This window comes from Chenopodium quinoa, unplaced genomic scaffold (assembly GCF_001683475.1).
Source record: "Chenopodium quinoa cultivar QQ74 unplaced genomic scaffold, ASM168347v1, whole genome shotgun sequence".
Taxonomy (NCBI): domain Eukaryota; kingdom Viridiplantae; phylum Streptophyta; class Magnoliopsida; order Caryophyllales; family Amaranthaceae; genus Chenopodium; species Chenopodium quinoa.
In genome coordinates this window covers 2,139,546-2,211,634 of record NW_018743032.1, presented here as the reverse complement: position 1 = coordinate 2,211,634, position 72,089 = coordinate 2,139,546, and the positions used below count along the sequence as shown (strand labels likewise).

At 34.8% G+C, this 72,089-nt stretch overlaps 2 protein-coding genes across 2 annotated transcripts; one reads left to right on the top strand and one right to left on the bottom strand.

Annotated features, from left to right (window-relative positions):
* Positions 1 to 20,268: 20,268 nt before the first annotated feature.
* On the bottom strand, positions 20,269 to 25,286 carry LOC110730436 (cyclic dof factor 2-like). The gene is made up of 3 exons (XM_021910239.1): positions 25,077 to 25,286; positions 23,052 to 23,066; positions 20,269 to 22,533 (listed from the first exon to the last, which is right to left on the bottom strand). Exons 1-3 carry the CDS (start codon positions 25,284 to 25,286, stop codon positions 21,169 to 21,171), a joined length of 1,590 nt encoding a protein of 529 aa, XP_021765931.1. The 3' UTR covers positions 20,269 to 21,168.
* Positions 25,287 to 31,125: 5,839 nt separating this feature from the next.
* On the top strand, positions 31,126 to 33,151 carry LOC110730387 (uncharacterized protein At5g19025-like). The gene is made up of 2 exons (XM_021910176.1): positions 31,126 to 32,605; positions 32,813 to 33,151. Exon 1 carries the CDS (start codon positions 31,793 to 31,795, stop codon positions 32,468 to 32,470), a length of 678 nt encoding a protein of 225 aa, XP_021765868.1. The 5' UTR covers positions 31,126 to 31,792; the 3' UTR covers positions 32,471 to 32,605; positions 32,813 to 33,151.
* The last annotated feature ends 38,938 nt before the right edge of the window (positions 33,152 to 72,089 follow it).

The following is a 72,089-nucleotide window of genomic DNA, read 5'->3' as shown; positions in this document are numbered from 1 at the left end:
ACGAAGTCGTAGGTCTATCTATTCTTGAAAAGTCTTTCACAAATCTCCTGTAATATCCGGCTAGGCCTAAGAAACTCCGAATATCTGGCACATTCTTGGGTTGGTTTTGGGCCTCGGATTATCCAGCTTGATGCCATGGGTAGAGCTTGCAGCAGACTGAAATCTCGATTTCAGAGGTCTATGATACATGCTTGTATGTTAGCATCTGTATACTAGATTTGGAGAATAAAAAACATGGCTTTTTGGGAGAAGAAAATCATGAACATCTCCAACATTGAACATCTCATTAAGAGAGATGTAAAGCATATATTTCTTGTTTTAGGGGGTAAAAAGCGAAGTGTAGATAATAGAGCTTGGCTTGAGAGCCTTATTGTATAGTTGTTTTGGTTGTATAAGTGCTTGAGCTCTTTGCATGTTTAGCTTGCTTTCGAGCCTAAGTTGTATATCAATTTTGGAAAGTAATAAAATTTCTTACTTACCAAAAAAAAAAGTTCTCTTGCACGCTTTTCAAGAATTTCAAAATAAACCTAGAATGCTTATCTGAAACGATATTGTTAGGAACTCCATGTGGCCTAACAACATTTTTTATTTAAGCCTTTGCAAGTTGTTCCATTTTCCATGTCTCTTTCATTGATATAAACACTGCCGATTTGGCAAGTCTATCCACCACAACCCAGATGGTATCATTTCCATTCTTTGACTTAGGTAAACAAGTGAAAAAATCCATCGAGATGCAAACCCACTTCCATCCTGGGATCTCAATTGGTTGCCCTGTTCCTTGTGGTCTCTTGTGTTCTATCTTAACTTTCTAACAAGTTAAGCACTTAGCTACAAATTCAGCTACCTCTAACTTCATTCTAGGCCACTAATACACCTTTTTCAAATCCTTATAAAACTTATCTACTCCTGGGTGTATTGTGTCCTTCTTCCATCAGTTTCTTCTTTAAGTCCTCACACTTTTGTGGTACACACTACCTCCCCTTAAATCGTATACTTCCATCATCATGGATATTAAATAAGTCACTTTCCCTTGTTTGATCGTCTCTCTTATGCGATCTAATTTCATATCCCCTACTTGGCTATCCTTGATCTCATCAAATATTGTTGGTTGGATACTCAAATTATTAAGCATTCCTTCCAATGCTCCATGTTGTACTACCTCGAGGTTCAACTCACTCATTTCACTACAAAGCTCATCTGCCACTACCAAATTGTTCACTCCATGAGTTTCTTTACGACTCAAAGCATCCGCGACTACATTCACTTTACCCTTGTGGTATTGGATATCTAAGTCATAGTCGTTGAAGAACACTAACCACCTACGTTTTCTCATGTTCAATGTTAATTGCATGAAAAGATACTTCAAACTCCTATAATCAGTGAATATTCAACATTTCACCCCATAAAAATAATGCCTCCATATTTTCAACGCAAACACTACTGCTGCAAGTTCTAAATCACGAGTAGGGTAGTTAACTTCACGTAACTTTAATTGTCTCGATGCATAAGCAATCAACTTCCCATTTTGCATCAAAATACTTCCCAATCTGTTCTTAGATGCATTACTATACACATCATAAGAACCACTCCCATCAGATGTCGTTGTCAAACTTTTCTTCAAGGTTTGAAAAGTTTCCTCACACTTATCGCTCCAAATAAACTTAGATTCCTTCTTCATCAACGAAGTCATAGGTCTAGCTATTCTTGAAAAGTCCTTCACCCTCCTGTAATATCCGGCTAGGCCTAAGAAACTCCAAATATCCGACACGTTCTTAGGTGTAGGCCACCCCTTCACATCTATGATCTTTGCAGGGTCTACTTCCACTCCTTCCTTAGATATGAAATGTCCCAAAAATGTTACCTTCTCCAACTTAAACTCACACTTTGATAATTTTGCATACAAATTATTAATCCTTAAAGTAGTTAACACTGATCTCAAAAGTTCTGTATGGTCCTCTCTATTCTTAGAATTGGTCAAGAAAAGGTTGAAACACTCTATTCATCAAGTCCATAAGATCGCAGGTGCATTCGTTAACCTAAAAGGCATTACACATTAAATTCATAGTGTCCCTACCTCTTCCTAAATGTCGTTTTTGGAATGTCCTCTTCCGCAATTCATAGTTGATGATTTCCATACCTCAAATCAATCTTAGAAAATATTGCTGCACCTTTCAACTGGTCAAACAAGTCATCTATCCTAGTCAAAGGGTATTTGTTCTATATTGTTATTTTATTTAACTCTCTATAATCAATGCATAGCCTCATGCTACCATCTTTCTTTTGCACAAACAATAAGGGAGCGCCCTGATGAGTGTCATATATGGCACTCATAGGGTAGTTTTCTTCATAGTTTTATGCTCGTTTTTAGCCTTTTATGTCGTGTTTTAGGTAATAATGCTTGCTTTGGTGCTTGTTTGTTAGTCTAGAGAAATATATGTTTTTATCGATTTTATTATCCTTTTTATGCATTTCTTTGCTATTCTCTCACTTTTCGTTTGGTTTAATTTCTTTTATAGGTGTGTCAGGATTTTTAGAGGTTCAAATGTCGAGGAGGAATCCTAATACGAGCTTTGGAAGTGAACTAAACCAAGTCTGAGAAGTTATAGAGCAAGCAAACCAAGTTAGAAGTCAATGTAATTGGGCAAACCGCTTGGGCAAAGAACGCATGCCCAAGCGTTGAAGAAGAGAATTTGAATCTGTGTTGGGCATACATAGGTTACTCGGCCGAGCGGCCTTGCATGCCCAAGCAGCCCTCCGCACCAAACATTTCCCGCGCGCAAGCAGCAACTTGGGATGCTATTTTGCTCGGCCGAGCAGATGTGTTTGCCCAAGCCAAAAATAGGTTTGCTTGGGCATGTTGTTTTGCTCGGCCGAGTAGATGTGTTTGCCCGAGCAGCTCTGTTTTGTGGTTTTTGCGCCTTCTTTCTTTTTCTTATAAATAGCTCGGGGCTTCCCTTTGTAATGGAACTTTAGACTTCATTTTTTAATTTCTCTCTCATAATTAGGCTTAGGTTGAGAGCTTCTCTTTCTAGATTAGGCTAGCTTAGGAGTAATTTTCGAGAGAGAAAGTGAGAGATTTCAACGGTAATTTGAGAGATAGAAAATTCAAGAGTGACAATTGTATTGAAAATCTTTTATCAATGAGCATTTCTTACTCTATCTCATCTTATTGCTTCCTTTAATTTCATGCTTGTTTGATTTAGTTTGTTGCTTGATTCTTGATTAGATTAGTTTGTTCTTCATATTTGGTTGATTCTTGTTTTCAATTACTAATTTAAATTGGATGATGATTGTTAGTGAGTAGTTGCTTGCTAGGGTTTGGATAAAACTTGTATGATTGATTAATTGTGATTAATTTGGGAATTATGTTGATTAATTGTTGAGATTAAATTGATTAATGAAAGTTTGCATGTGCTTAGTTTGATTAGGCCTTGAGAACTATGCTAGATTGCATTGTACATCCTAATGACATGACCACTTGATTTAGGATTTGCAATTGTTAATTGGTTTGAATTGTGATTCTCCTAGTTTGTTATTCATAGAGGAAACCTAGCTTAACGATTAGGAGATAGCTCTTTGATTTCAATCGATAGCTCTTATCATTAATCTTCGCAACCATTGATTAATTTAACCTTCCAAAGTTGTTGCAATTGTCATGATTACTCGTTGATCCCCATTCCCTAGTGTTTCATTTGTTTGATTCTTGTTTGTTTTTGGTAGTTGTATAGACTTTTCTCACCTTCGACTTCGACCTAGTTTAGGCATTGATTGAGACCATTTGAACATAATCGTTCCTAGTGGTTCGACCCTTGACTTACCTCTATACTTGTATTTAGGTTTATTAAGTGATCCGAGGGAATAGATTGCACTCCCTAAATAGGGTAATAAATTGTGATCTGAGGGAATAGAGAAAAGTTGTCGCTATGGGTTCGATTGACTCTCATGACAAAGAGTACTTTTGTTTGACCTAAGGAAGGATTAGTCAACGACCTAGTTTTCCCCACGCCAAACATCCTGAATATAATCCCAAACTTGCTCATAGTCTTTCTTCACTAAAGTACCCATGTCAGTGAATCTACTTGGTAAATCAAACATCCTGCAAGGTATTTTAGGTCATGAATGAATAAAGAAAATTCTCTTTAAACTCAAGTATACAGTTCATTGCAACAATTTAAGTTTGGTGTTCAATGATACAATTTTAATTAATTAATATAAACATGCTTTTACTTAAATACATACCATCATATAACATGCTTGAACACCTTGCATAAATAAAATTTATGCATAGGAAGACATACAATTCTAGCCTATATGCCCTTTCTTTCCTACCCAATCTCACCACATGCGTTCAAAAGCAATTAACACATAATTACATAGCTTGATTTGTTCGCATACCTGCATATAAAATTTTCGAAATTGAATTTTTAACTTTCAAAAATTAATTGCCGAACTATATAAAAAAATTCGGAGCCCTCAAAATAAAAAAAATTAAAAATAAATAAAAAAAAAAAGAATTCGGCCCTTTACTTTAAAAAAAATTCGGACCAATTTAAACAAAAAAAAAAAATCGTTCCTTGTAAAATAAATTTCAGACCTCCTTCCTAAAAAAAAATATCCGTCCACTAAAATAAACGGACTTAAAAGAAATAAAATAAGCACTCTTAAAATATTTTCAAAATCGCTTAAATAAGCACTTGGCCAAGCTTTAAAAACACATTTTTTGCTTTAGTGGTAATTAAAATCGAACCAAAACTTCCAGATACCACTTTGTAATACCCTAGAAATTTCCTTCTTTTAAAATACTTTTTTTACTCTAAATAAAACTCATTTTGGGAAATAACCAAAATATTACCGCCACCGTGATAACGGCTAAGGCTATTTCAAAGTCATAGAGCGGAAGTCTAAAATAAAAATCAACTTTTTAAAAAAAATAATTAACTTGAGTTCACAACCTCAAAACGTAAGTAAATTAAAACATTCACAAATTGGAACCAATATAAAAATGGCCCTTCAAAAACAAGTTTAAAATAAATCATAACAACATTAGTCCACAAATAATAAATCAACAATCTAAATATTAAATAAGAAAGCATAACAGATAACTCTCTGCACTCATTCCCTTCATGCTATCTTGATGCTTCAAGTACCTATCAATTTCTCTTTATTTCAACCTCTCTACTCACCATATAAGTGGGTCATAGTAGGGTCAATCCAAAAGAAATCCAAACACAAAAGTACGAATCAGCAAAAGCTGAGTATATATGAACCCATAAAACTAGCACACTAACATGATCATCCTAACAATAATTATGAAAACATGCTCGCCATACAATTCGCAAGTCAACTTACCTTGGATACATAACTAACAATATTAATTATTATTAAATTGCTTTAGATAACACATCAAACGGTTTTCCTTTCTCAAATAGCCCTTTTAAAATATAGAGCTTCCAATTAGGGAGCTACCCCAATTGGCACCTACTATGTCACTCTTGTAATGGAATTCCAACGCATTAATAATAAAAGAAAGTAAAGCGTCCTATACCCATGTAGAAGCTACGACCAATTATAAAGTCACATAATTCCCCCAATATGTTCATACTCAAGGTATATATGTTCCAAGAGTTTTGGTGCTTATCCTCTTACACTTTACGTGATTTACCAATTTAACATGTGATGAATCAAACCAATCAATCAAGAATAAACATAACAATCATCAACACATACTTCCATTTCATTCTTGAATTAATTAGTGAGCACATGCTATTTATTTTAATTAAGGTTCCTTGCCTACTTTTGTGCACAAAATTGCACTATTACTACCTTGGTGCATATGATGCACTATTAAACTTTCGTGACTCAATCTCAACTTATATGAGTGAGTAAATAAAAAAACTAACTTCTTGACTCAACTCCAATAGTATATGAGTGAGAAATAAAATCATGAATCATGCTTAATAATTGTAATCTTAGCTCTTTTAAACATACATAAGCCTTTCTTATTAAATTCATGCTTCCTTGATACTTGAAAATAAATCATACTTCCAAGATTCATACATATTCAACTTGTATCATGCCTCAAATAACATATTCACATGCTTTCATAATAATTCTTGATCAACCAACATCAAATCTAAGCATTTAATCAACCAAACATGCTACTAATTCATCACTTAATACATACTTTACATTGCATAATACTACGCATACACAATCACTTTTACGCGAATACGTACCTTGAATAAAGCCTAAACTTGGCCACACTCGCTAGAAATCACCTAGATCGAAACTTCCTACAAATAAAAATACATAACCATAATTAATCCATTATTCTCACAAATTACCAACAACTATTATATACTTTAAACCCCACTAATTAACCCAATTTAATGGTTTAAAAGTCTTAAAACCTTTTCTTTCAGTGGGTACTTAAAATTCTTTCAAAAAGACTTAGGTTTTTTTATTTAAATAAAATTCCAACATTCTTATTTAGTACAAAACACCACTAATAAAGCAGAAAAATATATTTAAATCATTAAAAACATTTTCCCTTTTATGGGCAATCAAACCCTAACATAATAATAAAAAATTAGTGTGTATAATTAAATTCCAACATTAATTAAGGGCTTAAAACTCATTATAAACATGCTCTATTTATTAATTTAACAACCACAACAACCTAGGATCAAACCCTAATCATAAACAATAAATTCCCAAATTCTAGAGTTTGTAAATTGGGGTTTTTAGACAAATTAAAAACTCAAAATAATACAAATAAATTAACAACATCAACTGTCCAAAAATAACATCAAAATATAAATAAAATCATGTTTTGAATTAATTAAACAAGCTTAGAAATTAAAATAATAGAAAAGAGTTTTTTTTCTTTCTTTAATACCAAACCGCATAAGAGAAGAGAGAGAGGGTGTTGCTGCTGGCCGCCGGTGGTGCGCTGGTGGTTGGTGGTGGTGTCGATGGAGCGTAGAGAAGAGGAGAGAGAAGGGTGGGAAAAGGAGGAGAAAAGAGGAAAAAGAAGAGAGAGAAAAATAAGAAGAAAAAAAAAGCTTGGGTTTTCATGAAATTTGACAAATTGATTTTTGAATGTGAAATCCTTGAGTTTATTTATATCCCCTTTATAGAACAAAAACATTTATTTACACAATTGACATTGTTAAGCCTATTCCTCTTTGAATTCTTCTTTGGGGTCAACTTGTTGGGCTCTTTAGAACTCTTTTATTCCCAACATGTTAGTCCAATACTTTGAGTGATGTTGATCCAATTTGAAATATTTTATTGCCCCAATTAATAACTCATATAATTTTATACACACCTATTTTATAATTAAATAATTTATTTATTTAAAATGAAAATGAATCATTTTAATTTATAAATACAATATATAATATATATATATATAAAATATTATAAAAATACGGAGTATTACAATGTACCCCCCTTAAAAGAAGATTCTTCCTTGAAACTTGAGCACGAAATTAGTAAAACTCTTGTTTAAAATTGTTTAAAATTGCACTTTTTACCCGACTTAGCCATAATTTTCTCTTAATACTTATAGTTGCAGTACTTTTTGTAACCTTTCTTACGCCTTTATTTCTAAACTTTGTATAAATTGTGCAAATATACTAAAAATACACAAAAATACTTAAAATGAAGGTAAAAAGCGCGAAATTCTACCACATTCTACCTCCTTAGAGAACACGAGTTACAACCCCGTAACTCAACTAACCTCAAACAATTCTCGGTACTTCTTTCTTATTTCATCCTCGACTTCCCATGTCGCTTCCTCAGTTTCTAGATTCGACCATAAAACCTTTACTATCTTTACATCTTTCTTACGTGTACTACGCACTTTACTATCAAGGATCTTTACACACTACTAGAAAATAGGCTATTTCTGATGGACAAGTAATTCCGTCGAAAAAATCGAAATTTTCGACGAAATTATTTTCCGTCGGATATTTCCGAAGAATTCAAAAAATCCTTCGGAATTTCCGACGGAATATAATTCCGTCAGAATATTCTGTCGAAAAGCTAAATTTTCGACGGAAATGCCGTCGGAATATTTAATTAAAAAAAAATCCCCTTTAACCTACTGGAGCCCCTTTCTCTTTCCTCCGCCTTTTTTTTCTCTTTCCTCTTCTCTTTCTCTTTCCTCTTCTTCTTTCTCTTTCTGCCTTTTTATTCTCTTTCCTCTTCTCTTTCTCTTTCCTCTTCTTTCCTCTTCTTCTGCTTCTTCTCTGGTCCTCTTCTTTTCCCCCTTTCTCTGTTTGTCTTCTTTTCCCCCTTTCTCTGATCTCTCGTCCTCCTCTCCTCTATTCTCGCGTCCTCTTCTTCTTTCTCCTTTCTCCTTTCTTTCATTCTCACAAAATCACACCTCACGCATGAAAGCTCGAAGGGTTTTAATTTTTTCAACAAAGTAAGGTTTTTCATGTCAAATTCGATCATGAAAACTCTAGATCTAGAGTTTTCATGGTCGGATTTGACCTTAGCCAATTTTGGGGTTTTGTTGGTGAAATTCAAGGTATGTTTTTTTTTTCTTATTTATTTTTGGTTTTTGATTTTTTTTTTTTAATTTTATGATATGTGGTTGAATTGCGGTGGCGATGGACTGGTGGGTGGTTTAAGGAAACTGCGGTGGACTGGTGGGTGGTAGGGTAGTCCGCTTAGTTTGGGTTTAGTTTGGGTGGTTTTAGATCTAGGTTTAGTTTTGGTGGTTTTAGATTGAGGTTTAGTTGGGTGGTTTTAGATAGATCTAGGTTTAGTTTGGGTGCATTAAGGTTAGGTGGGGTGGGTTCGGTTTGGTTAGGGTCAGGTTCGGTTAAGGTGGTGGTAGGGTGGTTCGGTGAGAGTGGTAGTGGTGTTGTTAGGGTTGTTGGGGTGGTGGTGGTGTGTTAGGGTTTAGTTTGGTTGCGTTAGGGTTAGGTGGGGTGAGGGTGGGGTTGACAATGGGTTTTTGGGTGGCTGAAGGTGGTGACAGGCCGTGCCGGTGGTGGTGTGGCCTGTTTTTTTAAAATTTGATTGCACCAGTTTCCGACGGAATTCCGTCGGATATTTTCCGACAGACTTTTCCGGTGCTAGAATTCCACTTCCGACGAAAAAATTCCGAAGAAAATTCCGTCGGAAAAGGTCGTATTTCCTACAAAAGGTTTTTCGACAACCGGTTTCGACGGAAATTCCTTTAAAAAAAAAATTCATCCACTAAAATAAGCTGACCTTAAAAGAAATAAAATCAGAACTCTTAAAATATTTTCAAAATCATTTAAAGAAGAATTTGGCCAAGCTTTAAAAACATAGGTTCCTTAAAAACACATTTTTGGTTTTAGTGGTAATTAAAATCCAACCAAAGCTCCTACATACCACTTTATAATACCCTGGAAATTTCCTTCTTTTAAAATACTCTTTTTACTCTAAATAAAACTCATTTAGGAAATAATCAAAATATTACCGCCACCTTGGTAACGGTTAAGGCTATTTTAAAGTCATACAGCGGAAGTAAAAAATTAAAAACCAACTTTCTAAAAAAAAAAAAACTTGAGTTCACAACCTCAAAACGTTAGTGAATTAAAACACTCACAAATTGGAACCAGTATAAACATGGTCCTTCAAAAACCAATTTAAAATAAATCATAACAACGTCAGTCCTTAAATAATAAATCAATAATCCAAATATAAACTAAGAAAGTACAACAGATAACTCTCTGCACTTATTCCCTTCATGCTCTTCATGCTTCAAGCCACTTGTCACTTTCTCTTTATTTCAACCACTACAAGAAATAAGCTTGATTCCGACGGAAAAAATTCGTCGGAAACACCGAAAAATCCGTCGGAATCAGTCTGTCGCAAAGCCCTTTGTAGGAAATTCGACCTTTTCCTACGGAATTTCCGTCGGAAGACCGTTTTTCGACAGAATTTCCGACGGATTTATTTCTGTCGGGCTGTTTTATACTTTAATCAAGAGTCCGTCGCAATTTTCCAAACGAAAAAAACAGCCCCACCCACCACCCCAACCACCAGCTCACCCCCTGCCCACAAAAAAAACCCACAAAAACCCCGGAACACAAACCACCCACCACCACACATACCCCCTATAACCACCCACCACCACACATACCCCCTGTAACCACAACACCACCGACACCACCACAAACCGAAACCACCCCAACAACAGCCCACCCTAACACCATCGACACCACCACAACCCCACCCACACCGAACCCCCAAAATAGAAAACCACCACCACCACAACAAATTTATAGATCCGAACAAAAATAAACAAAAAAAATTAAAAACAAACAAAATAAATATATTTATAATTATCTTCTGAAATTAATAAAATTACATTACAAGTAAATCAAAAATTAATTATATACAGGATTGTTAAATAAAAAAAATAGATCTACAATGTTGTTGTTTGCATCGTGGGTCGTGGTGGTGGTTGCGTCGTGGTGATTGCGTCCTGGGTCGTCGTCGTGGTTGCGTCTTGGGTGTTGTGGTGGTTGACGGTGTCGCTAAGGACGAAGAGGACGAAGAAGGAAAAAGAACGAGAAGGAGAAGGAAGGAGAAGAGACAGAAAGAGAGGGCGGAGGAGATGGAAGGAAGGAAGGGATGAGTTTAGAGAAGAGGAAAGAGGAGAGGAGAGAAAAAGAGAAGAGAGAGAAGAGGAGAGGAGAGAGAAAAGAGAAATGAAAGGGGAGGGGTTAGGGTTCCGGTTTTTTATATTTATATTCAGTTTTTTTTTAATAGTCATAATTCCGTCGGAAATGCATGAAATCCGTCGAAAATTTACCTTTCCGACGGATTTTATTTCATCCGGAAATTTAATGTTCCGACGGATACTTCCGACAAATTTATTTTCCGTCAGAAATTGAATGTTCCAACAGAATACTCCGTCGGAAAGCCATATATTTCGACAGACTTATATTCCGTCGGAATCTTCCTACGGAATAAAAATTCGTCGGAATTTCTGACTTTTCCGACGGAAATTCTTGTCTGTCGGAAACAGTCCGTCGGAAATCGGCCTATTTCTAATAGTGAACCCCTCTACTCACCATATAAATGGGTCATAGTAGGGTCAATCTAAATGAAAGCCAAATACAAACACAAAAGTACGAATCAGCAAAAACTGAGTACATATGCACCTATAAAAATAGCACACTAATAACATGATCATCCTAACAATAATAATTAAAACATGCTCGCTATACAATTCACAAGTCAACTTACCTTTGACTCATAACTAACAATATTAATTATTAATAAATAGCTTCGGAATACGCATCAAATGGGTTTCCTCCTTAAATAACCCATTTAAAATATTGAGCTTCAACTTAGGGAGCTACCCCAATTGGCACCTACTGTGTCACACTTGTGACGGGATTCTAGCGTATTAATAATAAAAGAAAGTACAGTGTCATGTACCCCTATAGAAGCTATGATCAAATATAAAGTCACAGTTTTTATCCAATATGCTCATACTCAAGGTATATACCTTTCAAGAGTTTTGGTGCATATCCTCTTACATTTTACGTGATTTATCATTTTAACATGTGATGACTCCAACCAATCAACCAAGAATAAACATAACAATTATCAACACATACTTTCATTTCATTCTTGAATTAATTAGTGAGCACATACTATTTATTTTAATTAAGGTTCCTTGCCTACTTTTGTGCACAAAATTGCACTATTACTACCTTGGTGCATATGATGCGCTACTAAACTTTCTTGACTCAATCTCAATTTATATGAGTGATTAAATAACAAACTCTTCTTGACTCAACTCTAATATATGAGTGAGAAATAAAATCATGAATCATGCTTAATATTGTAATCTTAGCTCTTTTAAACATACATAAGCCTTGCTTATTAAATTCATGCTTCCTGATACTTGAAAATAAATCATACTTTCATGATTCATACATATTCAACTTGTATTATGCCTCAAATAACATATTCACATGCTTGCATAATAATTCATGATCAACCAACATCAAATCCAAGCATTTAATCAAACAAACATGCTACTAATTCATCACTTAATACATACTTTACATTCCTAGCATGATACTACGCATACACAATCACTTTTACGCGCATACGTACCTTGAATAAAGCCTTAACTCGGCCACACTCGCTAGAAATCACCTAAATCGAAACTTCCTACAATTAAAAATACATAACCACAATTAATCCACTATTCTCACAAATTTTCAGCAACTATTATATACTTTAAACCTCACTAATTAACCCAATTTAATGGTTTAAAATTCTTAAAATCTTTTCTTTAAGTGGGTACTTAAAATTCTTTTAAAAAGACTTATTTTTCATGGCTTAAATAAAATTACAGCATACTTATTTAGTATAAAACACACTAATAAACCAGAAAATCATATATAATCATTAAAAACCTTTTCCCTTTTATGGGCAATCAAACCTTAAAATAATAATCAAAAAGTAATGTGTATAATTAAATTCCAGCATTAATCAAGGGCTTAAAACTCATTAAAAACATGTTCTAATCATTAATTTAACAACCACAACAACCTAGGATCAAACCTTAATCATAAACATTATATTTTCAAATTCTAGGGTTTGTAAATTGAGATTTTTAATCAAATTAAAATCTGAAAATTATAAAAATAAAGTAACAACTTCAATTATCCAAAAACAAGATCAAAATATAATTAAAATCATTCTTTGAATTAATTAAACAAGCTTAGAAATTAAAATAGGAGAAAAGAGTTTTTTTTTTCTTTAATACCAAACCGCACAAGAAGAGAGAGTGAGAGAGAGAGAACGGTGGCCGAACGGTGGTGCGCCGGTGGTGCTACTGGCCATCGGTGGTTGGTGGCGCATAGAGAGGAAGATAGAGAGGCGTGGAAAAAGGAGGAGAAAAGAGGAAAAATAAGAGAAAAAACTTGGGTTTTGATGAAATTTGTTAAATTGATTTTTAAATGTGAAATCATTGAGTTTTTGGGGTATTTATATCCCTTTTATAAAACAAAAACATTTATTTACACTATGGCATTACTAATCCTATTCCTCCTTGATCTTCTTTGGGGCCAATTTGTTGGGCCCTTTAAAACTCTTTTATTCTCAACAAGTTAGTCAAATACTTTGAGTGATGTTGATCCAATTTGAAATACTTTATTGCCCCAATTAATAACTCATATTATTTTATACGCACCTATTTTATAATTAAATAATTTATTTATTTAAAAATAAAATAAATCATTTTAATTTATAAATAAAACATGTAATTTATATATATAATATTATAAAAATACAGAGTTTTACATTTACATGCATTTAATAATCAAAATAGAAATAACATTTAATAGGAGACGAAGTTTATTCAAAAAGAACATTTGTTTACATAGTACATGAAAATAAACAAAAGATATTGTAAATTTTTTAATGACATACATATTTTCAATAGCATTAAGAAAATGAACATGTAATTCTTTTGAACTATCTTTTATTATTAGTTCCCTAATTTCTAAAATCTTGATGATTTATATAATGTAATGAAAATGATCATCCTCTAACATCCTTTAACATGAAAATGAAAAAATATTCTCAAAGATTTTTAAGAGAATGAACAATCATTTTTTAACATCATTATTTTACCAAATGAACAACAATGCACATCAACTCCAAATATTTCGGACATTTAATTAAACAACCATATTAATGTTCATGACTTTAAAAAAAAGTAAATAAAGCATTCTCTAAAATTAAGATGAACATCCTTTAACATGACAATGAATATATGATTCGAGAATGAATAATCAATTTTGAACACATTTTCATCATTTTAAGCAAAAAGGAAAAAAATTATGTTACTTAATGAATAAAAATGTACATCCATTGTTAAGATTTTGAACATATAACCTACAACAATTAACAAATTTGATGACCTTTAAAAAAAGTAAAAATTGATCGAGCAGCCTCTAAAATGAAAATGAACATCTTCTAACAGGAAAATGTAAAAATGATCTTCTCAAACTTCTATGGGAATGAATAATCAATTTTGAACATATTTTTATCATTTAGATAAAAAATGAACACCTTTCTTTTACCAAATGAACAAAAATACAAATCCTTTTAAATATTAAATCAACAACGTATTACAGATGACTTTAAAAAAGTAAATTCGACATCCTTTAAAATGAGAATGAACATCCTTTAAAATGAAAATAAACAAATTGTAAACAAGGACAAATAAATCCTTATTCTATACGTAAACGAACATAATAATTTTTTTAAATGATCATACCTAGAAAAAGGGTTTTGGGTAACAAAAAATATCGTCGCCCAAAACTCTTTTTTCGTCGCCCAAATGCTTGTGCAATGACTTTCAAGTCGTCGTGAGCTCGTGCACAAGGGTCGACGCCCATGCATGTTTGGGCGACGACTTTTTCTTTTGTTGCACATACCTATTTTAGGCGACAGGTTAGGTTGTTGCCCTTCTTACATATTTGGGGTGCGAAAGATTATTGTGTTGCCTATGTTAATGAACTTTGGGCAACGACTTTTATTTTTTCGATGCCTATGTTAATCGACTTTGGGCAACGACTTTTATTTGTCGTCACCTAAAGGGGATTTCACAAAAGCAAGCACAATGGTAAGGGCAACAACATAGTCGTCGCTGAAAAGCATTTTGGGCAACGACATGTTAATTTGTTGCCCCATGTTTTAATACAGCGCCAATTAATATATAGTTTTGTTGCCTAAAACTTTATGAGGCATAAGGCAATGAGTTTTGTAATTGTTGCTATCCTACCATTTTCTCACCTTTCTCAAACCTGTTTTACTATATATATCAAGCTTAAAAAAGGAAAAATTAGCATTTTAATTATCATCTTAGTAACATTTCAGTGTCAATTATTAAGGACACTTTAATCAATTTCTATAATTCATCTTATGCCCTTCCACACCCAAAAACCCTGCCAAATATGCATATACCACACCTCGCCAAATCTTAAGGGGTAATTTCAGTTCATCTAGAATTATTTTAGAAAAAGCTAGTCACCTACTCAGTTAGCTGTATAGTTATTTCCTGAGCTATAGTGGGTACAGAGGTGAAATAGCTGCTATAGTTCATGAAATAGCTACTATAGGTGAAATAGCTATTTCATGAGCTATAGCAGCTATTTCACCTACACAATAAACAATTTACTTGCATTTGAAGTTCATACTCTTACACAAAATAAATCGAAAAGAAATATATCTAAAATGGCATATTATAATTGGAAATGATCAGGATGTGAGGAAGAATTTAGTAAGAGAGACAATATAAACATACTTTTTTGTCTTCTCACATAATCTCGCCTAGATAGGAATCATAGGATCTCGCTGCACATCAACCTCTTCAGATGACCTTTATATTTTAAAAATAAACATATTGTCAATATACTAACTATTTGTCCATCGAAGTACCAGCATTTGACAATAGTTGACTTGTATAAATAAAACAAACATATTGTCTTGTGTTAACTTAAACATGAAAAAAGAAACAAAGAACAAATTGAAATGAATATCAAGGCTTCATTCTTGCATTATAAAGTACCTTCCAATATTGTTTGTTCGTGAGAAAGAAGTTAGAAGTGGTGATGAATGGGATGTAAAATAATCATCTTTTATTTTGCTTGTGAATGCATATAACTTCTTTTTACGGCCTTTCTAATAAACCATTAATCATAGCATGAAGCACAGAAAGAAAGAAAGAAAAAAAAAAGAAAGAAAAAAAAAGGGTTCAATGCCCATTCTCATTATTAAATGGAATTCTATCAGCAATAGTATCATTTTAAAGAATTGAGCCAATAAGTGGTAGTCTACACCGATGCACTCGCAAGTCACAAGTTTATCTCCATAAATCATTACACCATAGGGAATACCTTAGCTTGTAGTTAATTCCATTTACATGTCACAGGATAAGCACATAGATATACGATCTTTTGAGAAAAAATAAATTTCTACAATTCAAAACATACTATGAACTCTTTTAGTTTCACACCGCTTATGGATACGGGTCTTTTAATCAATATATGATATGAACATGTTATAAATAAATAAGAAAAAAGAACATTTACGAACATAAAACTAATTATAGATGAACATTAATGTTTCATAATTGAACATTAATAAAAACTAATATTAGATATACACAATACGAACATATATAAAAAAATAATCATCATAATTTCATCCATAAACATATACTCTCAAATGAAAATTGAACTTTCACTTTAAAATTAGATATAAACGCTGGTGTTTGTAACTAACAAAATCAATGAGAATAATTCTAAAATGAGAATTGCAAACCAAATTCATAGGTTAAAATTGTAAAGCCAAATATTATTAAAGTAATAAACTATTTTACTTTATCATCAAGTAGCTACTTTAATAATAAAATTTTCAATCTCAAAGATGAAAGAATTGTTTTGGAAAAAATTTCATTAATTTACTGTTAAAAGTTAATGAAAAGTTAGTAAAAGTAAATAAAATTAGTCAAAGAGTAATTGAAATAATTGAAATTGCTTTAAAAGTGAATAAACCGGTAAAAAAGTTTGAAAGGTTGCGTAATTACGAAAATGTCATTAATGAGGCGGGTGAATTGTTGACCGTTTGATGAAATGCGATGGACGATCCAGATCAGTTCCTAATTCTCATTATTCACCTTGGTTCTCACATGATTTGAAATTACCAAATAATTTAATGCTCAAAATTACAATGAAGTTAATAAACTTTTGAATTTACACATTTCAACACTTACTTTTTTTCAGTATATAATTAATCTCAAAATTATAATGAATTAATTTTTTTTAATTTAAACGTATTTCACTTGCCATCCACAAATTAATTTGGAGCTTGCAAAACGACTTTCACGCTTGAATTCAAGTATAATTTAATTCTTTTATCTTAAACTCTATAAATTTACGGTGATTTACGCATAAATTCTTCAATTTGGGTAGAAAGTATAAGTTAAAAGAGAGAGAGAGAGGATTAAAGAGAGAGAAAGTGAAAAATGAAGAAAGAGAAAATAAACATTTGAGAAGAGAGAAAATGACAAATGGAAAAGAAATCTGGAAATAAAATGAATTTTCATGCAAATAAATTATGGTTTAGGTAATATTTAGTATAATTTTTTTTTTTTAAATAATGGCATGACATGAGTGTACACAAATTAGTAGCTAGTCTTCGTTCTAGCTATTAATAATTACATGATATATAGAAACAATGTTGTTTATGCTAATATATTTTGCAGGAATTTCTAAACAGAAATTATTATTACCTCTTGCTACATCATTACCATGCATGGCTACAATAAATCTTTGATTAACAAGACACTTTACGGGTTACTTAGGAAAGTTTGACGATAAAAGTGATGACAATGAAAGGTGGTGTTGTACCTATAAGCATCTTCTTCTCAAGAGTAGATTATAAGCTAAAGAAAAAGAAAATTACGAAAAAAAATAAACAAAAATAATACATAAAATATTGTACTTTCTTTTTTTTTTTTTTTTTAAAAGTCCTAAAAGACACTATGTTCCATTAATTAAAGTCATATGACATCTAAAATTGACAATTGATTATAATGAAAACAGATTGAAAAATTTATCAGAAACAACCTTTTAAAGCGACCACTTTATGAAAACAAACTTATAAAAAAAAATTGTTACTTCAGACCTGTTTATATATATATATATATATATATATACATATACATATACATATGTACACATATATATATTATTTTTGTCAAAAAGACAGCCAAAATCTACTTTTCGGCATTGACCCATTATTTTTTGGTGTTGACTACTAGTGTGGGTGGCACGTGACCTCTTCTTTTGCTTAATGCACCCCATTTCTCTCCAAATCACTCTAATTAAAACCCCTGCTATCACTCCTCATTTTTGTTCAATTGAACAAAGTTTTGAGGCTTAATTACTCCTTAAAGCTAACCGAGTCTGCGATTTGAAGTCTTCAACCAATCAATTCATCAAATTCGAACAAGGTATTCTGCTTCCCCTTCTTTAATTTATTGAATTTGTTTATGAAAATTGGGTGTTGTTGAAAATTAGGGGTTCCAATCGATTTAATGGACGAATGGTTTGTCAATTATGCAACAGCCATGGTTCTGAAGGATATCGAACCACACACACTAGTGATTTGGAGGGAAAAGGGGTGCATTAAGCAAAAGAAGACGTATCGTGCGACACACACTAGTAGTCAACATCGGAAAATAGAGTCAACGCCAGAAAATAGGTTTAGGTCGTCATTGACAAAAAAAAAAAAAAAAATTAAAATCAGGTTGAAGTAACAAAAAAATAAATTTATAAGGCTTTTTTTCACAAAGGGGTCATTTTAAAAGGTTGATTCTGACAATTTTACCAAACAAATTTAACAAAATTAAACATGATTTAATCGGGGAAGGGCTAAGAATCCAAATACATATATATATATAACAATCCGGGACATTCTCGACTCGTTGTCTCATACAACTTTTTGAGTGGATCCGTCGTCGCTTCATAATTTTGTGCGAAAGAAAATTCTTATGATGATTTTGTAACCCACATCCGAACAACAATCAATCGTAGCTCCACTCAACTTGATACTATATCAAACGCAAATAAAACCTTGTCTTTCGAAAGAAGTTCGAAAAACCTTATCTTTCGAAAGAAGTTCGAAAAACCTTATCTTTCGAAAAAGATCGAAAAAACCTTGTGTTTCGAAGGAGATAAAACCTTTTATTTTAAGGGAGACAATATTATAACATAGAAAAAAAAAACCTTATAAGAAACAATGATTGGGGCTTTTCATCGGTAAAAAATCCAATTAAAGCCCTTCAAAATTAACAATGGAGGCTAAAGTAATTTAGGAGAGAGAAGAGAAGCAGAGGAGGCTAGGGTTTTCTTACGGTAACATTATGGGCCAGTAGAAAATATTGTACTTCGTTCAACTAGAAAACAAAGTACAATGTTGCGTTGTTGTTTAGTGAGTGGTTCTTATTGCATTGCCCTTGACGATTGTTCTTGGTGTTAGGTTCGGGATCTCGTTGCCTTTTCCTGTTGTCTCACGTATGTTTGTGTGCTTGATTTCTTTTAGTTGTTCTTGATTTGCCTTAGTTTAGTCATGTTGTTCTTGTATAAGTTGCATGTTTAGTTGATTTGGTTTTTTTAAATAATTCTCTATCTATGCTTGGTGATGAGTTAGAGTTCCATAGATAGTTCTAGTTTTGGAAGTTAACAAATTGTTGCCGTTGTCTTTGGAGCCTTGTTGGTCGGTTTTAAGGGTTGTAAGGTTTCCCTTGTTTGTTGGCGTGATGGTCCTACTGGTAGCCTTGTCGGGGTGTGAATATGTTCCCCCGTAGTTAACACAGTTCTCCAGGGGGTGGAGTTATTTATGCAAGGTGGGTGGTTTTCCCTACAGTTGGAGTTTGCAGGAGAGAGTGGTTTTGAGTAAAGAGTTTTGTTTGTTGTTCTTGTTGCTTGGTTGTGGGATGATATGGGCATTCATACAATTGCTATAATTCCTTTGTTAGTTTTAGTGATGATAAAGTTAGTCATCGCTTTAATCAAAATCTTGAAGGAGGCTTCCTATCTTTAGCGTTTAGGATAAGCAAAGTCCTCCATTTTCTTGCATTCTCTATTGGTAGAGTTGCAAGGAGAGAGCTTGCATTTGGATGCATGATTTCTCATGGTAGAGTCGTTAAAGAATATGACTCTATTGGTATTGGTTTTGTTCCCAGACTCCTAGGATGCAGGGTTTGTTTTTCAACCCCTAGGAGTGGAATGGTGTCAAAGGTCTGTTCTTTAGCAACTAGGTACATTCAATTTTTGGTTTTTCCGTCTCCCAACAACTTCCATCATGAATCTCCTTCGAGGTCGTCAGTTCCAGTTTTGGTTCTCTTCAATGATTATGTCTTGCATTCTCTTGGTCCATCTCGACTATTTCAGTTAATTTGGCATCTCTTGGTCCGCAGTATGGATGTGGTACGATCCTCTTGGTTGTTGAGGCTCCGCAGCTATTGGTATGCTGCAAGACTTTTTCATTATTTTGTTCTCTTTGTTCTTCCTCTAATGGTATGGAGCAAGCCCTATATGAGGGTTTGTTTAGGCGTGTTGCGTAGCTCTCTTAGGTTGTAATTCTGCTTTTATTTATGAAGTTCTCTTTTGTCAAAAAAAAAAAAAAAAAAAAAAAAAAAAAAAAAAAAAAAAAAAAAACTTCTCCAAGAAGCTACAACAAAAGGTGGTGAATGCCATCAGCTATCCTCAAAGCCATTGAAGAATTTTAATGGAGTTGTAGCAGTACAGAGTTTGAAATAGAGAGAAAACAAAGAAGAGTGAAAACGGAGAGAAAAATTTTAATTTCATGAAATGAATTTTATAAATGAGTTAGTTTCATGTTAGTGTGTTACTTGTTTATGTTAAATTGTTATTTTGTTAAATTTAAGGTTCTGCTTTTACACTCTTTCATTTTGTTTATTGAGTTTTTACCCCGTTTTATTGGGCGTGGAGTACCATGAGGTGAATCTTATAAGCCCTCAAAAAAAAAAAAAAAAAAAAAAAAAAAAAAACTAATTTTATAAAGAATTTGTTCTTTAACAAGGCAAAACCTTCCTCGTAATCACAGAGTTCGACTAAACAAAAACCATGATTGACTAAAGTTTTTGGTGCAAGATGATTTTTGTCACACTACAACAAACTCCATTCTAACATTCATTCCAGCTACTTATTTATGTACAACCTGGTATCATGCCAAAAACATCTACTTCACTCACTTATGCAACTGTATATATATACATTTAATGAAATCTCGAGAAAAATCGAAAGCGAATCTATAGCAGCACCAGCATATGCTATTACTGACAGCCATGAGGAGAATATATCAAAGGAGAAGAATGAATCAAATCTCTTCAGTCTCAGCTTGCGGAATGGTTCAGTGCTTAGCTTGTTATATATAAAGAGCCAGTTCGGAAAAAGAATTAAGAGGCTTACTTGTCTTTAAGTCTGTTCTGAAATTGCACTTGTAAGGCTGTCAAGTAAATTTTCGACGATTAGATTTAGGCTGAAAGTTGAATGTTGTTACAGAAAGCCCTCAATTTCCATTGAAACGGAGAGAAATGAACAAATGCATATTGGGTCATCTTGAGTTTTCTTGAAAATTTTGTGTCCTAGATAAGGCTGCTGGATTTGCTTGCAGTACTGCAGAGGTTTCCATGTGAGGATCATTCCCATCGCGCTTTGATTGGAATGCCTTGAAAAGACCAGTACCTCGACCTATAGTTACTGGTTTCTCACTATTTTTCTTCCCAAGGGTTGTCCATATTGAGCTTTTTGCTAGTTCTCCTGGATCATCAATCCTCAAGGTTTTTGGGATCCAAATAGATCTCTCGGAACCGGTCCCTTCCATCTCTTTCTCCTCAGAATTGGTTGGACTTAGCATAGTCCCATCTCTTGAATGTTTTCCTAAAGGAGAGTTTGGGCCAGAGCTCGAGTTTGAATGACTTACATGAGATAATTGGGCCATCAAAGGAATATTCCATGTTCCTGGTACATTGTATCCCCAATACGGAGGTGCATGATAAAAAGGAATAGCAAAGCCGTTTGGGCAGAAAGGTGGAGCTGCTATAGGTGAGCTCCATTGAGTTGAGTTCCAAGGATAAGGCCAAGGTGCTCCGAGGTAGCATGGGATTTGAGGGAAGGGAAGGCTATAAGGAGCTGCTGACTCATTTAAAGCCGATTTGCTAGCATAATCATTTGAATTTGATCCATCAAAGTCGTTACCTCCATGTTCCAAGCCTCCGAAACGATTGGGTATTTTTAACTCCTCTGGCTTTTGAAATCCATTACGCGAACAATTATTTTCTGTCTTTTCTGCAAGGTTTAAGATTGATGCCATCGACTCACAAAGGGGTACATCTGAGCTGAAGCTGAGGACGGTGCCATTAGTTGGTAGTGCAGGGTGGAACGCATTAGGAATATCAGGCTGAGTATTATGGAGTGCTTCTGGAATGGTGACTTGACAATAATGAGAGACTGAGTTCTTGTTTCTGCGACGCCCAGCACCAACAGGCACATTCCTCATTGTACCACCAGCTGTCCAATATCTTTGACAGTTTTTACAGAAGTGACGAGGCTGGTTGACGTTGTAATTATTATAGTAACAGAACTTTGTGTCCATACTATTGCACCGGGGGCATGGGAGTATCTTATCAGGTTTCTTTGGAGTCGTATTTTGGGACGAACTCATCTCTGCCTTTTCTTCTTCAGGAGCAAATGATTCACCTGATGCCTTTTCTTTAGCACCTGATAAAGCCTCAAGATTATTAGTGCATCTTAATGACACAGCTTGACAAGTACTCTTATTTGAAACTTCAGGTGAGACTCTAACTTGTTCTGTTTGAAATGTCTTTCCGTCTTGGTCAATCTGATAATGTAATGAAAAAATAAAATTAAGAAAAAAAAAAAAAAAAAAAAAAAAAAAAACATTAGAACCAGCTATGTTTTAAATGTAGTGAAATGTTCAATGCTAATTCTCGATTAAACCCCTGCTCCTCCCTTCGAATCATCAAATAGCCAGAAAAGTTTTCACTATTAGAAAATCAACCATAATATCAAGTTGTATCCTTTATTGCAATAGATCAGCTTTGACTGACCAATAAATAAAGATTATCATGATGATCAAACACCAAATTCCAGTAATATCAATTCTTTATCAGTCAAAATGACCAGCATAAAGATACAAATATGAGGTTCAATGTTTCTCAGTCTGTTAGTACCTTCTGAGACTAACTCATGAACTCATTGATAAATATTCATCAAGAATTTGAATGAATTTATAAATGTGTCGAAAGATAACAGCATGCCTTTTCCAGGACTTCCCTAAACCATTTACTTTATCAGGGGTTTAATGTACATAACCTCGGTCGTCTATTTTATAGAGAGACTATAACTTGAATTATTTGTCTTTCCATGATATAATCAGGAAGAATGTAATAAAAATACAAAACCAGGTTCACTCACCAGTATATCAGAATGCTACATATTTTGAATTAGCAGAGATGACTCATGAAATCTTGGGACGTAAATACCAACATTTTGAACCCCAAAATCTGATGTACAATCGATGCAAGAGGAATCAAATCCACAGCGTATAAAAATATACCTACAAAGGCTACAATAACTAACTACTGACTCACATATATGATCAACGATCATCATTTCATTCCAGAATTTTAAAAAATCATTTCCATTCTTGCTTTATCCCGGTTTATGCACATAACCACTTAGCATTTTCTTTCAGGTATAAAAATTATTGTGTCCACCACACTATTGCATCTAGTCCTCCCGAATATGAAAGTTACAATTCTATATGTCATTAATTTCCCGTGCAAAAACACAGATCATCACATACTACCACAAATAACACCAATACATTGATAACATTTACGACCAAGAAAACAAAAACTCCCATCTATACTCCATAGTCCATATATAAACAACACTTAATATACCTCCCTCTTTATGTAGCCTATTTAAACGTTTGTTATTCATTATGTATTATTATCTAATATACCTGCAAGGTCATTTATAAAATATTTGCTAAATTCTCATGAAATATTTGCCTATGCTAGTCATTGATTAAAGTGTTCAAAAAGAAAACTAGTCAGAATTATGTTAAAAATTAACACCACCACTAATCCATCACTCACAGCTGAATCCTCTACCTATAAGGCCGAAAATAGATAAACTCTTAGGACTTGAAGCGCCAACTTAATACCAAGATTACTAAAGCTACTTCAGATCTCACAAACATAGGCATAGTCAGAAATTTTCATTCAATTAGCTTAATTTCACCTCCATTCCACTGACATATATATTTCTTCACGAAGCATCGCTATCGTAATGACACACTGAAATTTAGTGTAACCACTTTCTGATACAAATCCAATTTCATTAAGAAATCTCGTACATATACGGTAATTGGACAAATACTAATGTAAGCTATAAATATTGAAAACGATAAACATAACAGCAACATATGAAATGAAACTTTGCAAATCAATATAATTAATAAATGTAATTAGACTAATCCCATTAAAAATGCTTAAATCAATCATTCCTAAACTACCATCTTATTTATTCTACTCACTAATTATTCATGGGGAATTTGCCATCTATTGTTACTTACATACATAGCAAAATTAACATGTGCCATTTTGTTAGAATCGTCGTGACATCCATCTAATTTTCATATTTTATCTTGTACGTGATTAAAGATATAATTAGTCAAACACGCGTACAATTAAGTATTTAATATGACAAAAATTTCAAATCCACCCACCCTCAAACTGATCAAACAAAGAACCATAACTAAATTAAAAATTCAATATATCACTTTTCTATGTTATGCCCCAATATATCACTTTCAACATTGTAAGTCTATAACCCCAATATACATTTTGTTTTCATACGTAACATTGCCGTTATCCTATCGTCAAAAATTATGTTAGTGAGGCCCACTCTCTATTTATTAATATTTTTTTATCGATTTGCGCGTTTGAAAACCTTCTGTTAAAGATTTTGGGGCTATTTTAGTCTTAAAGGTCCAAATTGAGCTCAGATTTGACAAAAAAATAACTAAAGTACCTTGTTTTGCTTATTAACAAATGTCTCGATTTACGTGTTTAAATTTAATACGCAAAACAAGGCATTTATGTTACTTTTTTGTGAAATTTGGGTTCAATTTGGATCCATGACGTCCAAAATAGCCCCAAAACCTTTAACGAAATATTTACCAACACGCAAATCGATAAAAAAATATAAATAAAGGGAGAGTGGGTCCATTAACGGAATTTTTTAACGGTAAAGTTACCCTATGGAAACAAAATGTATATTGAGGTTATGCGGAAAGTGATATACGTTGAGCCACAACGTAGAAAAACGAAATTACGAAGGTTACAATATAGAAAATTTAATAAATCAAAAATTTTATAAGCTACATTATACATGATTGAAATTATATAAATAAGGAACAGAAGAATTTACCTTGTCAATTTCTCTGTCACTTGGAATACTATTTTCGTCCATATCCTTTGTATCAATTTCATCATCATCTCCTTCGTCGTCGTCGTTATCAACGTCATGAGGGTGAACTTCAGTTTTTCGTGACCACTTTTTTGGGGATTTCAAGGGAATCTCCTGCAATGGAATAGTCTTACCAAACAACTTGATTGCAGGGTCTTTTGTTTCCGCCATTGTTAAATTTGTTTTTGAAGCTTTTTGGTTGTAATTTATAAATTACGAAGTATTATTCTTTGACTTTCCGCAACTTAGGAAAGAAAGAGAAAGAAAGAAGAAAAGGGAGAAAAAGTGCAAGAATCTAAAATGCCTAATTTACGGAAGCGAGGAAATCTGAGACCCACCCTTTTTTGGTGTGTGTTTTAGCCGCTTTTGGTCTTTCCTATGATACAGAAAGTCAGAGACCTCTACGTGTTTGTTTTAGGGGATAAAAGGGGTGGGATAAAGATTAAAAATAGAGATAAGAAATGTAGTGTTTGTTTACAGGGATGGAGATTAGAAGGGGGTTAAGAATAGGAATAAAAACACTCACTTATCCTTTCATTTCTATAATTAAGGGGTGGTATAAAGAGAAGGGATTAGAAATGGGTATTAAAAGATCAAATTATCCTTAATGAAATTGAAAGGGTAAGGAGAAAGGGTAGAAATTAGTAAGATTATTGTTATAAATTTATTACTTATCCCTAATTTGTTTCCCATACTTACCAAACTTGAAATAAATATTATTTATACTTGTCTCACCTATCAATCTCCTATCTTTATCCTCCCTTCTTATCCCTCTTATTTCCATCCCTCCAACCAAACGTCTCGTAAAATGTAAATTTTCTTGGTTATTTTTTCTAGTGTGTTGTGTGTTTCGAGGGATAATGAAACTACGGTTTTTTCACCAATAACCTTTGAATTTTAACTTTAATCATTAAATACCCATGATATTTTTCAAATTTGCCGCATACCATTCAATTTCACGAAAATATCATAATATGCCCTTAATGACTAACGTCGTTAACATCGTTAGTCATTAAGGTTAGTTCTGTCACGTGGCAGTTTTTGATTGGTTCTTAGTTAATGTTATTTATTATTTAAATAATTAATTAAAAAAAATTTTAAAAATTATTTTAAAAAATTAAAAAATAAAAATAAACACTACCAACCCAACCACCGTCGCTCCTAGCCTAGCCTAACCCTCACCTCCGGTTGACCGGCGCCTAGCTGGCCCAATTCCCGGCAGGCCGACGCCCATCCCCCCTCCAACCAATCCCCCCCCCCCAACCAACCACAAAAATGGCCCTCCTTCCTCGAAACAACACCCTCTTTTTTTCCACCGGCCCCTAAAACCTTAACCCCACCTGAAACCACCTCTAAAACCAAACTCGTTTAGGTTTTTAAACAACCCAAAAAACGAGTTTGGTTTTCTGGGTTGTTTCAAATGGGGTTTTGGGGACCGCCGAACAAGGGAGAGAGGGCCGGTGAATAAGCGAGGGGGTCGTTTTGGCGAACAATGGTTTTAATTTTTGGAGGGGCGGCTGCTAGTTTTGCGAGGTACGGCTGGTAATTTATTGTGTCCACTGAACGGATTTGTGCGTTGAATTGGTGGAGCGTGGGGTTTGTGGGTTAAAGTGGTTGCTTAGTGTGCAGCGGTGTGAAGGTTGTTTTGGTTGAGCACCGGCCTGCCGGGTGTGGGGGTTAGGTTAGGCTGGATGCGACGGTGGCTGACTAGTGGAGAATTTTTCTTTTTAAAAAAAGAGGTTTTAATAATTTTTTTAAGTTAATTAAACAAATAATGTAAACAATAACCAATTACAAGCTTCCACGTGGAAAGATTAACGTTAATGACTAACAGAGTTAATGAAAATGGCATGTTGTGACATTTTTATGAATAATTGAATGGTATATGGCGAATTTGAAAATCTCGTGGGTATTAAGTAAATAAAGTTAAAATTCAGGGGTATTTAGTGAAAAAGCCGATGAAACTATAAAAGTGGAGGGGATCATCTTGTTAAAAAAAATTAAAAAATAGAGGGGATCAAAATGACCCCATCCTGGCTCACTTTGATGGGCTTTATAAACAAAATTCAACCCAAATCCAAGCTTAGGCTTCCTCTGAATTTTTTAAAAAATTTTTGTAGGTCTAAGACAAGTTTTTAGTTAACTTTTGGCTCAGCTTGAAAAACCTACTGAGCTTGGTTTAATTTTACGACGTATAAGATAAGTAAAAACTTGCATTGTCCAAATCTTAGTCCGGCGTGGCTTGCACCTGCATTGTCACACACTCAATTCAATCCGCCCAAATAATCCCATCTACTCAATCCAATCAACCCAATTAACAACAAATCACCAACTAAAAAAAAAAAATGCATTATAACAACAACAATTATAGGAGTATTAAATTGCAAAGAACACACACAAATTATACCTGAAAACTTGTTTCAATGTGAAGAGTAAAAACAATGAGACTGTTTGACGAATCTATCCTATACTTCTCTTATTGATAATTAAGGATAAAATAAACTCATTTAAGTTTACAAAGGTTCACAAACTGATAAGCCGTGTTTTGTGCATAATTGTTAGCTTCTTTTTAGTTGTTTTTATTAGTCTTGCTTAGTATTTTAGTCCATTTTGGTTTGATTTGGTTTAGTTTCGATGATTCGGTGCTTTTATGGGTAGTTTTGTTGTTTTTGATGTATTTCAGGATTAACGAAGCAATTATGGAGATTTTTATGAAGTTATGAGACTAAACCGAGGCCCATGGACTTTCACGAAGCTCGTTGGTCGAAGAACGAGTCATTTAGGCCTTTTTGGAGTCAAGCACGACCATGTTTAAGAGAGGCACGCCCATGTATTATTGAAGAAAGAAAGAAGAAGTAATCTGGAAGCTAGGCACGTCCGTGCCCAGTTTAGGCACGTCCGTGCCTGGGCCTCAGAAACTGAAGAAAACTCTCTGGAAGTGAGGCACGTCCGTGCCTCATATAGGCACATCCGTGCACCTGCTGACTTCGAATTTGCATATGAGGCACGTCCGTGCCTTATCTAGGCACGTCCGTGCCTGGAGTCTAGAAGACAAGAAAAACCTTACTCGAAATTAGGCACGTCCGTGCCTCTTGTAGGCACGTCCGTGCCTCTTTAGAAGATTACGCGCTAAACTTTCTTGCGTTTTCTTATCTTTTTGGGAGTATAAATACCCCAAACTTTATTATATTTCACAATCTAGTATTTTTCTTTTTAGACCTAGTTCTCTCTAAAAACTCTTACGTTGCTCTTGTAATTCAAGATTCAAGATTCTACTTTTGCAGTCTCTATTTATTTCAAGATTTGGTATTTTCTTTTCATCACTTATTTCTTAATTATGTTTTCTTTGATTATTTTTGTTATTGTTTATTTTAATATGTGTGAGTAGTTTTATTCCAAGATCTAGGGTAGCCCAATTGTGATTGATGCATGAATTGATTCTTTAAATTCTCTAATGACAATTGCGATTATTTATGCTAATTTGATTGTGATTATGCCAATACTAGATTAGAGATAATTAGTATTGTTATTATTCCATATTTTCAATCACAACGAGAGTTGGGTTTTAACGGAATTGAGTAAATTAATTTAGGGTTTGAAATTCATCACGAGAGTAGTTGAAATGATAATTGGGAAGTGAAGTAAAGTGTTTAATGTCTCTAATTTGCATGATTCCATGAGAATAGGCTTGATTGTATGTTAGGAAAGCCATTGATACTCGAGAGAGGTCCTTGGTATTGATTAGGATTTACTTTTCCCCATGTTAATTGGAATTGTATGTTAGGGCCGGGTAGATAAATAATTTCATCGATCGTAATTGTGGTGGTACTTGATCTTGGATGTTTTAGCCTATTGATTTATTATATTCTTTTGATTTATTCTAGTTTTCCATACATTAGCTCTTAGTTTATTCCACCATTGATTGATTCTTGCTTGGTGATTACTTGAGTCTAGATTATTTAGGTGAACCTTAGTCTCTTGGGATTCGACCCTTACTTGCCCGACTACATAGTTAGGAGGAATAGTTAGGTTATTTTTGTTAGGTACGCGACACGCCTATCACAAACCTACCAACAAGTACATACATTAAGAGATGATCAAAGTAGAAGAGCGAAAGTGAAGAGATTACTAAAACGTAAGTTTCCGTGTAGCAACGATTCTAGGTGAACTTGAGCGTCAAACAACGATCTAACTGTCATCCAAATAAATTGCCTATGTGTCCTCAACAAGCTACTAGAAGAGCGAAAGTGAAGAGATTACTAAAACACAAGTTTCCGTGTAGCAACGATTCTAGGTGAACTTTGTTGGGGTTAATACTAAAAATACAAGTGACACAAAGAAGAAATCGGAATTAAACAATAATAACCTTCGAGGCGTGAACGGAATCACTTTCCCAAAAGTAATATTTCGACCCTTAAACTACAACCTAGGTATCACGAAATCACTTAGGAGATACAATGAAGAACAATCACAATTATGTGTAGTATATTTGTGATCTAAAGTAAAACAAACTTTAAGGAATTATGATGATGATAATTGTGACTTGCAATAGTATTCAAGAAGAAAAATAATAAAAATGACTTATCTCTTGAAAAACTCTCATCATATGTTATTAAACATATATATAAAGCATAATACCAAAGCCAAACAATGCAATGAAACTTACTGCCACATGCAACTGTCACTTATTAGTATTGTTTGGCCACAACCGTCACTTAGTATTGTTTGGCCATACAAGCCAAATGACACAATGCATTGTACATCCAAACCATACGGTTAAAACCGAAGACAACAATCAATTATGATTATTTGCTTTAATTACTTATTTAATTAATAATACAACACCTTAACCTAAGTAAATTAATTGAATAACATGAAATTAGTCTACCATTCTCTAAATAATTCAACAAACTTGAGCTTCAAACAACGATCTAACTGTCGTCCAAATAAATGCCCTAAGTGTCCTCAACAAGCTACTAAAGCTTCAGCATGATCTCAGTCATCCAATAGTGAAATTTTTGGCAACGAACAATTTTCTGAACTCTATCCCTAAAAAACCAAAACTGGAGAAGCTTCTCAAACCCTTGTTCTACTACATACCACTCTCACTTATATATTGTTGTCTTCTCCTCAACAAGAATCACTTTCATCAAGGCTTACTAAGCAAGCCACAGAATAAGCCCTAATTGGAAATAAACCAAACAAGTAATCAACTTGCTAAGAAATATAAGGTGTTCATAGTTATGGACCAAAATAACATAGTTTATTAACACTTGGACTAGACCCACAACGGAAAAAGAGGTCCACATACTCTGTTGTTCTGGTGGGGGATCAAAGCAGATCCATCCTAGTTTTGTTGAGTTGGAGGTTCATAATTTGCAAGGAGCATGAGGCTGGACTTGTCTTAGCCATGTTTGGATTCTACGTGATGTTGATCAATTTTTTGTGCATATATCATATAATAAAGGAATACTGTGTATATTGCATATAGTGCGTATTTTTATTAACTAATGACTAAAGTAAAGAGTTAAAAGAAACAAACGTAGTAGCTTTTTTGCGCATTATATACATATTACCCTCTCCATTTCCCTTATCTTTCTTCCAGTTGTCTTTTTGTTCAATTTCAATACGCAAATTTGAAATCAATATCTTCAACAATGCATTGTTATAATCAATATTTTATAACTACAAACAAAATTCCACATCAATATACATTTTCATCAATTTATCAAAAAAATATTTATGCCTAAAATCTCTCTTTCTTAAAACAGTAAATTCTAAATGAGTTAAAAATGAAAAAAAGTAGAAGAGATTTTAAATCAATAACAACACTTGTCAAATATGAAAATAACAAGTGGTCATTGGTATTTTCATACCTAATGTTGATAAAACCTCGAAACAAGGTATAAAAGCATCAATAATCTTGTTACTCTTGTACCAACATGAGGTTAAAAGTTCTAATAATATCACTCGTGAATGTCATATTTGACAAGAGCTGTTATTGGCACAGACTTCTCAAGAAAGTAGAAATATAAGCGATTCGACAAGAGCTTAAAATATGAAATGGAGGGACATATGTGGACTTTTATTCACTACTAGCTCGTATTAAGAAGACCACATACGCGTTAATCGGGCTAAATTGGTAACATCATCATCGTCAAATAATAGGCCAATATGCACTTGGCAACTTGGCGTGTATCAGTATGTATGACTCTTTCGCAATCACAAACCAAAAAAAAAAAAAAAAAAAAAAAAAATATAAAAACCAAATAAACTTTCACATAGATGTGATCACCATTACTCTCATTTCACCCCTTTATTTTGCCGTCTCTTTTCTCTTTCTTCTTCCTTTGAAAAACCCCTCAAATAAGCCGGCTACAGTATCCAATTGAATGAATTGATCATCTTGATTGAATTTGTATTCGGTTGATTATAGATTGAGTCACTAATTTATCTGTATTTTGTCAATAGTGGGTAATTGAAGGTTCAATTTTTCTGGGGTTCGATTAATTCAGGTGCACTTGACCCAATCACTTGTTCTATCAATTTTTGATCTGATTCTGAGTTTAAATTGGTGGGTTTTGATCCAATTTGGGGATGAACTTCTGGGTTTATGATTAATTTTAGTTTCTGTGAGAATTTGATCATCTGGGGTTGAATTGGATTGAGTTTTTCAGATGGTATATCAAAATTCTTCTGTTGATCAATCTAGTGCGATGACAGTTTCAATGAGTCTTACTGATACATACATGAAATCAAAGCAAAGCAATCAGTTTTCGAAGAATCGAAAAATACCCAATTCATCTAATCATCAGAATTCTTCTAGTTGTTGTGAATCTCGTTTTGCTGTTCTTGATATGATTATGTTGATTTCTGCAATTGGGGCAATAGGGTTTTTGCTGTTTCCCTATGTTAGTTTTACATATATGAAAGTTGCTGAGATTGGTGCTTTAGTTTGTTCAATTCCGAAAGATGAGATATATGAGAATCCTGTTATTTATGGGTCATTGGCGCTTAGTATGGTGTGCGTAGGAATGGCTGCTTGGGGGATTGTGATGTGCACGACTCGAAAGTGTGGGAATTCGGGTTGTCGTGGTCTTTGGAAGGCTGCTGAATTTGATATACAGCTTGAGACTGAGGAATGTGTAAAGAACTCGAATTCAATGGCAAAGGATGGTGTTAACAGGGGTTTGTTTGAATTGCCCCGTGATCATCATCGCGAATTGGAAACTGAGCTTAAGAAGATTGCACCCCCGAATGGAAGGGCTGTTCTTGTGTTTCGCGCTAGGTGTGGATGTTCTGTTGGTAGGATGGAAGTTCCCGGTCCGAGGAAGGCTCGAAAGATCAAGAAATAGATTGTGGTTGTACTCTTTGATTCATGAATATACTCAATAGAAAAGTTGAATAGCACAGAGGTGTTTGTTTTTAAATAAAGTTGATGCTAATAAGTTGTAAGAACTACATACATACAGTTGGTCATGGTTACAGTGGTAAAAGAACTATCTTTCTTAATTATCTTTTAATATAAGCTCATGATATTTGTTTATATTATAGTGTTTATTGTTTATATGCTGCTCATTTTTTCATTATTCCAAGAGTTTGATGTTATTACTATCTGTTCTGATTCCCTCCTCTTACTACAAGATTATGATTTTTTTTTTCTTTATTTGTGTGTGTTTCGGTCTCAATGTTTGCAGAAAGGCTTGTTCGTGTTGAATATTTTCGTGTTTGGTGTAATTCAGTTTCATTGTGGTTCGGATTGAGGAAGAAGCAAGCGAAAAAAAACTCATGCTTTTGGTGCAAAATCAATTTGAAGTTTTCTTCATTTTTAGCTCCCTTGTCAACTCTATACATAAGACATGCTGTAAAGTTGTGTTCTACTATAGTGTTGTTTAGCTGTCACATTCTTCAAAACCAGCTTGTTTTTGGTTTGATCAAAGTGTGGTGTTCAGGCAACCTTTACATTAGTCTGTATTAATATATAAAGGATTTTGCACTGATAAAGAATTAAAGAGAATCATTTTTCAGATTGATCAGCCTCTGTCCTGTTAAAGTTTTTCAGTTCAAGACATCTTGATTTCAGTCTCATGAACTACTGTGTCCGATCTTGATATCATTCCAATGCGGGTGCTTGCTTAGTATATGCCTTTTGATACATGTGCTACTCCAGGGCTTGTAGCTTCAGCAATCCATTGCAAGCATGTACAATCTGTTTTCTCAATGTATATGCCTTTTTGTACACGTGCTTGCTTCGTGAGTGATTTACTTGAATGCTATGGAAGATGATGACTATTAATGTGTCATGATTGGAAAGTTGTGTGACTTTTCATCTTGGTTGGAATTGTATAATTCGGAAGTTGCTGGTTCTGTAGGTTTTATTGGATGATGGAAGGTCAAACAGTTCTACAAACATGGTATTCTGATTTCTGAATATTACTTGTCCTAACATTTTGCACTCACTTTTTTTAGCTTGATACTGTCACTCTCTTAGGTTGTTACAGCTATGGTTTTCTAGTTCTGGTACACTTATGATGGTTTACATTGTTATTAGTACAAGGATTGTTTTTCAATATAATGGTGAAACTGTCCATACTGTTGAGTCATGAGTTATCCTAGCTCCAGTTACATGTCACATGTTTATGATTAATAAAACAGATACAGTGAGAAGTAATTGGCAAAAAGTGTGCATAAAGGATCGTGCAGGCATATTGCAGAACCTACCGAACTAAGCTCTAAACCACCAGGTGGGTTACTTCATGAACTTAGTTCCATTAACATGCACGTATTGTATCAAGGTTCATGTTGAAATTTCCACATATATTACACAGGAATGAGAACCTTTCTGCTCATTTTTTTTCCCTTAAATGAGGTATATATTGACTGCAGGATATAAGGCCGTGTCCATTCAAGCTGCTGGGAGAAATATACGCATTAATCCAGGCATTACTGAATGCAAAGGTAATCTTTCTAACTTTGTTTAATGTTTACTACCGCTCCATGATTATAAAATTAGCCTTTTCTTGGCAACAACATAAGTACTTCATGATTCTCAGTATTCTGGGTCATTATGGTGAGGGATTCTTCAGGCGGAAACTGAGATAATTTTTTTTCTCTCTTGTCAATTAAATTTTTTAATTTTTTCCTTCATAAAGCGCATTTTGAAACTAGGCTTGACTTGTACTGTAGGATTTTTCTTTGGTTATGTGACTAATTGCATGTAATGTTTAAATGTCTGCCAGTTTCCGTAATGATAAGTCCATTTGAGTTTTTAACATACAATTTTAGACAGTCCTTACCCTAAATAGTAATATATTTGTGGAAGTAATTTTTCCGGAGACATTGGTCCAGCAAACAGCAGAAGATATTTTTTAAAAAAATCCTTTTCTTGTTTGCGTTATAAGATGCCATGTGCATGATATAGTTTTCTGTGATAATTCTGATGTAGATTCAGGAATCATCTGTCATCTGTGATAAATCTATATATAGATTCGGGAATCATCTGTACGATGTTTGGAAACTTCATTAAATCCGTGGGTTAGGCTACACTCTACCAACTCATCAGTTTTTACAAAAATTCATTTGCTTAAGGATTATAGTGGCGGATCCACGATATTTAGGTATTGAGCTAAGCCAATTACTTTTTCTTACAATAGTAATTACCTCTATGGCCAGTCGGCCAGCAAAGATGAGTTTTATGTAGTACTCCTGTACGCCGTATTATCTTTCTAGGATTTAAATCTCTATATCTAAAATCCTTTAGTTGGAGGATTTGTTGAAATATTCAAAATTTAGAAAGTACTTAATTAGTCCATGAAGCATATAAGTTTAATGGTTTAGGCACAAAGCACCAAAGAGCATTTTTTCAGTTCTGTTGTGCCAATTTGTCAAACTGCTTTCGTTGTGTTTTCGCATATTAGTTGGAAGATAAGATAATACACAAATGATGTTGATGTTGGTAGTCAGCAACTCAACTGATTATGCCTTTCTAGTTTGGTGTTTGATTGATGTGGACTGCCAAAATATAACTTGCTTCTAACGCTAAAGAGTATGCAGTAAATGGATGCGAAAAGTTCATGCCGAGTGATAAAAATGGAGCTGATCTCACCCTTGTTTGCATTGTATCTGATCTCACCCTTGTTTGCATTGTATGTGGTTGCCACCACGACTTGTTTTTCCTAGGAAGAAACTTCGTTGTTTCTATTTCTGTCTTGGAGAGATTTCTGAGCAAACATACTGTCCTCAAGGCTTCCAATCGTCTTACAGGTTTTGTGCAAATTTACTGCCCTTAATTCTACTAAAGGCTGCTCAACAATCTTTGTAGCATATATGTTTGAATTTGATCATATAGCCTTGTGCTTTTTGTTCAAGATGAATTAAGATTTCTCTCCTCGTTTCATCGATTGGGTCAGTAGTGAATGTAATGTTCTGAAGTTAAAACTAGTTCAACCCCTTTTTAGTGCTGAAGCTTTTCTTTATTCTTTATAATGGTTTGAAGTGATCTCGCCCTCCTCCGGTGAACAAAGCCCGGCTATGTAGTGTCTTCACATTTATGTACAAAGCCCCCCTTACCCTTGTTTAACCCTGCAGCACAAGTTTAAGGAGAGGAAAAGTTGTTTTTCTTATAATTAATGTACCAACATAAATTAAGGAGAGAGAGGAGAGTATGAAAAGAGTTTGAGACAATATTACATTATAGGGTTTGAATAGGATAATTAGGTGCACGTAAGTACGTAACATGAAAATGAAAATCTTATATAGTAACAGAGGTTTAAGGAGATCTCTCAAAATCCCAATCTTCAAATTTTAGCCCTCTACCTTAAAAAATACAATAAAAGGCCAAGTGGGTCAAGTCATTACTTATACGAGGAAGTGCAAATGAAGGGTTGTGAGGCACACAAGTACACAACCCTTGCCTAACAACTATTAAAAAATAATAAAGGTACATGGAATAGAGAGATAGGAAGTGTGAAAAAGGTAGTGTATGTGGGCTCTATTCTTTCTTGTCTTGTCAAATATGAATTCACGTGCAAAAGGGAGAGAAATTTACGAGAACCAATATAAGTGAAAGTGTATTAACTGGAATTATCAGAAAGCCCAATGAGGCATTTCTAAATTTGCAAGCGAAGTGAAATTCTCACCCTTGTTAGGCACCCCAAATGCGGCTTGTCGTTAGCCATTTGTAATGCCTCTTATTTATATTATCCAAAAATTAAAAAGCAGGATTTTTTGACTTATAACAGTACCACTTTTTTTTTTTTTTTTTTTTTTTTTTTTTTTTTTTTTTTGAGGAAATGAATTTCACTACCACTTAATGGATGTCATCCAAAAAACCATTAGTGGACCCCACCAAGTATACGTGTCACTAATCTAAAGGATAATTTTTTTTTAAAAAAGAAAAAAATAACTAAAAACCTAACCCAGCCACCAGGCCCACCACCGGTAGCCCTTACATCCTACCACCGGCACTACCCCCCAACTACTGCCTAGCCACCACCAATGCTCACCCCGTCACCTCCACCCTCCACAACCAGCCCGACAAACCCCATCGTCCACTGGCCACGCCGTTCGACCTCGAGCCCACAACTTCTTAAACCTTAACCACCACCAAAAATGGCCACTAACGGTTGAAATCGGCCGGTTTAGGGCCTGAAGTTAATTTTGAGTTGTTATTTTTTTTTTTAATTCTTCTTTATTTTAACCTACAGTGACATGTGATAGTGTGGATTGTACTTAACAGATTCCATCCAAGAATCCGTTAAGTGGGGGTGAAATTCATTTTTTGGTTTTTTTTTTGTTATGTTATACTAAAAGTTTTTAATTTTTTTTTGGTGGTGTTATAATAATCCATTTTTGAGCTTTTTTGTGGTGTTACAAGTAAAAAAAAGCCCTAAAATTTTTAATGCTAAAACAAGTTAGCCCACTTAATGACGTTTTTAAAATTTATTATTATTATTATTATTATTATTATTATTATTTTTTTTTTTTTTTTTTTTTTTATTTTTTTATTTTTGACAATAGCAAAATCCTAAATTAATCATAAACTAAAGTACACATTAGAACATCAGGGGTAGAACCATATAACAACTTTCTATTCGAAAGCCATACAATTTCGGTGGGGTAGAACACTTTCCTTTTTGAGCCACTCATCCTGCAAAACAAAGAGTTAGTAAAAGCAGAGGAAGTTAAACTTCTTAGAGAATGACTTTTCCTTCTAGTTCTCAAACGACGAGAGGAAACCAATAACATCAAATTCTGAGAAGAGGAATTGTTGTGGCTTGCAGCAGACTTCAATGGGGAGCAGACTGGAGCAACTGGAAGGGGCACCGACGTACTTTCACATGATGACACTTGATCAACCATATCTATGGTCGAATCTTGCGCCAAATTTGGAGTTGTTTCACACCTATCATGCCCTTTCACAGGAGGGTGACTAATCTCCATCGGTGTAAAAACTTCTTGAGCTTTAACATAATCCATCTTCTTTGGAGGATCGAGTACTCGAATGCTAATAAAATCCTTCTTAGAAGAGCAATAATAGTGTAGTGTTCATCCCTTAGAAATCGCTCCATACATTACTGGAGTGAGATGCAAATAGGAATCAATACGTTTTCGGTTACAAAACCGATAATTGACCCAGTAAGATTTGGGTTTTTTGTTTCTGAAGCTGACTTTAGATCAGAATTGTTATCAATAATGTTGGGCCTATGATCTGGATCGATAGGGTTAACTTTACCCTCTTCTGAATTCAAAGATTTGCCAGCAACATCCTTTTCCTTTTTGGTGATATCTCTTACACTAATACACCTAAGAACACAACCATCTCCACCTCCATCTCTTTCCTTTCTTTTCCCCTTTTTCCCTAACTTCCTCTTTTCTTCTTTCTTCCCAATTTTAGCGTAATATCTAAACATTTCATCCTCTCTTGTAACTGCAAGTGCATCATTAACAAATTCCGGAGATCAACCCTATAAAGTGGTCACCTCCTTGAGTTTTTGTTGAAACTCTTTGTTGGTGGGATCAATCATAATCGCTTGTGCAAGTTCCATGAAAGCTAAGTCGGGTTTAGTGAGCTCTAAAGCTGTCACCACCCTTCTAAAGTAAGCTTTCACATTAGAAGTATCATAACACAAAACTGCAGAACACAATCGACCCACCTTGTCAAAGTTTTTCTCTTTGACATAACAAGCACCCAAGTTCATATTAAGAGACACAACTAGGCTCAAAAAACTGATTTATCTTCATCATTACAGACCGTAACAAAAGATAAGATCTTGAGTGCAAGAGAGTACTTTGCAAGCGCTAATCCCATATTACTGTGTTTGTAGAAAGTGTTACCTTCATCTTTCAAACCCCTAACAAAATCCAGAATACCAAAAGGATTCTCCAACTTCCCAACTAAAAGTTCTAGTTTATGAGAAGAGATATCATCTTCTTCAATATGAGCAATACATAAAACCTCGCTAAGCTCTTCAAAGTTATCCATAAAACTTTAAACAAAGACAAACTTAAAAACCAAACAACTAGATACTAAGGAGGTGTTTGGTATGGAGTTAGTATAGGAAACGGAATGGAAATACATTAGGAGGGGAAAGGGTGGTAACAAATAGTGTTACCCTTACTAGTTGTTTGGTACATCAAAGGAAACGGAAACAATTATCACCATTCCGTTTCCTCTTGTTTGGTATAACAAACGGAAACAAAAAATAAGAATGAATAATACAATATTGTCTATGCTCATATTTTACGGGTAAAAAAAAAATAAAAAAATAACCTAGATAAAAAATATTGTCTATGCTACATATTTTACGGTTAAAAAAATACAATATATATATATATATATATATATATATATATATATATATATATATATATATATATATATATATATATATATAGCAAAGTTGGCACTCATTAATTATCCAAACATTGACTAATAATATGTCCATCATCATATGAATAATCCCAACACATAACTTGTATTGCTCAAGTTGCAAATGTTCAACAAAAAAACAAACACATGGCAGCAACCAAATGCTACTTCTTCTTAAGAAGATCAATTGCATATTGTTTTTCATGTTAAATGGTGCTTGATAGAAGATACGAAGCTTATGTTCTTCCGCCATGAGAATAGTAGCAACCTCTAAAGCTTCGGATGGAGAAATGTCATCTAACTTCATCACCTCGTCCAATACCTTGTTCACCTTTTGATCCATCCTTTGCTCCCTTTCTTCCGCTTTAGACCATGCACTAGCCATAGTCCCAAGATTAACATTGATATTTTCAAATATCTTTCCAAAATTGTTGGAAACATCATGGAGGGAGGCCACCAAATCATCATCATCATTCCTACACAAACTCTTCAAATTTACCTTGTTCTTTCCTTTCACCTTAACCTCCTTCACCTTTATAAAGCGTTTTTCAAATTGAGTAGTAGAATCACTTGTGGAATAATGAAATTGTAGAAGCCTTCACTTTTGCCATTTTTGAAGGAGTTATATGATCATCCTCTATCTTCACGGGGCGTTTTCCGGATTGACTTGTAGAAGAATAAGTGTCTGAATTAGTAGAAATCACATCATCTTCTTCATCACTCTCGACAATCAATGGTTGCTTATCAATCTCTTGATCAATACCTTCTATGGCATCAATGAATGACTCACTTACGTCTTCGGTAGCTTTGTCTTTTGCATATATTTCTGCTAGAGTTTCATAATGAACGAATGGAACTCCAAACAACCCCTTAGCTTTTTTATGAGTTTGCCATATAAGAGAATGTAACAACTCAAAACATGAAATTCAGAACTAAACTAGGCAACTGATAAACTTGCAAAAACAGCTAATAATTAGGCAACATACTAATAATCTGTACAATATGCTGATATCAAATTCTCTAATATCAAATTGATTTCTATGCTTTCTGGCATACAATTTTCATGCATTTCAGAGTTTACTTTTATGCTTGTAGCTTTGTTTGTTATATTAGTGCATGCAAAATAGTCAAATTTGATGTCAAACAACTCCAGCATAGCAATGCAGCCTTTTCTTCATTGTTTTTTTTTTCTACCTAATAGTACTTTATTATGTGTTCCCTTTTGTACTGCTTTTGCTGCCACAATACCTTAATCTACTTTGCCATTAAACATTATTGGTAGATAACAAAAAAAGTCCATTATAGCAAAAAATTAGAAGGAAATAAAAAAAAGTCCAACCTGCATTGATATATTAAACAATACAACATAGTCAATTGCTGCTTGCTTGCATACACCAATATAAAATAGAAATCAAACATTAAAAATATATACGAAGTATAAAAATTGCACATGTATGGCTAAAATGTATGTAGTATAATCCATCAGTACATCAACTTAGACACCCTAGTTATAAACTAAGATAGCATTGAGCTCGAAACTATTTCACTAAGGTGTCAGATGGCTGCTGAGTTTAGAGTCTTTCTCTGATTTGTTCAAGTCATCTGTATATTAGTGAGGTAAAAAATATGGTTTAACCAACAGCTACACTACACTGATATAAACATTACATTAGCAGCACAAAACACATCCTTTGTTTAACACTGCAAAACTTATTTTATTCAGCATACATCATCAACAAACTGAATACAACAGAAGCACCACCACCCTAGCTGAACACCTACCCCTCTCCCCCTGTCACCTTTTTTAGATCATTTACATGGCATGAAACACCTAAATCAAGCAACATATTATGACAGAATCAGAAACTTAATTAACAACCAAATTAATGCAGAAGCAGTGGCAGTGAGTTAACATCAATTTCAGAAGAAGAAAAAAATGAGCAAAGAGGAATGAAATAGCAGTTCATACCTTCACCCATTCATCGTACACGACCTTGTCTACTTGCAACAATTTCTATTAAATGGTATCTTTGACCTCTATATGGAGCAAGAAAGCCCTCACAATTCGTATATCCCGCATCAACTAAATAATAATTACCTTCAAAGTTATTAAAGAAAAGGATTACTACCTACCAAAACTAACAAAACTTATACACTCACAAAAGAATGAGATTCACTTACCTTGAGGTACCCTAAAGCGGTTTGGTCTAGAGAGAGCATTGCGAAGCACACGCATATCATGGGCCGAACCTTCCCAACCAGGAAGAACATAAATAAATTGCATATTGGGTGCACAAACACCCAATACATTCATAGCAATTGTTCCTTTTCTTGTTCTATACTTTGGTCGTTCTTGTGAAGGCACATTTACATTAATGTAAGTCCCATCTAATGCCCCTAAACAATTCTACAAAAATAGGAAAAATATTACTTACAAACAAGCAAAAATAAGAAAATCCTAGTAAAATTTAGGGGCTTAGAAAAAACCAATACCTTGAAAGATTTCCACCTTTCATCTTCACAATCATCCGATATTGGCGTGGGATATTAAAGTAGTACTTCATGCAACTTGAGAAAAGCCCTTAAACAAAGGTGAAATTTTCGGCTCACGGTTTCTCCACTTCTAAAGAAATATTGTCCAATACACCTATTCTTCTTATGGTGAGCCAACGTGTATAAAAACATGGCTACGATCTCTTGAAGCGACATGTTTTTTGTTCCACTTAAACCCCCAATGTCTCTAAACATCTCACAAATAATATTGAAAGTTCTTCTATTAACGCGAAGCTTACTCTTGCATTTCACATCACTCTCTCTATAAAGCCCTCCCAAAACTAACATTCGTAGAAATTTTTTGTTTATTTTCCTTTCTTTTAATTGAACACCCTTTATTGTAACAACACACATCATATGCCACATCCAATACATCATCAAAATAATAATAACCATTGAAATAACTAGTTGTATTTGTTTAAGCTTTTTCTTCCTTATGGAACGCATAAGTCGAGGCATTGTAGAAACCTTGAAAAATCAGTCCAAAAAATGTACAATAGTATTAGTATACACTTTCACAAACAACATCATTAACTAGCAAATAATTTCTAAAAAAAAAAAACCCATATGATGATAACACAAGCAGTAGAAAAATTCAGCTTCCATTCAAGTTCAAAAGCTGAAAAGTCAACTACTACATCAATACCATCAAATACTACATCAATACCATCAAGTGCCTTGACTCCAATCCACCAAAAACAAATTCAATCACCTAATCACATTTCCCGAAATCAAAATTCTTCCAAACAAATTCAAATCTCAATAACTCACATCAACAAACAAATCAACCAAAGAGCTATCAAAATCAATCCAACAACATTAACCAACAATCAATCAATACAAAAACTACTTCAAAAACTACTATCAACTACTTTGTATTCCAGGAGCTAATTTTGATACTTCTAAACTCTTTAACTTTTGCAAGATATTGCCTTATAGAGTTATAGCTAATTAACACTCCACGACTACCTTGTTGAATGCTAAAAATCAGTTTATATGTTACTTTGATTAAACATATGTCGATCAAAACCCTAAAAACTACTTCAAAAACTACTATCAAATGCGCCTATAATCAATCAATACAAAAAAACACAGAAATAAATCAATTACCAGCTCAAAATGAACCACGAAAACAAAACACATCCGATCTGATAAAAAAACGAGTAAGTAATTCACCATAGAAAGCGAAATTGATATCGTATAAACCCTAGAAATTGAACAAGCGAAAGCAAATAATTTACCGTACTTGAGATTATAGAATTCTGTAAATTTTAGGTAGAAAATTGAAAATTTTGCAGCAAAATCAGGAGAATTGCAGTTTTCTTAGGAGAATTTTCAGAAAAATTGTTGAACGAGGTTGGGAATTCTCACGAGAAGAGTTGAACGAGAGGAGAGATGAGAGAGAAAACTTTGTTTTCCTGTGTTAAAGTCAGGAAATGTTATTTGTTTCCTCTTACTTTACTCTGGAAACAAAATGATGGAAACGGTTAGAGGCAATAAATGGTTTTTGTTTCTTTAGCCATTAAACAAACACATTGTAAGGGAAACGGTAATTGATTCCGTTTCCAACTCTACCAAAAACCCATACCAAACACCCCTTAAGTGTCAAACTGATAAACAAAGAGCACACATACTTCTCCATAACTAAAACAACACATACCAAAAAGTCATCACGAAAAAAAAGCTGGCAGAAGGATGAAAGAAGATCCCAACGCCGCTGCACCTGCACCTACACCTACACCACTGAGAAAAAGTAACTTTACAGTTGAAACGCTAATCCTTTAAGCTGGAAGGTCTACAAGTAAGACCAAAAAATTCCCCCAAATTCGAAAACCAAACCCTAACCCTAACTTTTCTTCAGATAAATTGGAGTGTTTGGGATCGCTAGGAGAAACTACGATCGTCGATTAGTCGTGAGGCCATCAAGAGATGCTCGCCGACGACCTTAGATGAGCACCGATGCTGCTTTGGCAGGCGGCGGCAGGGGAAGCTTGAAGGGGCTCTGTTTTTAGAGAGAAGAGAGAGCGTTTAGGGGTTGGAAGAATATGATCAATTTTTTCGCTAATCTAATCTAATATCAAATCACAAATAAATAAAGCCGGTCTCGCAGCCAGGCCACAAGAAAGCGACACTTAGCATTCTAGTTTTTCGCCAAGTGTCGAGCCACGTAGACGATAAATAGATACTATTGTGATTAGATTAGATTAGATGTCACGTTAGATTAGATTGGATAGATTAGTTTAGGATAAAAAAGTATACATAAATAATTTATAATTTTTTTGAATTTTTTTAATATTTTTATAGACAATAGAATTTTACTTACAGCAGAACACACCACATATTATACTTAATATGAATATTCAATTAACAATAGAATTTTACTCCTATATGAATAACCACGTAATTATAATTATAAATATGGTCATGTATCATTAATTTTTTTAGTCTACCTTTTGAATCAAGTATTCTTCATATTCGGTTGTAATATTTTTGTGTATGTTTGTGATTTTGTTAATGAAATTAAAGAAATAAAAAACTACTAAAATTAGGACACAACAGAAAATGTACAATACAACGGAATCTTGAAGTGAATTAAGATCAATGTTAACAAGGTCTTAGAACTTTATGGGGTTTTCACTTAAAAAGCATTTAAATAATTAGTTTTTATGCTAATCATATTATTTTTTTCAGCTTATTTTAAAAACAATGAAAGCAATATATGGTAAAAGGTACCACTATTCTGCATTATCAATAGGGTTTATTTGACCATATTTAACATTCAAAGCAAAAGTTTTCCTAAAACTTTATCAACAATTTGGGCATTGCCCGGGCACAAAACTAGTAACTAAATATATAAAGCTAAACTCTTAGCCAGGCCACGAGATAGCGACACTTGGCGTTTTAACTTTTTGCCAAGTGTCATGCCACATAGGCAATAATTAAGTATTAATATGACACGTAGAATAAAAATATTGGATAGATTTAGACAGATTTTGTAAGATAAAAAAAATTAGTTTAGAGTTTTATTTTCAATAAAATTTGGATAGATTTTTAGGAGAGATTTTTGGTTTATAGTTTTATTTTCGATAAATGCCAATATTTGATATGTACAAATTAATTTATAACCTTATGTAAAAAAAAAGAAGTTAAATTATTACTTTCAATAATTATTATCTTATGTAACTCTTTAATATCATTATATCCGTATTAAAGAGTACTTCAAAGTAATCCATTAAATTCTTATATGTGGATGGCCACACTGTGTGGCCAGCTATTATAGGGGTTACTTGGTCAGTATTACAAGGGTTACTTCGTTAGTGTTACAGGAGTTACTTTGTTAGTGTTATAGGGGTTACTCGGCCAATATTTTATAGGGTTACTTGGTCAATATTATTGGGGTTATTTTATATTTTTACAAGCGGTCACATGATATATTTTAATAAGTGACTTAATAATGTACTTTAAAAATATAATAATCCATGAGTAGCAAATCTGAATACATAGATATTTGGCATTATATAAAGGTATTTATTTTTAAATTCAAGAAACAACCCGAGCATTGCCCGGGGCACAAAACTAGTATAAATATAAAGGGGGTTTTTTCTCGTATTTTTAGAGAGCCATGTAGGATTAAAATTTCTTAACACGCCATGTAGGATTATAAATTTTAGTTATAGCCAATTAAATAAGAGATTTGTAATTTCTTTTAGAATTAAATAATTCAAATGCCACATAAGCTAAATTGGCGAATGAGATTTTAAAGTTTAAATTAATTAAATATAAATATTATATTTTGATATTAGGAATTTTGTCTAGATATAACGAATGAGAGGAAATTTACAACTTATTTTAAAATATAAATATTTAAATGATATTCTATATATAACGAATAAAATAACAAATTTTATCACATACGGAGTACATACCAAAGATATTTATTTAATAAAAATACAAACAAACTGTGTATCGCATGGACTTCATCTAGTTAATACTATAGTAGGTTTTTTTTAATTTTTATTTTATTTTTATTTTTATTTTTTTTTTAGCTTCTAGCTAGGACTATAGAAAATTCAATGCTCAAATTTTACGCACTTCATGTTGAAATTAAAAATAAACTCCTAAAACTATTTACCCTTCCCACCAAAAAAAAAAAAAATTACCCTATTAATGCACTAGGTGTCTCACCACCAACATTATCATTATAAATTTAACTAGTATTTAGCCCGCGTGATACACGAGTTTATTTCTAGCTAATAAATGTTTTTTAATTAAAGAAATGTACTAGGGTATTTGGATTGTTCTTAGATTTTTTTTATTAAAACATGTCAACTATAAATTGTATTTTATTAGTAAAATAAGATAATGAAATTTATGAAGGTTTTATGTCTTCGTCAAGTGCAATTACTGGATATATAATACATCAAATTATGGAGATAATTAAGTTCGTTTTTTTGGGTTGTTTTATCATAGTTAGAGGTACTTACAACCTTTGAACTAGTAAAATAGCCCAAAGCCCAATTAAACGGATCCTATAAGGTCACACAAAGAGCCTAGATTGAGCATAAGAAGAAGAGACCCATGTTGGGCCTCATCCATCTAGGTGGCCGGCCATGTGGAGTGTTTTGGAAGGTTTTGGGCTTTCTAACCTAATCTAATTATAATATAATTATAAATGGCCTAGGTGCCTGGGTTTACATAATACAATTTACTGTTAATCAAGCTCGAGGTAGAAAATATGAAACCCCAACCCCTCTCAAACTCTCTCTTTCTCTCTCTCTCTCTCTCAGCTCTCTCTCCCCTCCTTGCGCCGGTGTGTGTACGGTGGTGGTGGTTCGTGGTGGTGTCGGTTTTCCACAAAGGTGGTGATCGTGGTGTTTTCCCTTTATCCGACCAATCTAGCATTGGTGGACGACTCATTCGAATCCCGTGGACAAAGTAGAGGAGCAATGCTTGGGGCTCTATTCTCTCCCTAATTGTCAATCAATTTACTACGTGGAAATCATGCTTTAAAGGTATAATAATGTGATTCTTGTGTGTTATGCATGTAATCTTGGTTTAGGTGTGTATGAATAGAGATTCATGAAATTCCGCATATAGTACCTAAATCACTACAATTTATACTTTAAAAAAAAAGAACAAAAAAGTAAAAAATGAATTTTGGAAAGAAATTTGAAAAAAAAAAAATGAACTATAGATAAAGTTGAGAAAATTTACTTGAAGTTTATACAGATCTTGATAGTAATGATTTTTTAAAAATTATTTGAAGTAAATTGTAGATTTAGGGTGAAACAAAGGAATAGTAGAGAGAGTGATGATAAAGAAAGAGTAAAAAGTGAGGGAGGTGATAAACTATTAAAATTTTGTGTAATTGAAAAATAATACGTAGTATAATGAAATTTATAGGAACCAAAATACATAAATGAAAATTAATCATTGTATTTTTGAAGTGATTGGAAGCGTTTGGGATAAAGAAGATTTTTTAAATTTTAATCTTTACACTTTTGTTGAAACACAAAAAAAAAAAAAATTAAAAAAAAATTAAAAATAGAAAAGCCAGAAGAGGATAATTAAGTGTCCTTTAAACTTCTGGTTTTAAAATAGTAGTATGGTGTTGAGGTAAATAATGTTCCTTACCAAAAATTTAAATACTTTATCTTGTTCTAAAGTATTAGGAGGCTGCTCCTCGAGTTACCGGTTTCAAAGACTGATAACCTTTTTAACGTAAAACAAAACAATAAGGAAGCTTTCCCAAAAGAAGTAAAACAAGTTAGACTGCTCAAAGAGACGAGTAGATAAACATATGACAAAAGATACAAATGTATTCCATTAAGTAAAGGATAGAGTCAGGTCTACAATTGTATAAGTTGAAGGAGAAGTTACCTCCATGATCATACAATTGGAAAAGACGAACTATCTTCAATACATGCTAAGAGATGAACTAAACTATTGCTTGGCTACTAAGCCAAGGGAAACTACAAAAGCTAAGAAGAAAGCTTAAAAGAAATGAAATGCTTGTTGTTGATTGATTTGCTAATGTATGTCTTCCTTTGATCCTTGCACTTATATTTATAGGCGAAATGGAAAGGTTATGGTTGACTCCCATAACTGTTGTACGGTTATGTCTCTTGGTGCCAACACTTCTTCAAAAATTAAAAATATCCACTTACCTTCTAAACCGCCTTTGTTTATTGGGTTTCTAAGTGATATTAGCCCAGTTCCTTTTGTATCTTGACTAGTTAAGACCAAAAATCTTTTACTAACTCTAAGACCCATTTTACTTGGTCAAAGTCAAGAAGGTCAAATAAAAAGTCAAAAATCTGATTTTTGGGTGTAACATATGGATATTGTCTTTTTCGCAAAAATATAAAAACAAAAATTTGCCAAGAATAACACGACCTTTCAACGATCTTCCAAGAATGAAACGACCTTTGGATTATTTCAAAATGGAACAACCTTTAATACACATCTGCTAAAAATGGAACAAATAACCTGTTTACAGGTAACATTTGACATGTGTCACATGTGTTATTGGTTAAAACATTTTTATTTTATTTTAACATTTTTATTTAATAATAATGATTTAAAAAAACAAAACTTAAATTAAAAAAAAATTTAAAACTTAAAAAAATTGAAATTAAAAAAATAAAAACAGAAAAACCCCTTCCCCTTGTCGGCAGCAAACCCCCCACCACTGCCGGCGGCCAGAGCCCCCTACCCAATGCCAGTGGTACCCCTTCTTGACCCATACCGACCACCCAGCTCCTCAAGATTGAATGAGAGAAGAAGATCTTCAAGCTGTTTTAGCAGGAGAGAGGACAAATAAAATGAGGATTTTGAGGTTTTAGGGTTTTCGGGTGGTGGTTCAAGGGGAAGGGGTGGAGACGGCCGACGAAGGGACGAAATGGTGTAGCCGACACGGAGGAGGGGTTTCAGGCGCCGATGGTGGTGGCAGGGTTGCTGCCGGCATGGGAGGAGGGGTTTTCTTTTCATTGTTTTTTTAATTTCAGTTTTCTTTTAAAAAAATTGTTAAAAAAATTGACCAATGATATTGTGACGCGTGTCACAAGTATCCTATTAAACTGGTTACCAACCAGTCACGTTCCATTTTTGACAATGTATGTTAAAGGTCGTTCAATTTTGAAATAATCCAAAGGTCGTTCCATTTATGGAAGACCGGTGAAAGGAGGTGGTATTTTTGGCAAATTTTCTAATATAAATAACATTGTCAATAAAGATTAATTGTATTAGAATAGGAAAATCTTAACTGACCCGATAATTTGTAGAAGTTAGAATCTTGATCATAACCTGACCCAAAGCAAATCACATCCAAAACTTGAATCGAATCGATCTGAGCCAAAACGCGATCCAAGTGTAGTGGAGACCTGAAATGACCTAACCTAAGCCCGATTCCATACGCCTAGCTGTTGCGTTTACCACCTCTAATATCCGTATTATTTCTCTATCTATCCTTGTAAATAAGTAAAAAAATTTATAATCTTTTCAATAACAAATATACAATAGTTTAATACAATATAAACGAACGAAGGAGTATTTTGTAAGGCGGTTACAAAACTAGGTTATCCCAGGAAAATATAAAATTTTGATTTAAAAAAAAAGGCTAATTTGACTTTTACTACCACTAAAAAGCAGCACTTTGTCTTTTGCACCTATTGAAAATTTTAATTTATTTTACCACCACCGAAAACACAAAATATGGATTTTACTACCACTTAACGGTTTCAGTTAGGGTTCCGTTAGTGGTTAGACATTAAATTTTTTTCCTTGATTTGCGTTCCGAAAAATGTTCCGTTAAGGTTATAGGTCATCATTATGGTTCTTAAGAGTCCAAATTGAGCTTGAAATTGGCAAAAAAAAAAAAACTTAAGTGCCTCGTTTTGAATATAAAAAAATGTATCGATTTACGTGCAAGTATTATTTTGTCGTGAAAATTGCTTGGGTAAGGTTTAGGGGGTAATTTTAGTCCTTTAGAGTCCAAGATGAGCTCAGAATTGACAAAAAATAACGTAAATGTCTCATTTTACGTGTTTACATCAGCATTATTGAGCTCGCAGTTGACATAATTAGACACGCAAAACGAGATATTTACATAATTTTTTTGGCGATTCCGAGTTCAATATGGTCCCTTAAGACCTCAAATAACTACCCATAAAACCTTACCCTAGCAATTTTTGCAGGGAAAAAAAAAGTTGCACGCAAATCGATACATCTTTTGAAACGCAAAATGTGACATTTACGTTACTTTTTTGCCAATTCCGAGTTCAATTTAGTTCTTTAAGGGCCAAAATGACACCTAAAACCTTAACGGAACATTTTTCAGGATGCAAAATTGAGGGAAAAAAATTAAATGGCTAATCACTAACGAAACCTTAACTGAAACCGTTAAGTGGTAGCAAAATCTATTTTTTGATGTTTGGTGGTAGTAAAATAAAGTAAAATTTTAGATAGGTAGCAAAAGTCAAAGTTGTTCTTTTGAATGGTAGTAAAAGTCAAATTTTCAAAAAAAAAAAAATTGTTAGGAATAATATGACTTATGGCCGGTCTTCCCAAAATTAAATGACCTTATTTTAAACTAGGCTTTTGGATTTTACAGCGTACGAGCTTATTATTGGTGTTTTTTTTTAGTTTGTGTGATTTTAAATAATGAGTGTTATGTGTATGTAAAGGATAAAATGATAAATGGGGTAAGATACTTTGTTGAATGTAGAGTATTCAATTATTAAATAATAGCATATAGACACATGCCCCTAATCCTCTGGTGACGAGATTGTCATTGGGGGAGAAAGTTGCTCTGCCTTACAAAGACATGTTAGCTGATCTAGGAGTCAGTGTCTCGATGCCGAAGTCACTGGTCATTGAGTGGGCAGGTGATTACTGATCGTTAGTTATTTTGTGAGCGGTCTTTATTTTGCATCTAATACAGTCAATGTGTTTATTAGAATATGACTCTTTAACAATAATTTGTTTATGTTTCTTTGTTTCTTATTCAAAGTAATAACATTTTGATCTATATATTCTTGGGATAGAACACCAATCGAGGAGCAAGACATGCATAATATTTTAAATTATTTAATCAATTCCTTTAAACATGATAAATAATTTAAAATATTCAAAATGTGATATTTAAAATCAATTCCTCAAACATATTTTATTTATCAAACATGCATAATATTTTTAAATCCATTCAAACATAATTTCACATAAACGTACCTTGATTTTGAATTTCAAATCAACACTTTGCACTTTCGAAGTTCGATCATGAATATACCTTGCATACAATTAATATAACGACAAGGTTATCAGAACATCTATAGATATAAAGCCTAGTTTATGTCCATAGACTACAAAACTCTTAAAAAATAATAATTTAAATAAAAAATTATGGTTTTGTAATAAATATATATATTTCAAAAAAACTAACCATGAGGAAAATAAAGGGAGAGGATTAGAGAGAATTGAATTCGTGTTGGAACGAATAGGCGGCAGAACTTGCAGAGGTCATTACCCTTTCAATATAACTCCGAATTGGGTGCTTCTTGAGCATAACCTCAAGGAATTTTCAAGAAAAACAATCTTTCATGAAACATCAAAACCCCAAAAAATGACCAAAAGTGCCCGACAATTGGCTTCAAATGTATACGGGATAATATTTGTATGAAAAGACAAGAAGAAAAGTAGGAAATTAAAATATTCAGGAAAAAGAAAAATAAGAGAGAAGAAGATAATTGGGTTTTGGTGTGAAGAATATGATAGGTATGAAGGGGGTATTTATAGTTGTAGGATTACAAGAATTATGGTAAGCTCATGAAGGAAGAAATATGAAAAGTGTTGATTTAAGGTAATTAATAGGATAGCAAATAAAATTAAGGCAAGTGCTTGCTTGAAGAATAAGTAGAAAATAAGTTATGGAAAGTGTTAAATTGTAAGATGATCATGAAAATAGTTTAAGGAAATAAAATCTTGCTTGGAAAATAAGTGTAGGGGATTTAGTATTAAAATGTATATGATCAAATATAAGGAAGATATTATGTAATGAAAATAGGAAAACTTGGGAATTTAATTAATTTTAGGTAAGATGATTAAATAAAATGAAACCTATTTTATTTTCCTCATAAAATCCGAAATTATTAAGCTTCCAAAACTCATTTTTATTTTCCAAATTTTCGAACCAAATAATAAAAATAAAATCAATTTTTATTTTCTAAAAAATCTAAAAAATTTATTTTTTAAAATAGGAAAATTCCTTTAAGAAATTTGGATTAGGTAATATAATTATATATTTTTAAAATCAGTTTTTCCATATTATTAAAAATATCCAAAAATTATATACTTTAAATACATGATTTCAGTTTTTCTAAATTAATTGAATGGATAATTGTTTTTATCCAAAATTTAAAATAATAAATAAGATTAAAATATATTTGGTGCCAAAATTCAAATACTCTTTTGAATCCAATGCAAATAACTTGTTAAATTACCAAAATACGCTTTTAAAGAAATATTTAATAATTAATTAATTAGGAAATACATTTAAAAGATACGCGATATTACAATATTGATGAGTGTCATTTATGCACTTAATTGGTAGTATTTTAGGATGTTTTTGGTTTCTTTTTATAGCTTTCTTTCTCCCTTTTTACCTTAGTTTGTCTTTCCTTTGCTTATTTCATGTTTTCTCTTATATTGTAGTTTTTATTGTGCTTTCTCCTTTATCTGTTTTTCTTTCTTGATTTCTAGGTGTAAGGTGAATCCCAAGACTCGTCACGATGATTTTCTGGTTTGGAAAAGACTCAAAGTGCAAGGTGGAAGCTCATACATAGTTCACAAGGCAAGGAATGGCTAGCTCCAAGACTTGGTGATTGCGCTCTCATGCTGCGCTCGCATAAGATTTTGATGTTGAACCCACCGTAAACTCCATTTCGGGACTTCCATACCTAGTGTCGATCACAAGGGGTGCACCATATTCTTCAAGCGCACACAAGGAAAATGCCCCGCTCCAGTGGCGCTGGCGTGCACCACATATGCGGACGCACAAGCTTCCTTCGCGGACGCGCGACCTGAGGTCTTTGTTCCGTACCCAGATCTTTGCGGGCGTGCAAGCTCGAGAGAGGGCACGCCCGACCGGGTCTATTTTTGGACTTTTACCTTATTTCCTTCTAGTTAGTTACACTATAAATAGCTTTTCTTCTTTTTTTTATAAGGAAGCAATTTTTAGAATTTAGTTTTTAGGGAGAGAAAGTAGAGAGAGAAACACTTGGATTATTGATTTGTACTTCAAATTTGCTCTAAACAAGCTTGGATTTCCTTCATTCAATGATAATTAGTGAGATTTTCATTCCTTAATTCTTCTCTATTGTTTTAATTCTTGTTTTGATTCATGTATGATTTTTTGATTCTTAATTAGTTGTTTGATTACTTGAATTTCTCCTTGATTAGTTGAATATGATGATAATGATTGTGATTTACTTAGCTTTGTTCTTCAATTTTATATGCTTAGTGAGTAGATTCCTTGGTAGGGTGAAGGTGAAGCATACATGAGTGATGGATGATTGTTAATTAGGGGATTTTGATTGATTGAATGTTGTAATTAAATTGATTTACAGAATTGTGCATGTTTTTGGCTTGATAGGAGTGATCAACCTAGATTTCCAAACTAGATTGCATTGTAATTCCTAATGACATGACCACTTGATTTAGGGATTGCATTTATTGATTGATTTTAAATTGTGATTCTCCTTGATTTTTCAATCATAGAAGAAACCTACCTTGACTTATAGGAGATAACCTTTTGAATTCTTTCGATTGCGATTACTATTAGTCCTTGCAATGTTTGATCGATTTGATTTCCCCCAATTAGTATCTCTATCATGATTGTATGTGGATCCTAATCCTTAGTGCTTGTGATATTGATCTTAATCTTGTGATTCTAGCTTGTTTTGGTAGCATAGCTTACACAACAACACCCTTACCTAAGTTCCAAAGTATCTTGACTATAGGTTATAGTTTCCAACTCCCATTTTTTGTGGATCGACCCTTGACTTACCTCCATGCTCATGTTTAGGGTGGTTAAGTGTTTATAAATTTTGTTGACTTAGAGGTTGAGCATATAACGATGTGTTCAAATCCCCTACATCAAAATGGCGTCGTTGCCGGGGAGTGGCATAGTTTATTTGCTATAATTGTTGAGTTTACTTCATTCATATTCAAAACACAAAAATATTTTTCTCTTTAGGCTACACTTGTAGCCGTGCTACTAATCTCTTCTTTGAGCTTTGCATGCATAGTACTTGTGATCAGTCTCTTGTGCCTTTTGATTCGAAGATAGAAAGGATAATCTCTAGAAGAAGTGTTGCTAGACATTCCTTGAGTTCACTCCATTGATAGAAAAGGTGTAACAAGAATTTGAACAAGCAAATATGGGTGATAATCCAAGAGTTGCTTTGAAGGAGTTGGGTATTCCCGGAGCTTATAGGTTTGAAAGTGGCATAGCTCCATCAACAACTCCCACCAATAACTTTGAGATCCATCCGGCCATGATTACCTTGATTGAGAGAAGGCAATTTAGTGGAGCTAAACATGAAAGCCCCCTAAATCATCTCAAGGAATTTGAGAAATATTGTAATACAATCAAAATCAATGGTGTGAATCAAGAGTTCATTCGATTAAAGCTTTTCCCCTTTTCCCTCATAGGAAGAGCTTTAGAGTGGTTGGATAAAGAGGTGAAGCTAAATTCTTTGAGAACATTGGATGAGGTTACCAAGGAGTTCTTGTCTCGATTCTATTCACAAAAGAAGACGGCGGAAGCTAAAACTCTTCTCCAAAGTTTCAAGCAAAAGCCTAGTGGGAGCCTTTATGAGGCTTAGGAAAGATACAAGGAATACCAAAGAGAGCGCCCTCATCATGGAATCCTAACGTACCAAATCATTCAAATCTTCTATGGAGGTTTTAGTCAACAAGGCAAATCATGCTTAGATGCGAGGGCCGGTGGTCCTATCATGAATCGCACGAAAGAAGAGGCGGTGGACATAATTAAGGACGTTGTTAGACACTATATGGATTGGCAAGATGGAGAGAGAGAATCTCCAAGCAAAGGAAGTGTGGTGTACTCCATTGACCATCTTAATGCCATCAACAATCTAACTTCTCAAGTCATCAATTTGGGCAAGGAGTTGATGTCCATTAAGTCTAAGCTGGAGAGTGCTACCTCTCAAGCTCCAATTCTTCCTTCTCAAATTAAGTGGAGAGGTACGTCTTCTAAGACTACTCCTCCTTTGTCTTCTAATAACATGCCTAGTAGATGTTTGTTTTTTGATGTGTGTGGGTCTTATGATCATGATTCATTTTCATGTCCTAATACTTTCAATGATGCATGCAATGATTTTTATGGTTGTGAAAATGAGCAAGTGAATTTTGTGTCTAATGACCATGGACCAGGGATAATACTAGTTACCTTGAAAGTACGGTGCAAGAATGAGTACAAATGAGCCCCAATGAACAAGGATCAAATCTCCAAACGCCCACTAATGGAAACCTGTTACTTAGTAGATCTTTTTTGTGAGAAATTTTGTGAGTTTAGAGACTAGAACCCAGCAAGATTTATGCAAATTAGCTGGGCAACGTGAGGGTTAATAGAAGGGAAGGAGAGAAGTTTAAGGGTTAGGCAAAATTAAATGGGTTGGGGGTTATAATCATCAATAGAGGTAATTAAAATGGGGGTTAAAAGGATCATTAGCAGCCAGGAAAACCCTTTAATTTCTCCCTTCACGTGACTTACAAGAATGGGTCAACGTTAGTGAGTAATAGAGTTTGGTCGGTCCAACATTCTACTAAGCCAATTCGCGTGCAGCTTAAAATTACTACTACGAAGAATTAGAACTACGATGATTAGTATTCAAAAAGAATTTATTACTTTTATTATTTAAATAAGTGTAGACACCTTATTATGTCTCCCCAAAAACCAAATCCAGTGATGAGAACCTTTCATGTTTTGATTGACGAGTTCGGTAAAGAGTTGAAAAGTCTTGCAAAGTTTCCTTTAGACTTCACCATATTTCTAACCTTAACCATAGAGTTTTTAATCCAAATCATTCATTCCGTGACTTTAAACCCAAAATCATTCATTTCGTGTCCAAATTATAACAACGTCCAAACCTGTTTTTTTTTTCTCCATATTCTCAGTCCAATTATTGTTAAGTTAGATGAATATTGAAAAGAGCTTTTCACCGATATATTATAAGCCCAAATCCGACTTAAAACGAATAAATTATGGCCAAAATACTAAACCAAGCCCAAATCGAGCCTAGGTCCACCTTTAGTACTGTTGGGTTTTGCAGTGCTCGACACTGCGCGGAAACAAAACCCGCAAAATAGATTGCATGCATAGTAATTACAACATAACAAAATAGCATGCAATTAAGGAAAACATACACACATAAAGAGAAGAGAGAGAAAGAAGCTCACCCTTGGCGTGTGCTTCGCTCGTAACTCGAGCTCGGACTTGGAAAACTTCAAGTCTCGCAAATGCAAGACCTCCAATGTCTCACACCCTCGTTCACCAAACCGGCCACTACCCCGCAGCTTAGACGGGGCTAGACCAAAATTACTTGAGTTTTACGAACTTAAGGCTTTCTCACTCTTTGGGAGATTCCTTTTGAGTTCTACTCAAGTGAGTAATCCCATTACTTAAGGTGGGTATTTATAAGGAAATGCTCCCAAGAGTTTCCTTCAACTTCCATGTGAGAGAGTTGGTGAAATGTGAAAATGAATGAATTAATTTAATTCTAAATTAAATCAAATAACAATTCAATGAGCAAGCAACAAATGTCACAAGGAGAGAAATAGGTTAGGTGAGGACCACAAGGGAGGGCCACACCTCCCTTGCTCCCCAAGCCAAACCACCTAACAAAACCAGGTGCAATGGTGTAGCGCCAGCTAACCAAGGCTGCCTTGCTGGCGCTTAGTCCCTCGGCCGGGCCTTAGAGCCAGCCAATGCCACATCACATACCATACCGCAGCACAGCCCACGCTAGCAAGCCTCGCTAGCTTACGCAAGCTGCTGCCCAGCGCTAGCCCGCATGCACTGGCTTGGCAGCACACGCCTAGCCAAGCAAAGCGATGCTTGCTGGGCTTGTGGCCAAGCATTCGCCATGCGGCAACAGCCCGACTAGGCTTCCTAGCTTGCCTAGCCCTCGCATGGCTAGGCCACTACGAGGCTAGGACTTTGGTGTGCATTAACTTGTTGTTTGAATAATTTCTCGTCTTGTCGATTCCTAAATTCGACTTGACGTTCGACGCTCAAAGCTTGAAATCCGACGTCTTAGTTTGTAAAAACTCCATCGACTTATTTAATTGTCTGGATTATTTTGTCGCCTTGGTTCGGTTACACGATTGGGTGTAATCCCAAGGGGTCAATCAAGAGCAATTTGTAATATTATTTGTACATTAATACTACTGATCGGAAATGGTCTCCAGTTAGGAATTCCAATCACTTGACCCCACTGAATAATTAGCTTTCCTAATTAATTTCGAACCCTCTATCAGAATAATACACTTGTTCGAAGAACACCATTCCTTTCAATCTCCCACTTTTCCTTCCGAACAAGTGTGCTGTTTGTGTATAGCCTGTTTCCTATGTCACTTAATGCTTCTTCGTGAACTATAAGATAAGATTCTTCGTCATCCTTATTACATATAGAAGTGATTCTCTATTTTCGAGTTTGACTGTCAATAAGCAGATGATTTCTAAAATCCATCTGAGCACGACCATGCATTTTCACAGTCTCGCTCTTCGAGAGGCCTTGTAAACAACAAAGACATATTCCCTATTGGTAATACGGGGACATTCAATTCCCAGTCTTGCATTGTTAACTTCCCTTACTAAGAGGCCCTAGCCGCTCGAGTGTTGCATTTATAATCCCCTTGTACAGTAGACGTTTGACAACATCAAAATGGACTAGTACTCAAACAAGAGAACTAACAATACTCATGGTCGAGGAAAGAGATTCTGATAGCCATAATGAGTAATATACTTATGACGATCGTTAAATCTATTAAAGTATTCTCATAGGTTGATCCAGTATAGTTCCAAACTAATACCTGTGTAAACGATTTATGACAATCTTGTCCTTGTAGCACAAGAAACGGTGCTATAAATCATTCTACACACTAATCTCACGTTGTCATTAGTCGTCCAACTTTCAAATGACCTCGATTAGGGATAATTTTGATATGATATTCAACATTCACTTAATAGGTGTTTCTTTATCCAAGACATTGTCTTGAACCCTATTTTGAATATTCTCAAATCGAATGGACTTATTATTTAATTCTAAACCACACTTGAATAGAAATGGAATAATAATTTGTGAAAAATTAAGATTACTCCATAAGTGAATGTTTTAACTTAGTGTTTTACATTAAGATCTCCAAAACTTAAATAAAACACACAAATAAGGATATTAAAGCCAATCTCCGACATGCCTAATTTCCATTGCCTCAATGTGCTTATTGTACGTGTTTCACTTGAGGCAAAGGTTTAGGGAGTGGGTCGGCTATGTTTTCGTCCGTTCCAACTTGCAAATTTTGATTTCACCTTCGGTCTTCCATTCCCTTATCATGTGAAATCGGCTCATGACATGTTTGACTTCTGATGCTCCCTTGGCTCCTTAGCCTGAGCAATAACCCCATTATTATCACAATAGAGGTATATTGGTCCCTTTATCGAGGGTACAACACAAATTTCACCAACGAACTTACAAATCCAAACTGCCTCCTTATTTACTTAAGAGGCTGCCAAGTATTCAACTTCAGTTGAATCTACAGTCATGCTTTTCTTTGCACTTTTCCAACTGAACGCACCTCCATTTAGACAGAACACATATCCTAATTGAGAATTGAAGTTGTCTTTGTCACTCTAGAAGCTTGCGTCGGCATAACCTTTAACAACCAAACCTTTACTTCCACCATAGACCAGAAATTTATCCTTGTTCTTTTTCAGGTACACTAGGATATTTTTGGCCGCAGTCCAATGCGCCTCTCTTGGGTCTAATTTTTATCAGCTCGTAGCACTCAAGGCATACGACATATCCGGCCTTGTACATATCATGGCATACATGATCAATCCAATAAGCGAAGCATATGGAATCTGACTCATTCTCTCTCGCCCATCAAGTTTCTTCGAAAACTGTTTTTTGTTGAGAGTTATGCCATGAGACATGGGTAGATGGCCTCTCTTGGCTTCCACCAGATTAAATCATGCCAGTACCTTATCAATGTAAGTACTTTTACTTAATCTGATCATCCTTTTAGATCTATCCCTATAGATCTTGATGCCTAATATGTAATGTGCCTCTCCCAAATCCTTCGTTGAAAAACATTTTCCAAGCCAAGTCTTTACAGACTCTAAAATTGGGATGCTGTATCCAATGAGCAATATGTCCTCAGCATATAAGACAAGGAATACTATGTCACTCCCACTAACCTTCTTGTATACACAAGATTCATCTGGATACTTGATAAAACCAAAATTGCCGATGGCTTCATTGAATCGCAGATTCCATCTCCTGCTAGCTTGTTTTAATCAATAAATGGACTTCTTAAGCTTGCATACCTTCCCAGCATTGTTTGGATCTACAAAACCTTCGGGCTGTGTCATATACATAGTTTCTTCCAAAATCCCATTAAGGAAGGCGCTTTTGACGTCCATTTGCCATATTTCATAATCATGATATGCGACAATTGCTAGGATATTTTGTACGGATTTAAGCATGGCGACTGGCGAAAAGATTTCATCATAATTAACCCCGTGAATTTTCCTGTAACCTTTTGCCACCAGTCTAGCTATGTATACATATACAACTCCATCTTTGTCTCGGTTTTCATTTTGAAAATCCATTTGCAGCCGATAGGTGTATAACCTTCGGGCAAATCAACTAAGTCCCAGACTTGATTCTCTAACATGGAATCCATCTCAGATTTCATGGCTTTAACCATTTAGCGGAGTCGGGGCTTGTCATAGCTTGTTTGTATGTCGTTGTCTTATCTTCATCCATAACTAGGATATCTTGATTCTCAGTTAAGACGCCAATTGAGACCTTAGCCTTTACGACCTACGCAGGGTAGTAGATTGAGCATTTGCATTGTCAGGTTGACTTTGAATATTGTTGGTTTGACTCTGACTTTTATCAATAGTTGCTTTCAAAGCACTTTGATTGTCATTTTTGTCAGTTTAATTTTGTTGCTCATCTTCTCGAACTTCATCAAGTTCGATTTTCCTCCCACTTATCATTTAGGAAAGATGCTTCTTTTTCAAAAAGACACCATCTCGAGCAACAAATACTTTGTTCTCAGATTGGTTGTAGAAGTAATACCCCTTTGTTTCTTTTGGATAACCCACGAAGAAACATTTGTCAGATTTTGGTGCAAGCTTGTCAGACATGAGTCTTTTGACATATGCTTTAATTTGTAACCCCAAATCTTAAGAAAAGACAACCATGGAGGTTTCTATGTCCATAATTCATATGGAGTCTTTTCGACAGCTTTTGACGGAGCGCGGTTCAGTGTTAGTGCCGTGGTTTGAAGTGCGTGTCCCTTAAAAGAGATAGGAAGACCGGTAAGACTTCTCATGGATCGAACCATGTCTAACAAAGTTTGATTTCTCCTCTCGGACACTTCGTTCCATTGTCGAGTTCTGGAAGGTGTCAATTCTGAGAGAATACCATGTTATTTCAGATGGTCGTCAAATTCGTAGCGCAAATACTCGCCACCTCGATCCTATCGAAGGGCTTTAATTTTCTTGCCGAGCTGATTTTCCACTTTACTCTGAAATTCTTTGAACTTTACAAAGGATCCGGATTTGTGCGACATAAGGTAGACATGGCCATATCTACTATAGTCGTCCGTGAATGTGATAAAATAGCGATAACCATTTCTTGCGGTTGTGCTCATTGGTCCGTATACATCCGTGTGTATGAGACCCAATAAGTCACTAGCCCTTTCCCCTAACTTGGAGAATGAATGTTTTATCATCTTGCGAAGTAAGCATCCTTCGCAGTTTTCAAATGACTCTAAGTTGAATGAACCAAGAATCCCTTCATGTAGAAGTTTCTTGATGCATTTGATGTTTATATGGCCTAGACGACAATGCCACAAGTAGGTTTGATTCGAGTCATTGGACTAAACCCTTTTGGCGGTATTATTACCATTATAAACCTGTTTGTCTAATGAAATCACATAAAGACCATTTTCTGAATATGCTGTACCATATAAAATATTATCAAGATAAAATGAACAACTATTGTCTCTTATCGGGAATTCAAAATCGTTGGCGTCCAACGCTTAAATTGAAATAATGTTTTTCGTAATGTTTGGAACATGATAACACTCGTCAAGTTCTAAAACAAGCCCGGAGGACAAAGACAAATTTAGTGTCCCAATGAATACGGCCGCAATCCTTGCTCCATTTCCTACCTGAAGTTCCACTTCTCCCTTCACTAGCCTTCTACTTTTCCTTAGTCCCTGAGCATTAGAACAAAGGTGAGAACCACATTCGGTATCTAATATCCATGAAGATTTGCTAGTAAAGTTAAGGTCTATAACATATACCCCTGATCTAGAAGCAACGGTGCCGTTCTTCTTATCCTCTTTGAACTTGAGGCAATCTCGCTTCCAATGTCCCTTCTTCTTGCAGTAGAAACATTTGGAATCAGATTGAGAAGATTCTACCTTCTTTTTCTTGTCGCCCTTGGTAGCTTTTGAATTAGGCAAAAAGGTCTTCTTACCCTTCCCCTTGTAGCCCTTGTTCTTGCCCAACCGCTTAAATGGCTTTCCCTTCTTGACCATAAGTATATCATGCTTCCCCTCATCCTTGAGCGTTTGCTCGGCTTGCTTCAACATCCCATGAAGCTGGATGAGGGTTTTCTCCATGCTGTGCATCTTATAGTTCATCTAGAACTAAACATAACCTTTGTGCAGCGAGTGGAGAATGATGTCAATTGCCATCTTGTTTGAGTATCCCACATCAAGCCTTTCCATGTTCTCAAACAATCTAATCATTTTGAGCACATGAGGGCTGATGGGCTCTCCTTTCTTGAGCTTGCTCTCAAGGATTTGCCTATGGGTCTCAAATCTCTCAGTTCGGGCTTGCTTTTGGAACGTAAGTTGAAGTTAAGATATGATCTCAAAGGCCATATCCTTCTCAAAGAAAGTCTTTTGGAGATCCGAAGACATTGTGGCCAACATAATGCATTTAACATCCCGATTGGCAGCGGGCCATCGGTTTAGGGCAGCCGTGTGACCTCCTCATTAGGAGTGTCGAGCATTTCCTCGTCAAGGACGTATTCCTTTAGCTCTTGCATGAGAACTATTCGCAAATTCCTTTGCTAATCAAGGAAGTTTGTCCCATTCAATTTCTCCTTATCGAGAATTGAGCGGAGAGAAAACTGGTTGTTGTTGGTGTTAGTAGCAGACATTTTTCCACAAATGAAAGAATTTGTAATGAAAAACCATTCATAAAACCAATAAGAAAGAAATTTAAACCATACATGAAAACTTTAAATCTTATTAAGAGTTGTATTCACACATTTAAAATTTGTCCCTTTTAGGCATGAATAAAACGATTCCATGACCCCAAAAATCAAAAAGTGATTAAGCATGCTTTGGTTTGTCTTAAAACTTAATATTTTAATGTAAGAAATCCAATTGCTAATAGCTCTAAGCTATTCTTGGTTTGATAAAACATCGCATCTAATGCTTTCTTGACATTTATCTCTATTGCCACGACATCTAAGGACTCCTTACTGATATCTTTGTGTTTAACCAAAACTAACGCGTATACCTAGTATGCCCAATGTCCCTAGAAAATTAGTAATGCCTTGCTTTGACGTAGTCCATTACTATTCTCATTAGTTCGGTAAGTGTCACTTGGAATGACAAATTTTAACTCAATATTATAGGGACTTAGGGTTTCTATGTTGGTTGATTTAAGTGAAACTAAATTAATCATTCAACATTCGAAATCCTAAACATGCACCTAACATGGCAATTATATATAAGCAAAATATATAAGGCATAAATAAAGAAGCATTGGCAAACTAGCATGAGCCCCTTGAAACTTAAAGCATCTAATCTTCAAAGGCCTTCATTGCATCTTCTTGGCTTCGTTTTCTTAGAAACGCCGTCTTGAGACATGACCACCAATTATTCAACTACTAGAAAAACTAGGATTAATCTAAATAATTTAAGTACAAAAATACTTAACGGCACGCATTCCGTATTTAGATTTATAAAAATACAAAATGGAACGCAGTCCGAATTTACTATCCTAGTCGGGCCATACTAGTTGTCATTTTGTAAAACCTGCATTAGAACATCTACAATATTACATTCATCCATTCACTTCTAAAGTGAATGACCCATGCATTTTACAAATAATTCAACTAATACAAAACATTGTATCAAATCGAGCGCATACTAGTTACTAACTTAAGTGGTTAATCCGATTAACATGCCTAATTAAAACTAGGCAAGTTATTTATCCGATTATGTGAACTAATGCAATAACAAAAAAAGCTCAAAACGATTAATGAAGCTCCCACTAAATTCCACATCCATTTTAATTAAACTTAATCTAATTAAAATTAATTAAGTCGATCAAACTTGTCAAAATTATTTTTGCAAGTTTATGGAAAAACCGAGGCCTAGCCTCGTTTTAACAACAACATAAAAAGGCCAAAACCCAAGCCAAGTGCTTAGCTCCCAAGGCTACGCCTAGGGGCTGCTAGGCACCATGGCTAGCATTGGCCGCATGGCCCTAGTAGTAAGGCCGGTGCATGCCTTGTGGCAGCCAAGCCATTGACGCGCGCTAAGCGTTGGCACCATGGTGCTGCTCCGCAGCCTTAGTCTGGTGCATGGTGCTAGGCTGGTAGAAGCTCATGCCCCATGCACTGCTGTGCCTGCCATGGCAATGCTTACGTGTGGGCTGGGTGCTGCCCACCACCAGCGTGCACACGCACGGCTTGTGCTAGCCCTCTTCGCACCAACTTGCCCGCACATAGGCACACACAACTTGCACCATGCCCACACAAACCCCTCGGCAGCAGCCCGTGGCTGCTCTAGTAGCCCTGCTTGCTGAGTGTGGCATCGAGGCTTTAATGCCTCGATGTAGGGGCATGTATCGAGGAAAAATAAAATAAAATTTGTGCGGCCAGTAGTTAAATTCTAAATTAATTTTAGAATCAATACCTGAGCAATATCGAAATTAAAATAAGTCCAACTTAATTAATTTCAATTTTAGTGCATAAACCAAAATTAATTCAAGAACCATTCTTTTAATTATTTTGGCTCAACTTAATGCAACAAAAATTGAGGGATAGTGTCATAATTAATTTAACCAACTTAAGTTACTAATGAGATTTGACAAAATTAGTTGAATAAATAATCAACCATCCAATGAAATAATTTATCCAACTCTTATGCAATTTTTGAATATTACAACCTTTCAATATGAAGAATAATATTTCAAGCACAAGTATGAACATTTAAGATTTTAATCAACTTCCAAAATTATTAAACCAAAATTTGGTCATTATGGATTTTAGTATGTTAAGATTCAACAATTTAAACCATTAAGGATTGAATTTTTAACTCTTCCAGGCTTCAAAAATCATATTAACCATAAACTTTCACACCACAAGCAATTTATTTGCAAGAAATGAAATTCCAAGTTTATGTGAAATTAAGAGCTCTCTAAATTAAGCAACCAATTTATATCATAAACATGCTTAATAAGGAGTAAAATTGCATAATATTAATGGTATAATCAAACACATAATCCAATAATTGCATGCCATAATTATTCAAGGTTTAAAGATTTAAAATTTTTCGTTCCAAAAAAAAAAACCCCTCGAAAAACCACTTTCTGGGCAGATTTTGGGCTCTGGAAGCCATTTTTTAAACACTATGTGGGTAAAGGTTGATTTTGAACATCGATCCACCCAAAATTCACTATTTTTGAGACAAAATCTGGGTACGTAATCATAAATTAGCAATAATACGATTTTAATCCAACTAAAACCGAGTATCTAATCTAATTAGGTTGCTAATCCAGAAATTTAAATCCATTTAAATCACCTTAATTAATTTTTAGTTTTAAAATTAAATGAAAGAGGCTCTTATACCGTTGTTGAGTTTTGCAGTGTCCGACACTGCGTGGAAACAAAACCTGTAAAATGGATTGCATGTATAGTAATTATAACATAAGAAAATAACATACAGTTAAGGAAACATACACACATAAAGAGAAGAGAGAGAAAGAAGCTCACCCTTGACGCGTGCTTCGCTCATAACTCGAGCTCGAACTTGGAAAACTTCAAGTCTGGCAAATGCAAGACCTCTAATGTCTTACACCCTCGTTCATCGAACCGGCCACTACCACGTAGCTTAGACAGGGCTAGACCAAAATTACTTGTGTTTTACGAACTTAAGGCTTTCTAACTCTTTGGGAGATTCCTTTTGAATTTTACTCAAGTGAGTAATCCCATTACCTAAGGTGGGTATTTATAGGGAAATGCTCCCAATAGTTTCCTTCAACTTACCATGTGAGAGGGTTAGTGAATTTAGAAAATGAATGAATTAGTTTAATTCTAAATTAAATTAAATAAAAATTCAATAAGCAAGCAACAACTGTCACAGCGAGAGAAAGAGGTTAGGTGAGGACCACAAGGGAGGACCACACCTCCCTAGCTCCCCAAACCAAACCACCTAACAAAACCAGTGTAATGGTGTGGCACCAGCTAGCGGCTTGCCTTGGGAACCAAGGCTTCCTCGTTGGCGCATGGTCCCTCGGCCGGGCTTGCCAGCCAGCCTATGCCACAGCATAGACCATATCGCAGCACAACCCACGCTAGCAAGCCTCGCTAGCATACGCCAGATGCTACCCAATGCTAGCCTACATGCACTCGCTTGGCAGCACACACCCATCCAAGCAAAGCGATGCTTGCTGGGCTTGTGGCCAAGCATGCACCATGCGGAAGCAGCCCGGCTAGGCTTCCTAGCCCGCCTAAACTTAGCATGGATAGGCAACTACGAGGCTAGGACTTTGGTGTGCATTAACTTGTTGTTTGACTATTTTCTCGTCTTGTCGATTCCTAAATTCGACTCGACGTTCGACGCTTGGCTTCGGCGCTCTAAGCTTGGAATCCGACGTCTTAGTTCGTAAAAAATCCATCGACTTATTTAATCGTCCAGATTAATTCGTCCCTTGATTCGGTTACACGATTGGGTGTGACCCGAAGGGTTCAGTCAAGAGTAAGCTGTAATGTTAATTATACATTAATATTACTGATCAGAAGCGTCCCCTAGCTAGGAATTCCAATCACTTGACCCCACTGAATAATTAGCTTTCTTAATTAATTCCGCCTCTATCAGAATAATACACTTGTTCGAAGGACACCATTCCTTTCAAGTACGCCCCAATGATTATATGGAGTCCAAATACTTTATTTAGGCCCTATATGATCATATTCCTAATCCTAAATCAGTTAGTATCCTCTAGAATCCTCAGAAGGTTCTATTCTATCCTTTATGGAAAGATAAAGATCAAAGAAGTTCGAGATTGAATAAAAGTTCTCATACGATAATCCTTGTTCCGTTCAAATTCAAAGACATTCGGATATCTCCTGTAAACACAATTCCATTAGAAACAAACTCCGTAAGAACTTTGCTATCTTCAGGAACCATCGCATAGCGCTAAGTCCATCGTGCCATGTAAGCCCTGTCGCTATTGTCATGCCGCGATAAAAGCTGTTCTATTTTATTTAGAACTTCTGATCTTTTTATGATCGTTTAACCTTCTTTTTTCCTTATAAATTGAGGTTGTTTTCCCAGTTTCCAAAGCAATTGTAATTAGCCGAAATCAGCTAAAACCATCAAGAATCCTTATCGAAAATCATCAGTTACCATCATCAACAATTATCAACAATCATCATCAATACATAGATTTCTAATTCCCGTGTTCTTTGCCTAAACATATTCAAGATTCATCCTAATCATTCACCATACTTCCTTTGCGTGATTAGAATATTTAAAACCTTACTCGACGCTGTCTCCGACTTTGACGTGAAAGGTTGATATTTCTGAGGGTTTGGTCCGAAATCTATATTTCAATTCCTAATTAATTTAGTTTATTGTTTACTTTATAGATTTCACTTTCTTCAAGTTTACTAACGTGTGTATTGTTTTAATACCAAGAAGGTCGAGTTATCATAATAAGTAATTTAACTACTTAATTATTCTTTTGATTTTGAATAGAAATCATGCTTAGGATAACGCTTTGATTTTGATTATTGGTATCATGTTTAGGATAACGTTTGATTTTGTTATTAGTAACATGCTAGGAGTTGTTATTAATCTGTTTAGTATCACGCCTAGGATCTTACTACTGACGATGTTTTAATGATGATTATGATATTGGTCATATGTTGCTTGATTATCCATGATTTATTGTTATTGCTTGATCACGCCCCTTTTTGCAGGTTTAAAGGGAGTACCTGAAATCACGCCTAATAAGATAATTTATAATTCGATTTAGGTTTAACATGATTTTAATTCAAGTGATCACCAATATTAGATTTAATTGTGCATGAATAATCAACCAACATAGATTAAATAGGTTTAAGGTTAATTTGATGTATGTATGTTGATCAAAAAGCGCGCATGAATATCAATAAGAATCAAGTAGAGGCCTATTTAGGGAGGGTTTAACCTCTTTAGGTTAGATTCGTACCATCATCCCTAAACATCCAGCCATGGTTCCAGACCACTATGGAGTTAGCAATCTTTGTGATTGTGAATGGGGTGTAACCTTCACAATCAGGAACGGTTTACAAGTTCTTTAAACTTGTTGGTGACTCTTTTTCTTTAGCTTCTTTTCCTTGGTGCAGAGGTGAAAAATTCCCTACAGTTTTTGGTGACTCCACTAGGGAGGATTACTAAATTAATTCCTAATTTGTTTAGCAATTAATTAGAATGAGTGGATGAGACTTGAAAGATTCTTGATATTTATGTGCGTAATTTTGATTAACATTATGGCATAAGCATAAAAAGGTACGCATTGGAAAGAGCATCTGTAATGCGTCAAAACATTGGAAATACACGTAGGAAAGACCAGAAATATTTTTCACAACTAAAATCGGAAAGACGCTACGAGAAATCAAAGAAATTATCGAAGATTGAGTTTGTCGCAAAGCGTAAGAACTGTTGCATGGCGACAATGACCAACGCTGGACGGCAGCCCTGTCACTTTGTGACAGAGTTGCCGCCAGACGTTGGCTATTGCCGTCTAGTGACAGCCTCTGGTGATTTTGCGCTAGTTTTCTATCTTTATGTTTTGACTGTCTTGAAGATTTTACTTCAATTCATGATTAAGTTTTTTTCGACCTTTCTGAACCCATTTGTGTTTTATGTGGTTTTAGCCCTTGGGAATTCACACTCCGTCCACCCTAAGAACGCTCTGTGCAATAATGGGTGCACCAACCCATCTAAGGTAAGGCTTTCGTGCGATGCATCCGGACTCTGAACCATAGACCCTCTCGGAAACTAAAATCCTCAACCTTAGAGAACTAGAGTCATGGTTAGGTGGCAAACTCATTGCATCATGTTTTGACTACTTGACTACTTATGCATGTCCTACTTATGCATACCTTGTTTATGATTAAATTAACCCTTTGTTTGTGATTAAACTAACCCTTTGCTTTGATTTGTTTCTTGTACATATGTCTATATATACTAACCCAAGGACTAAAAAGACTTAGTCTAATTAATTTGGTTGATTAATATGACCCCATAAAGTATAAATATGCTCGACCTAGAAGAATTTTGGGCTTAAACCTTCGAAAGAATGATTGAAAACCAGTTTTGACACGCCACTTTGATCTATGGTGCAGAATGATGGTAACCATCGCGTCTCGACAAGCTTGTCATTCTGCGATATGGAACCATCGTCCTACGACAGTTCCATCGCCATACGATGGTTCAGTCCTTCTTTCCGAGTCTTCGCATCGAGTCCCACTATCACGATTAACCGGTTTAACGTCTGTATATGGTCTTTCCTTGGTCTTGTATGAGTCTAACCACATGTCTAGTCATATGGTCATCACATGAGTCTTGTAAATATCACTTCTACTCACAAGTCTTTGCACACACCTTGTACATATATTTTTTCACACCATGACCATGTCTTAGGTCCATGTATGAGTCATCCTTTAAGTCATTTGAGTTGAGGGTCCTTCCTATTCCCGAAAATTTCCATATCCTTTCACAAATACATCTTTTCCCTTTACATCACTTTCCATATATTACATACCCTGCACTTTCCTTTTTAAACACTTTCCACATTCACATACTTTTCCTGTACATATATACCACTCTACATACTTTACTCCTACATGCTTTCCCCATGCATATCATTCTCCCTCATACATCATGTTCTTTCGGGAATTTCCTTATCTATGCATGTTAAATCGAGTTTGAGTCGTGTGATTGACAAGAAGTTTCCATGGTTCCCCTTTTTTACAACGTTTGGTCGAGGAAAGAGGTCGATTAGTTCGAGACAACTCCTACATACAAGAGATCTTCTTTAGGAACACGTACGGTTCGAAGGAAGAAGAATCCAATGGCGGTAAGTAAGGAAGACGTTGAAAATCTCCAAAAGACCATGGAAAATCATGCCGAGCTTGTTAAGGTACTCACCAGTCAAATGGAGAAATTTGAAGATACTAATAAATAAAATCCACCAGAGACCATTAAGTATATCCAAGAAGGGATAAGCCAAGTCTCCAATGACTATAAGTACCTCGATTTAAGTTCCAAGGGACTCTCACTAGACAAAGAACTTCTTTCGCACAAGTTCTCAGCCACTGACATCCCTAAATTCAAAGCCACTGACAATCCTTACTTTCACTTAAAGGCTTTTGAGACAATCATGGAAATCAAGGGGATTTATAAGAAAATCTTCCCCTCACTTTTCTCTCTTTCCTTGGAACCAGTATGCCAACAATTATACTTTTTGATGGATTATGAAAAAATTGCTACTTTAGATAGTATCAGGTAGGTTTTCATTGAAAATACAAGTGTAATGTCCAAATGGAGACCGACCATAGAGAGCTCGAGATCCTTAAGCAAAAGGAAATGAAGGTTTCACGTACAACATTTTACAATAGGTGGAAAGAGACTTCCGCAATGATGATCACTATCTCAAATGAAAAGGAATCTGTGTGGATATTCATTAGAAATCTCCAAGATATGTACCAAAGGCACTTAAAATACTAACTTCTAAACACTTTCAAGGCTGTCTACAATATAAGCATTAAAATTAAGGACGACCTTATGAAATCGACAGTTTGCTAACAATAATAATGCGAAAAGAAAGAAGAACTACCATCCTTCTTCTTCCTCTCTCATTAATGAAGTACTTTCTACAGACACTCCTAAGCAGAAATCCAAAGGTCAAAAAGAGTGTTTACTCCTCTTGGCATAAGCTACGAGACAACCTTTGATAAACTACACCACAAAGGACTGGTGATGCCTAAAGGATCTATCAAAGATCCAGTCTCGGAGGCTAGACCACTTAAGTGAGGTCCTAATAAACACTGCAAATACCACCAAGGAAGAGGCAATGATACTGAGAAATGTTGGAAACTCAAAGAAACTATCCAGGATTTGATTGATGATAACAAAATTTCTGAGGTTCTAGCCATCACAGAAGATCCAATAATCTTTGATCCTTCTCTTCTCATTACACCTATTGATGAGCCCATGATCGAAGAAGTCTATATAATTGCTATTAAGGAAGCGACCATGACTGAAGAGGACGAAGAGTTTTTCTTAGATGCCACCGAGGAAAACTGAGCAAATCTAAAAGAAGACGTTGATAAGCTCCAAGATTCCGTTGCCAAGATTATGAGTATGGTGGAAGACCTTGTGAATCGGATATTAGTCCTTGAACAAACCCTCATCGCTAAGATTGGAAGAATGAAAAGAACGTCCATCCTCTTTCTTCCCATCAAAGATTAAAGAAAAAACTCAATGCTCCTAAGCCGCGGGTAAAACGGACCATAGATGAATATACCCCAATATTAATGACTTATAACGAAGCTTTCGACTGCCTCCATGACCAAGGTTTCATTCATCCCATTAGTCCAATCCAAGATCCAGTACCTAAGAGACGGTCTCCTAATTGGAACCTAAATTCCTATTGCAAACACCATCAACATAATGGTCACATTACCAAAGAATGCTTCATCCTTAAGGATCGCATTCAAGACCTCATTGATTCGAATTGGCTTCATGTTCCTCTGACCAACAAGAACGCTAAGTGATGATAAGCACAAAGCACAAGGCAGACTTCAACGACAAAATTTCATGATTCTTTTTTTATTCGTGTTTTCCCCTTTCCATCAATAAGTCTAGCATAGGCACCCTCCATCATTCCTTAGATTTACTCTCATGAGTTTGTTTTTTTCCCTTTTCTATTTCAATAACATGAGTGTTTACTTTCCTGCATATGGTCATTGCATTGCATTTCCTAAAAAATAAAAAATAAAAATAAAAGAATAAAAATCCACGTTGAACTAAGAACAAGGTATACCAATAATTTGAGACACCCCTTTTAGCCACATCATATTACCTTCACCTTTAAAAAACACAATCTCTTTCGATAAACCACTTTGAGTCTCGTCTAGTGATTGACCTTTCTTTTCCTACCCACATCTACCTAACCTTGGGATGGGATGGTGTGTACCTTATGCAATTTTCAAAGCCAAGTACAAAAGCTTGAGTGATGTTTTTATCAAAGTACCAAAATTTCAAAAAAGCAATAAAAGTGTGCAGAAGGGCAAGTGTTCCAATGTCCTTGATATGAACACATCTCGGATTGCGTCTCTTATCGAGTGCTCGGCACCGTGCCTGTGAAATATGATTGCCAAGTGAGTGATAGACCGCATGATCGGGATTGCCCACACTTATCCAAAGAAGATTCAAGTACAAGTCTTAAATTTAAAAAAACAAAGAAAACAAGTTCAAAAGCGAGAAAGCTCAAACATACAAATATCAAGATTCAAATGCAAGGTTGCACACCTTGGGGGCTTATTTTGGGTCTTGGGCCTTTATCCCTTCTTCTTTTACCTTTATCCTAACCCCTTTACTACCCTTGAAAGACCTGCTTGAGGTGTACACATACTTGTGCGAGGTTCGGCTAGAGCTACGTCCGGCTTGATTCCTAATGGATATGTATGCAACCTCACATTGGGGTGCGGCCATAATAATTATTTATCACGTTCAATCACATTCATGCATGATCATATCAAGGGATCTCCAATGCTCATCCCTATTCGTTTAAAGCTAGACTTGAGGGATTGATCCCTACATCATTACCCTACCCAGCCTAAGATTCACCATCATTTGACTCTCCTCAAAATATTTCTTCACACCCTTAGTCTATGTAGCCTAACCGTAGTGTCATTCTCATACACATCACAAAT

Coding starts and splice junctions, on each gene's coding strand:
- LOC110730387 (XM_021910176.1), top strand. CDS start 31,793: ATGGTATATCAAAATTCTTCTGTTGATCAATCTAGTGCGATGACAGTT.
- LOC110730436 (XM_021910239.1), bottom strand. CDS start 25,286: ATGGCGGAAACAAAAGACCCTGCAATCAAGTTGTTTGGTAAGACTATT.